At 45.6% G+C, this 72,089-nt stretch overlaps 1 long non-coding RNA gene across 1 annotated transcript; it reads left to right on the top strand.

Annotated features, from left to right (window-relative positions):
- Positions 1-36,267: 36,267 nt before the first annotated feature.
- LOC311599451 lies at positions 36,268-43,360 on the top strand. Its single transcript, XR_014779897.1, has 3 exons — positions 36,268-36,729; positions 39,424-39,549; positions 42,002-43,360. It is a non-coding gene; the product is annotated as an uncharacterized lncRNA (long non-coding RNA).
- The last annotated feature ends 28,729 nt before the right edge of the window (positions 43,361-72,089 follow it).

The raw sequence follows: 72,089 nt of genomic DNA, 5'->3' as shown, positions 1-72,089 counted from the left end.
CAGACTCTTAAACTGAAGCCAAAAGAAATCCTTCCTCTCTTGAGTGGCCGCTTTTTCATGTGTATGCATAAGTATGTAGCATGCATGTACACGCGTATGTAATGTGCCATGTGTATGTAGCATGCGTGTATATGTAGTGTGCATATGTATGCATGCCTCTGAACATGTGAGTGTGGAGGCCAGAGGACAATGCAGGTCTCTTCATCCAATGCTTTTCACTTTCTCTTGCTGGACCAGAGCTTGCCAACTAAGCCAGTTTAGCTAGTCAGCTTGTTCCAGGGACGCCACTCTTGCCTTCAGGTGCTGAGATTCCAAGTGGGCTGCTATGCCTCTTGCCTTTTATGAAGATGCTGGGGATCTGAGCTACAGTTCTTACAACTGCACAAGAGCCATCTCCCTAGTACGTAAGGGACTCGATCTTAGCAATGAGAAAGTGACTCTCGTGTTATTGAGGTTTTTCTCATCCATGGTGTAGGACTACAATACAGTTTGAGCCTCGCACAGTGCTCTCTTCTCCTTTACTTACTCCTCCAAAATATCGTGAGTCCCAGCTGGGCCCATGGCAGAGTCTCCGGTCTGAGCAAATGGTCTTCACTATTACCACAGGCCTGGTGTCACCCAGCCAGGTCCCGCTCTGCTAGGGGTGACTTCTGCCTTATTTCAAGTTTATTACTTGAAGTTACCCAGTACCATTGGCCTGGGGAGCGAGATGCGGAGTAAATTGGCAAGAGCGTAGAGTGCCCTCCACCTTCCGTGTGTCTCACTGATCTGGCTCCTAGGCCTTCATCTGCAGCAGGATCATCCCTGTGACCACATCCTGGCAGGAAGATCTCCACACGTACTTATTGGCATTCCATAGGAGCCTGAGTGACAATCCTGAGCTGATGGAAGGGTCTTATGCATCACGAATATGAATATCATTATTCAAATCACTCTGGTAGATGTTGAAGATAAAAGGAAATGTTTTATTTTGTGTTCATTAGGCACTAGAGGGTACGTTGCCCCTGGCTGCCGACTCATTATGCCTGTAATGGTTAATGGGAGTTAAACTCCGATATCACATCAAGGGGGAGAAATGGTCCCATAAGTATTTGGGAAATTTTTTCCCTCCAAATTGCAGATCAAAGCTAGGTTATGAACTTCTATGCTGTCTTGCTAATGGATTAGACTAACAGCATTCTTTGAATTTTCCCCATATGCGTGTAGGGGTGATTATGGAAGCCTTTGAGCCTAGGAGATTGCAAGGTCTACCAGAGTCTGCTGTCAGTGTGAGGTTTCCTTGCAGGGAAGAAACCCATCCAAGCCTAAATGGCTGCTTAAGTCAGGAGCTTCTTCATGCTCTCTCACCTATCCCTGACAAGACTTACGTAAGGGGAAAAGGGGCAAGGGTGGTTAAGAAACCTTTCAAGTCACATAGGTCACAGGAGCACCAGGAGACAGGCCCAGGGTTTTTGTGGTTCAGAAGCATGCCAATGCACCATTTAGGACTTCTTCCTGGATGTCTGTCAGATGCCTACTCTACAAGATGTGGATGAGGCTGAAGTGGGCATTTAATAAAGGCAGTGAGTTTGAGTGAGAACAGCTCTCATAGGCTCATACGTTTGAATGCTTGGTCCCCACTTTGGTGAAACTGTTCGGGAAGGACCAGGAGGTATAGCCTTATTGGAGGAGGTGTGGTACTGAGGTGGGGGTGGGGGGCTATGTCAGGTCCAGTTAGTCTCTCTCGGCCTCTTGCTTTGGGATCACATGTCTCAACGCCAGCTTCATGTCTGCCTGACTAGTGCCGTGGGCCCCACCACGATGGTCTTTGAAAAGCTAAGCTCCCATTAAATGCTTGCCTCTGTTAGTTGCCTTGGTTGTAGTGTCTCACTACAGCAATAGAAGAATAACTAAGATGAGTAAACACCAAGCTGGCAAAATTGCCAGGGAGTTGAGACTGATTCGAACATTCAAACTATCTGCTTGCTTGGTGTAGCTTTCTTCTGTCATAAAACTGTTAGTGAAAAAAAAGATGAATTGATTTCTGGTCTCTGTGGGTGAGAAGCTAGGAAAATGCCCCTTTCTACCAAGAGAAAAGGAGAGGGAGAGGGAAAGAGGGGAAAGGAGAGAGAGAGAGAGAGAGAGAGAGAGAGAGAGAGAGAGAGAGAGAGGAAGGGAAGGAGGGAGGGAGGGAGGGAGGGAGGGAGGGAGGGAGGGAGAATTTGAACACAGAACAGCGGAAACGCAGGTTTAAAAAAAAGTGGTTTGAAAGCCCAGTACTCAAAAGGCTGAGTTCAAGATCATCCTGGGCTACACAGCAAGACTATCTCAAAAATGAAACAAATGAAGAGAGAGAGAGAGAGAGAGAGAGAGAGAGAGAGAGAGAGAGAGAAAGAAAGAAAGAGAGGAAACACCAGTTGCTGATTGTGACCTCAGTATAATGAGAAGCTCCACTTTATCACCTCATTTTTAACATTTGTGTGTGTGTGTGTGTGTGTGTGTGTGTGTGTGTGTGTGTTCATGTACAGGTACACACCAGTGCCATGGCTTTCATATTGAGGATCAAAGGGCAAATCTGTGGGAGTCAGGTCGTCTACCACGTGGGTTCTGGGAATTGAACTCAGGTCATCAAGCTTAGCTGCCCGTGCCTTAACCTGCTGAGCTATCTTGCCAACCCTATTGTCTCACTGTGAAGGAGACTTCTAGTTAAGGCTAGAAGGAGAGAAACCCTAAGAAGCTGTGCCCACACGTATAACCCTGAGCAAAAAATGTCCCCTCTGTGGCATTAGGTGCATGTGCCCTTAGACCTACTTGTTAGAGGGATTATATTTGATCACCCAGGTACGTAATCTACGCCATTACACAGCAAAGATAAAACTGTGGCTTGTGTACATGGCTTGTCACTGAAGATGGAGGCGAGGATTAATTCTTTCCCTCTGTACGCCATGTTTGCCGGCAACTACTCTGGCCTCTAGGCAAGATGCAGCTTGGCTTTGTCTCTCCCTCCCAGACCCATTTGCTGGGCCTCAGTAATCTCTGTTGTTCTCCTTTGTTCTGCCTGCAGTTTGGCTCTGTCTAGAGTGAAATGTGGGGCCCAAGAGGAAACAGAAATGGATCTTCTCAGCAACACTCGAGCAACAGATGACTCTGCAGAGACCCCACCTGGAAGGCTGCGCTCAGCTCGGAGCTCCTAATTACCAGCCAGGTACAGACAAATGGGCTGAGCGTTTGGGGGTAAAGCAACAAGAGTGATGGGGAAAGACAGCTTGATTTATGAAGAGAGATTAACAGAGCTGAATAGGTAGAGCTCAGCAAAAGATGATGAGGTGGAACTTGGGGACCATCTCCTTGTATCTGAAGGCTGCAAACAGTCAGCAGACTAAGAGTTATTTCAGTTAGTGCTAAGAAATATAACAGGGTGATGAAAAGAAATTTATGGTAATAATAGACTGTAATTTTCTTCCTATTCCCAAACCAAGAAACCTGAAAACATTTTATGGCTAAGTATAACACACACACTACAACAGGGCGTGTTCAGGCTGTAAAGTGGCTGGTAATTTAGCAAGAGCCTTTGAAAGAAATAATATTTAGTGAGAAGGTAATGCACACTCTTCGTGTGAAGAGCAGAGACCTGGCTTTGTTTCGTCTGATGCCCACTCCTACCTAGGGTGGCACCGATGGAGAGTGCTATTGCTTTATGTTTTCTGAAGAAAACAGGTTCAATCTTCTTTAAAATGAGGAGGAATAGGAGAGGAGAAAGAGGGGGAGGAGGGGGAGGAGGAGGAGGAAGAGGAGAAGGAGGAGGAGGAGGGGGAGGAGGAAGAAGAGGAGGAGGAAGAGGAGGGTGGGGGAGGAGGAGGAGTTCTTACAGATCAAAGCAAAGCTTGGGGGGCTGAGCTCCTAACCCAGTGTCAGGTTCCCTGCTAGCTGACTTGGTCAGTTTGGTCTGCTGTGGAAATGTGCTGTAGGCTGCGTGGCTTGTAAACAGCACAGAGGCTGGGACCAGGAGAGTGAGGTGCTGGTAGAGTGGATGTCTTGGAGGGACCTGCTTTCTCATAGAAGGTGTTCTCACATCGAGAAAAGGGCAAGAATGCTCCCTCTAGCTGCTTCCATTAAAAAAATTTTTTTAAGTTTCATATTTTTTAAAATGTATTTACTCATACATGAGTGCACAGGCTTGCATGGGCACATGCCTGAGGAGACCAGAACAGAGCACCGGGTCTTCTGAGACTAGAGTTAAAGGCCGCTGTGAGCCGCCCAACATGGACACTAGAAACCACATCCTCGTCTTCCGCAAGAGCAGCGTGCACGTTAGTTTTTGTTGTCAACTTGACACAACCTACAGCAGTGGTTCTCAACACGTGGGTCGTGACCCCTGAGAGAGGCCATTGGAAGACACGGATATTTACAGCAGCAAAATTACAGTTGTGGGGCTCAGCACAACACAAGGAGCTGTAGTAAACGGCTGCAGCATTAGGAAGGTTGAGGACCACTCACTGGCCTAGAGGAAGATGGAACCTCAGCTGAGGAATCGCCTAGATCAGATTGGCCTATGGGGCTATCTGAGGTAGCATCTTGACTGATGTTTGATGTAGGAGGGTTTAACCCATCGTGGACCGTATCATCCAGGCAGGTAAGTGGTCCAGGGTTATGTAAGAAAGCTGGCTACGCATGAGCCAGTGAGCGAGTGAGCCTTTAGCAGCACTCCTCCTCGGTTTGTGCTCAGCCTCTGCTTGGGTTTCCGCCCTCACTTCCTTAGTGACACACTGTGCTGTGGGTGTGTAAGCCAAAAAGCCCTGTCCTCTCCAAGTAAGCCTTGGTGTCATCACAGCAACGGAAACCAACCTAGAACTAGGCTGACTCATCTCTCTAACCCTTCCCAGCCTGTTTGTGAAATACTTCTCTCTTTCCTGAGCACTCAGACCTCACGTCTCACCTCTTTTAAAACATTTGCTTTTGTTTTTAATTATGTTTATGTCTGTTTCTATGTGTGGATGTGTGCCTTGAGCACTGGTGTCCAACAAGTCCAGAAGAGGGTCTTGGATCTGCTGGAGCTGGAGTTCCCAGCAGTTGTGAACCACCCAACCTGGATGCTGGGAATCGAACAACCCTCTGCAAGAGCAGTGTATGCTCCTAAGCACTGAGCCATCTCTCCAGCCCCACCTGCACCCCTTCGTACCATCACCTCCAGGACTGGGATTTCCACACATGGATCTAAGGCATGGGGATGTTGACATTCAGGGTGAATCACTGATAAAGCAAGGGAGATGGGTACCATATACCTCACATCTTCACCTTGTTCAGTGGAGACAATGAATCTCGTCCTCTCTAGGCCCCTACTTTTTGTTGTTGTTTGTTTTTGAGACAGGGTTTCTCTGTGTAGCCTTGGCTGTCCTAGACTCACTTTGTAGACCAGGTTGGCCTCGAACTCACAGTGATCCATCTGGGCCCCTACTTAAGGAGGCAAATATTTGACTTTTTCTCACAATGACAGAAGGACTTCCCTCAGGTTGGAATCTTCCTTCCTCAGACACCTACCTCTCTACTTTGCTCGCTCTATTCAGATCCTACTCAAATGCCAGGGTGCTTGGTTTTGCTCCTGTGGTGTTGTGAGTAGGACCTAGGGTTCCGAGTGTGGTCGGCAATCACTCTACCACTGAGTGCATTCCATGGCGCCTTGTCAGGAGGAACTAACTGGACCTGGTCACCCTGCCTGAACTAACCTCTTCCTCACTCCACCACTCTCCCATTACTGTGTCCTATACGGCTGGGGTGCTGGAACCCTGACTAGAGACTGCAAAGGAGTAAAGAAAAGACAGAAACAGGAAAGTTGGGATCCACCGGGGGCTCTGCTATCTCAGATGAAGGCACCTACCTGCTACCTCTGGCAACCTGAAACTTCTGAGTTTTGTTGCTGCTGCTGCTGCTGCTGCTGCTGCTTGCTTGCCTGCTTGACTGTATGCTTGCCTGCCTGCCTGCCTGCTTGCTTGTTTTTATATGCAGCACAGGGGAGAGGAAGCTGAGGTTGCTAATCTTTGTACAGACTAGTCAATAACCCATGCTAGGACTTCCAAGGAAAGCTTTGCCAACCCTCATGAGCCTTATCCAAGCAAGACTTTGACACTTTGGTGGGGTGGAAGATTCACACACACACACACACACACACACACACACACACACACACACACACACACACACACAGAGCGCATGCGTACAGGCTGCACCTGTGTATGGAGTGGATGTCCATGTGTGGGTATACATAAGAAGACCAGAGGACAACCTCAGGTGTCATTCCTCATGATCTGTTCACCTTAGGTTGTTGTTGTCATTATCGTTGTTGTTGTTGTTGTTGTTTTGATAATCAGTTTTGCTTTGCTTTTTACCCTGAGCCTCTCTCTGATAACTCATCAAGTAGGCTAGGCAAGCACCAGGCACCCTCCAGTCCTCATCCCACTGCTGGGATTACAAGTGCAGGTCCCCTTGCTCAAGTTTTTAAACATGGCTTTGCGAGGTTGAATGTTAACAGCTGAGCCATCCTCCCAGCCCCTGCAGCACGGTTTTGACCTTGACATTCCTATCCTTTCCACAGTCCTGGGGTACACATGTGATCCTCTCTCTAACTGTTGGAGCTCCAAGCTAAGACACGAAATGACAACGCGAAGATAAGAGACCAGGCTTGCATGTAGAGGTCTGGAGCTCTGCAGCCATCTCTGGTCGGTGTCCGGATTTTGCATCTATATGCTCCTTGCCTTATGCATTGCACGGACTCCTAGAAAATTATAAGTAGACAATAGAGAGAAATCTTCATTCAGAATTGGGTAAGTGTAGAAGGTAATGGCTCTATAACTCTGAGCCAATTCCCATTGGCCGCTAATTACAGGTACCCGGAGCCTCTGGCCCTGGTTGTCTGCTAAATATATGCACCTCGCTTGGCTTTGTGCTTTGTTGCTCAAAGTATCTGGGAGGGGAGAAGCGGTGCTTTGCTGCTGTGCTTTCTCTGCTTTCCATCTGGTTAAGATTCCTAATGGCCACACACGTGGCTGGTAATGCCTTTTCCTACCCAAGTTTTCAATGATTGTCTTCAGCTTGTAACTTGCCAGCATATCAAGAGGACTGGGAAGTCTCTCCACCTAGCTTCCTGATTGGCTGGTGTCACCATCATTTTTCACTTTTCTCATTCGTACACAAGGACTAGTATGCCAGACAGCAATACGGGGACCTGGAAGAAGCCGACAAAGTCCTTGGCTAGAGGCCCCATAGGAATATATATATTTGCACAAGATTGGCAATGCTGAAACACATGTGACAACTGCCATCCTGGAAATGAGATCATGATGTGCTTGACCCTTGTAGGAGGAGCCACAGTTTTAATGTTCAGGGTAATTATAGGGAAAATGGTGGCCTGGAGTGGGCCAGCCACAGAAGAAATGCCATCAAAGGCATCTCAAGGGTTAGGTGACAGAGAAAACCTTTCGGGTTGGCTTTTCTTCTCTAGAAATGAAACACCCAGGACTGGGGAGCAGGACAGTCGGCTGTTGCCATGCAAACATAAGGAACCACGGCCCATCAGAACCCGCACTTAAAAAAAAAAAAGTCAGGCACAGTGGAAAGTTCTGCACTGGAGAGAGACAGGAGGACGATGCCTGGCACTTATCAGAAGAAAGCGTCAGGCTCAGGGAGAGACCTTGTCTCAAAAAAACAAAAACAAAAACAAAAACATGGTGGAAAGCAACTGAAGAGGACACCATGTGACCTAGACCTCTGGTAGACACACATAAACGCATACACACAACACACATGTGAGCACATGCATGCACACACATCTACGCATGACTGTGCACACATGTGCATAGACATACGCTCACACACACACACAAAAGGGGTTCCCATTTGTGTTCAGAGTTGAGGCTCTGCCTTATTTTTGCAGCAGTGTACTGCTGCAGTCGGCAGAATCCTTCACAGGACTAGGAATGGCAAAAGTGGTCAGAGGACCAACCAACTTCCAAGGACAGTTAGTCGCTTTCCTTGAGATCCCCTGTCTCCTGATGGACACGGATGGCATTTAGGAAGGTCCGACTAGAAATACAAGAAAGGGGCGCATTTGGAGGTCTTTGTGCAATTGGTGGTTAGCATCTGGGCCAGGTGTTTCCAGGTTCTTGTGCTCTTATTCAAGGAATTGAAGAAAGACTCACACAGACTTGCAAATGTAACCAGAGACCTATATCTTAAAGCAACATGATACACCACCAAGAGTGACAGCAGGCTACAACAAGTGACACACCTTGATTATTTTGAGGATTTCATTTATCGGGTTCAAGACAAGGAGGAATTTGGTTGTAAGGATAAAGTCTGGGTGTGTCTCTAGTTTGATCAACAGATTTCTTTACTGCTCAAGTCCCTTCTCGTACTGCATCTGATATTATTCACACACGTGCTCAACTACACCTAGGTTATAAGATGGTAAAGGGAGGATTCTCCCTAACGGCCCTTACTGAGCATGCTCCCCAAACCACCCTGCCTGGATCAGCTCATTGCCCAGAGTCAGGGGACTGGTTCCAGGATAAGATTTAAATGAAGCAGTGCAGTACCAAAGGGTTGCAAATGGCAGTAGACTGGTTGTTTGTTGGTTGGTTGGTTTTTTTTTTTTAGGGGGTTGTCAATATGACACAAACTGGACTTACTTGAAAAGAGAACTTCGGTTGAGGCATTTCTTCCATCAAACTGGTCTGTGGACATGTCTACAAGAGGTTTTCTTAATTGATACAGGAGGGCCCAGATCGCTGTGGGCAGTGCCACCATTGGGCTGGTAGTCTTGGGCTCTATAAGAAAGCTAGCTGAACAAGCTATGGGCAGCAAGTCAGTAAACTGCACTCCTCACTGGTTCCTGCCTCTGCTCTTGGCTGAATTCCTGACCTAAATTCCCTCAATAACCAACTGCAAGGGAGATTCCTAAGCCAAATGAACCCCTTCCTCTCAGCTTGCTTTTGTTTGTGGTGTTTTATCACAGCAACAACAACAAAAAAAAGTAACGAAAACAGGGAGTAGCTTATTTTCATTGGTTAAGGCAGGTATATATGTAGCTCAATGCAGATTTGGGGCCATAGGTTGCTAGATGTAGTGGTCAAAGAAGGGTGTTTGTGCAAGTAAGGGTCTCAGTGCACACTTGGAAAGGGTTGTGTGTGGGTCCCAGGCCAAGTGGAGTCCCAGGCCGCTAAACAATCCCCTAAGCTTGCCTGCTTCATTTGCTGAAGGAGCTCACTCATGAGGAGCCCAACTCAGAGCTTTGGGGCTGACTTCCTGGAACAGTTGGGCAGTGAGCTAGGACTCTTCTTTCTTGTTAATCAGTTTTGTTTTCCATCCTGTTCAGTCCTTCACTTTGCAGTGTGAAGATCTCAGTAAAGTCAGTGGTGAGGAGCACATGGGTAATGTGCTGTAGGAGAGAGGGGCTTGGCTTCCTTTGCTTTGCTCTGGACAAAAAAAGACCTAACGCATTGGCTTCTACTTGAGGTACTAGCACAGGGCAACACCAGGAGTGTTCTGGGGAGCCCAGTAGAGGAGTTTGGGGTTGTAGGCAGGACTGAGGATAATAGAGGCAGACACTGAGTACACTGTTCAATGTTTTCCTTCTAAGATTTAAACAGGGAATTTACCCCATCACCTCCCCCAACTAAGCCGGGCATCTCCTCATTCTTGCTTTGTCTTGTTCTTAATCTGGCCCATCTCTGCCATCAGTTTAGGTAGCCCCTGACATGAGTGATTCCATTCTGGTTTGGTCTGGTCTGCTGGGGTCTCATGCACAAGGCCAGTTCAAGATGGTAGCCACCTACACATCGCATTTCACAGATCTTAAGTTTTGTGAGAAATTTTACACAGTTGGTTTATCTTGCCTTTTAAGATGGTGAAACTCACCTCAGATACTCAGTGGGGAATCTACAAAGTAAGTGGGTAGCAAGAGATACTCTCCCTCTTTTGTTAAGTTTGTTTGCTTTGTTTCTTTCTTTTTTCTTTTTATTTTTTGTCTTTCACTTGTCACTCACATGCAGAGTTCATGTTTGACTGCATCATCAGCCATTATGCTTTGGCCATTGTATCTGCCTTGGTGGACAGTCTTCAGCTACTCTGGGCTTATGCCAAGGGGAGACCCGACCCACCATAAGCTCTAATAAAGAACACGTTCTTCTTAGCAGAAAGATTATATTTAACCTGTATGTCTGGCATAATGCTCACTTATCTGCTGTGCTCTGACCACACCCAGGAAATAAAGCTGCAGGTAGAAAGGGCCTGTGGACACATAGTGTTTTGAGCAATGAATTAATGATTGAGTTGGTGTATATGTGGTCCTTTTTCTATGAAAATGATTCTGATTTAATTTAACCTTTTCTTTTATGTACATGAAAGCTTTCTCACATGTATGTATGTGCACCACATGTGTGCCTATTGTCCAAAGAGGACAGAAGAGGACATCAGATACTCTGGAACTGGAGTTCCATGTGGGTGATGGAAATACAACCCAGGTCCTCTGCAAGAGCAACAAGTGCTCTAAGCCACTCAGCCATCTCCATCCCCCTTAATTTTTATTTTCAGTTGACACTAATTGCATGTATAGGGGTACTATGTGATGATCCAGGGTGTGTTTACATAGTTGACTCATTCACATAGCCACCGTCTCATATACAAGATGATATACTCTACTGAAGATGTTTCGTTGGGGTGGCGGGGAGATCGCTACTGAGCACTAATTTAGCATAGTGTAATTTGTCCTTAGGATTTAGGATTTGAGTTTAATGGAAAGCCCTAAAATAGAGAAAACTTGGGAAAGATAACTACATTGGAATGAGGTGGATCTGGCATTAAACTCCAGCTCTGCTGTGTGTGAACTGATGGAACTTATGCCGACAGTCCAGATTTTAAGCCTGTTGAGTCTTCCCCTCTTTATCCCTAAGAAGTTGGTACAATGTCCCATGCAGACATCTTGGAGTGTAGGGTGTGTTATGTACTAGACTCTGTCTCCTTTTGTCTACTTTAATGTGTATCTGAGTGAGCATACAGTCCAGGCCTACAGAGGACGCTCTTAGCACAACAGAAAACCACTCTGGTTGTACCTACCGATCACCCCATTTCCGATGTCAGATCAAAGCCAGAGTGATGTAAGGCTTTGATAGCCTCACGTATCACTTGGGAAGTGCTCGCATATGATGGGGGTAAAACAATAGACCCTGGAACAAGGAACATGCGTGTCATTCATATGCCTTCTTTCCTTCAGGGTGAATGTCCTGATCAGTTACCCCTTCTGCACCTTAAACTACTGCCGACTTTTACCCAGAAGAAAAAACCCTGCTTTCTCCTCTCTCCTGCTTCCTTCCTTGTCTTTTCAGACTCTCCTATAGATTTCCTCCTTAAACTCAGGGGATTTATCATCATCTTCTTCATCTTCACTTTCATCATCATTATTAAATACAAGTGGGGAAAATCACCTTTCTTCAATCAAGCTAAGGGGCTCCACAATCCTGTGAAATGAAGACAGATGCTTGCTTGGCTTAGAAACAACCAGAGCTGGGTGTGGACAATGGTTCGGTTGGAAAAGTGCTTGCTGTGCAAACATGAGACCTGAATTCAGATCTCCAGAACGTGCATAAAAACCAGGTGTGACGCTTGTCTGTAACCACTGTCAAGGCTAGTCTGATGTCAGCTTGGCACAAGGTAGAGTTATCTGAAAGGAAGGAACGGTCCACTGAGAAAATGCCACCATAAGATCTGGCTGTCATTGTCTTAAATAGTGAGCAGCAAGGAAAGGCCCAGCCTACTGTTGGTGGTGCCATTCCTGGACTGATGGGTCTGGGTTTTACAAGAGAGCAGGCTAGGCAAGCCAGTAAACAGTAGCCCTCCGTGGCCTCTGCATCATCTCCTGCCACCAGGCTCCTGCCTGGCTTCCTTCGCTGATGAACTACATACAGTATGAAAGTTAAGCCAAAGAAGCCCTTTCCTCTTCACCTTGCTTTTCAGTCATGGGGTTTCATTGCAGCAGTAGAAACCCTAAGGAAACTATGGTGCTGAGGGAGTGGGGAGCAAGCATATCCTTGAGTTTCACCGGCCAGTTAGCCTAGTCATCAGCAAGCTCAACGTTCAGGGAGAAATTCAACCTGTCTTAAAAAGCAAGGTGTGGAGAGAAATCAAGGAAGACATCCAAGATCGATCTCTCACCTCCACATGCCTGTCTGTACACCAAAGCACACCATACCTGCGCACGCACATGCTGACACACCCCACCTACCACTGAAACAAAAAACCAAAGGAAGCGAGACAAGGAAGCAACATGAGATGCTCTTGTGGAGGCGTCTTAGCTGTGAGAACATGGAATAGGCCACCTTGCGGGGAGTTGAGGAACAGATAGTGAGAGTCTGTGGCAGGGTCAGGGACAACACAAGGAAAGCAGAGCACAAGGGTCATCATATGGAGTGAGATTAGGGGAGGAAGAAGAGTACAGAGAGTGATGCTTCTCTAAATTGTACGCTCCAATCTCCTCAAAACAGGAGATGTGTTTCCAGGCTCCCAATGGTGGCTGAAACTGAAGATGGCCCCAGACCTGTGTGCTTCACCTCCCTATACTTGTAAACACTGATGGAGCTTAAGGTGGATACTGGGCACCATAAAAGATTAATAATAATAACTACAATGAAATGGGGCAAATAGAACACGTATAATAGGAAAGCAGAGGACGCCTAAGGGAAGGAAGGGTAACAGCTAGAAGGGGAAGGAGCCCAGGGAGGACAGGGTCGGAGAGATGAGTAAGAAAAAAACAAAGTACAGTGACACTTGTGTGTGAAGATGCCTTGACGAAACCCATTACCCTGTATGTTAACGAATAAAAACTAATCTATGGCAATTATAACAGTATTCTATAGTAAAAGATACGAGTCTGTGCCTCCTTCCTCAAATATCTTACTGCACTGTCATGTAAACCAAGCACAGCTTCTTTTTTTAGCCCAGCTGACTTGCCAGTGTCATTGTTCTTGCATTTGTGGTCATTTTATTTAAGGTGGGGTTACTAGAACACAAGGACTGTGTTAACCCCAACAGTCAGTCTTATAATGGAGATGGTTTCTAATGAGGTCTGAATGGCTAATGGGCAGGTAGGCTATGCAGTATGGATACATTGGGAAAAGGATGCTTCGCACACAGGATGGGAGAGATCAAGATGGCTCATCATGTTATTCAGAATGACGTGCTATTTAAATTGCACGAATCGCTTATTTCTGGAATCTTCTACTTAGAACTTCTGGTCTTCAGTCGACTGTAACAAATACAGAAATAGAAGGCACCATAAAAGAGGGACTACAGACTGTCTTCTCTGCCTCCTAACGACGCATTCAGAGGAGATATTTGTTCTCAAGCTTTCTGAGGCGTATCTTAAGCAAACCATCCCAGCTAAGTCCAGTGCCTGTTTAGCTGTGCCCTGGACACTGGTTAAGCACATTATGTCTCTTTATTTAGCCCTAGCAACTGTCTCACACTTAACCTCATTTCACATAAGAACTTGGGGCCAGCTCAGTAAGGGGCTGTTGATGTGAGGGAGAGAAACTCGAGCTGGGAGACGCTCAGGTCTGTCTAGGTACAGAGATGCCTCTAATCCTTGATTCCTGAGGCCCCCTCCTTGGCATTATACAGTGGGCTCTGTATTTGCAAGGCAACTGTAATCCCCACTGTACCTCCTATGACATGATCTGGCTTGGGGTGTTCCCTCTGATGGGGCTTAGCACATGGTGGCGAATGCTTGTGGGGCAACTGAATTGCTTGAGTAGTTTTTGCTAACCCAGGTAATGCACACCATCGCTAGTGCACACTATGAACCTGTGCTGAGCAAGATGGCGGGACCATCCTCTTTAGTTCTTACATTCAGAAGTCTTCCTGGGGGCCACACCTTTGGGCTCATCCTTACTCTGTCCATCAAAGAATTCTGCAGATTAATCATTTCTCGCAAGACTTCCAGAAGCCCAGAGGTGTTCTCTCATGTGCTCAAGATGTGGAGTGATGAACACACCTCTGTAAATAATAAGGCAGAGTCACACGTGAGAACAGATGCAGCAGCATCACTCAGGGACAGACATAAAAGGACATCAGGTTTCTAGAGAGAACACTCCAAGGAACATTTCAGATATCTCTTGGTGGATTTACCCCAACAGGAAACCCAAGCAACAGAAACACAGAGTGGGAAGGATGGGTGTGGCCCATCCCAACACCACTGCACTCCTGTTCCAAGAGCCAGAAGGCAGAGTTGTAGAGAAAGATGAATAGGAGAAACAACCCTGGAAAAATTTTTGAAAAGTCACCTAGCCTGTCCCCCTCAATCATCTGAAGTGGTGTCATTTCACCTAGAAAGACCCGCCCCCTTGGGGGAAGGCATTCTGCACTCCGTCTTTTGGTGGAGTCATTGCGGTGTTAACAGCTCTCACTGGCTGCAAGCTGAACTCCTGTAATTCATCACCTGCCACAGCAAACACAAGCTGATGGGCTCTATCTATTTACCAAGGATTTATGCCCCTACCTACTTCCAAAACGGCCGTGAGGCAATCTGCTGATAAGGCTAGTTCAGAGTTTAGGGAGAAGAGAAAGTTATTTGCTGCACACTACATAGCGCTTAAAAAAAAAAGCAGAGATGATTGGGAGGGTGAAAATCTGGTTTGGATGGAGGAGCATAAGGTGAGGGGCAGAGTCTCTGCTGCAGGAGAGAGAGAGAGAGAGAGAGAGAGAGAGAGAGAGAGAGAGAGAGAGAGAGAGAGAAGAAAGCGGCGATGGAATTCTGAGCCAGAAGTAGGAGGGCTACAGAAGGTCACATAGCAGTATGTTAATCTACATGGGGACCTTGAGCAAACTGAACTGTTCTTCCGGAGCTAAGTGGATACCAGAAAGACGAGTCCTCGTGACAGCAGGAAGAAGGGCTCTCCTGGACAAGCTGAGACTTTGCAGACGTTGAGGAAGGAGGCAGTCCTGAGCAGAGTTGGGTGAGCCAGAACGGGTGTTGGGTGGAAGAAAAGAAGGAGGCTCGCTGTCAGGCAGACATCAGCAGACCTGTCTTTTGAGAAAATAGTCTCATCAGTCTTCCTGAGGTACTGCGCTGACCTTTAAGGCATCACTACATAAGAGTTTTTCATGCTGACAGGCTGAAAGAAGATGCAAATGTTGAGAGAAGATGCAAATGTTGAAAGAAGGGGGAGTTAACTGGGGGGGGGTGTGGGGGAAGCTGGCTTAGGTGGGGTAGGAGCCACCTAGGCTGTGAAGACACAGTGTGTGTGATTTGCGGGCTGGAACTATCCCTTCTCTTCATTAAAAGGAAGATTGTTCTAATCACGGAGCTGCTGTTATTGCTGTTGTTACCGCTACTAACTCGATGGAATTAAACTGGGATCTGAGGTGCTTCATAAAGACCGAATTCCAGAATAGTGACAATGTCAGGAAACACAACCCAGTGGGGAAGGAAACAGGACTGAGGGCTCCTCCTTGTAGCTGCTGTTCCCTCCCACCCCCTGCAGCACCTTAGTAGGAAGCCTAGGACTTAGAAGGGTGGTAGATGCGGTAGATGGGTTCAGTGAACAGGTGGCTGGAGTAGAAAGTTTACCGGAAACACAAAACATAAAGGAGTTGGAAGCAGAGCAGGATAGTGGAGTCATTGAACAGGAACTAAACCGTTATGCCTGCTGGCCAGTCTCACACCTCCGTAAGTAGGTCTTGGTTCTATATTGGGGTGGTAAGTTTTCTTTCAGCATCCTCTTTCCTTGCTAGATGACAACCGTATCCCACCAAGCACCTTAGGGTTCCTAGTTGGTTTTTCTGTGTCTGAACTATAAATGTTGGTGTTGTTTGGGTATAGTCTTGGCCTGCCTCTGCTGCAGTTAGTACTTTAACCAAGATGACCTCATGCATTCTCAGCCTTGGACAGATTCATTTGATTTTTGTATAAGCGTGTGTGTGTGTGTGTGTGTGTGTGTGTGTGTGTGTGTGTGTGTGTGCACGCTACTTTTTGTGTGGGTGCCTACAGAAAGCTCTGCATCCTCTAAAGGAGCTACCAGTTGGCCTCCTGCTTCTGCTGTTGCTTCTTGGTTTTATCGGCTCACACACACATGGAAGGACATTTGGAAATAAGGCAGCAGAACAATGCTCTTGCCAGGATTCTTCCCAGCTTCTTATGGAATGCCTAATAAAGCCACAGCTTCTGATCCTGGTCTATGAGACCTCCACAGTCTGGCTCCCGGGCCTTCCACCAGCTCATTCTGACCCGTTCTCTGCTTCCTGCACCACATTCCAGCCATGCTAGTACATATGGTCCTCAGAGAAGATCATGCAGACCCACGTCCAGGATGCTCTCACCCTTCCTCTGACTGGCCTACTTTTTGTTCAGTGTTCATTGGAGATGCCACTCTATAATGAAGGTACCTCCCGGCACCCCCAATGTACAAGCCGCCCCCATACTCCATTATTGAGCAGCCTGTAAGTTGGTGTACTGACTTCCCTTGTGTTGTGATCAGATTCCGGGGTCTTCATTTCTCTCTGCTCAATTATCATTCCAAAAGAACAGAGGATGTACATGCGTGAGTGTGTGTTTCCCCAACACAGGCGCTCAGTAGGTAGACCAGGCTGGCCCTGAAACTCACAGAGATCTGCCTGCCTTTGCCTCCCAAGTGCTGGTATTAAAGATGTGTGCCATCACACCTGGTGGTGGTGGTGGTGGTGGTGGTGGTGGTGGTGGTGTGTGTGTATATGTGTGTGTGTGTGTGTGTGTGTGTGTGTGTGTGTGTGTGTGTTTCCAGACTATCATTGTCTTGACTCTGGAACTGAGCATCAGAACAAGCTGTTCTCTGATGATCACTGATGTCTACTCACAGCGGTGGGGAGGAGTCTCCTGCCAGAAAGAGGCTCAGAGTCCTCATGGAATTCTCCTTTTGCTTGGGCTAGATCAAGGACATTCCCACAATTCGATGTGATTAGAGATGGAGACATGAATTGGTAACGACTGGCTCCTGCATCCTGAAAAAGGATGCGCCCCCCGAATGAGCTCTTGCCGTTGACGGACGCAGTGTCGGACCTCAGGGACCCAGCCATGTGTCGACTGTCTTCATGCTACTCAATTTCTCAATTTCCATCAGTCTTTGGAAGGCGTTTCCCTCGTCTCCCGTCTCTTAAGCTGTTTGTATGCTGAACTGTGGCCAGGAGCTGAAGGAAGGTGCAGGTTCCTGGCCATCCAACATACCCGTCACTTGCTGTAGAGCTAGACACAAGTCCTGGCAGCCATGTTCTTTTTTCTGCAGCCACAACGCTCGGACTGAAGCAGTCCAGGACAATGATGGACCTCCTGTTGCTTCTTTTGAAGGACAGAGCTGAGCTAATGCAGCACATCAGTGCTGAAAATGATGTGTTCTGCGCTCCAGGCTTCCAGGGTATGCGATGTTTGAAGGGTAAACACAGCCTTAAAGAGGAGAAAAATTGTTCCGCTTAACTATGCAGAGAATTCCCAGCAGTTCCTTTAATTTGGTTTTCTGAATAGGACACATTTGCATTCACTGACTTGTGGCTTTTTAGAATAGCAAATGCGCTTCTCTATGTTTCATTAAATGACTAGATGGTCTCCACGCTATGCTAACATTAGCCAGTTCCCCTGAGATTTGGAGGACCATCGATCCAGCTATCTTATTTCCGTTTCTCTGTCTTCCCCTCACCATTGTTTTTTTTTTTTTTTTGCTGTAAATTCATTTTTCTGTGTGAGGACAGGGTCTCAGGAATCGCATGTCTGTGCACATGTGTGCATAGAAATGTGCACGTAACATACATGCAATGAACGAGATAGGAAGGGAGAGAGGACAAAGTATCCTATGTCTTGTTTAGGATGACAGCAACATTGCCTTGGTTTAAACCTGAAGTTAAGAAAGGAAAGAAAATGGATATTTTTTTGTTATTTTATAAAAGAGCAAAATAAGTTGAACATGTTTTGTTATACAATGGCAGATGTTAATAACATAATACCTAACAATATAAACAAATATAATTTTAAATATAAATGTAAATGAAACATACGATCATGTTGTGCTTATTGATAGTGGCATATGTCCCTCCATTAATCAATGGGCGAAAACAATTCTGAACAAGAGGCCTTGCTAAATGCATGATCACATGCCCTGTGGACCTTGCTTCTGGCCTGCATGAAGGGGGCTAGAAGCTGAGACCAGCTGTATGGCTTGCTTCCCAGAGAAAGAGCCCCACACCCCTGTAGAGAGGTCAAAATGTTTAAGTGGGTTAAGAGGTTTAATATCCTCTGTGATTGGATGTTTCATCTGTCTGTCTGTCTGTCTGTCTCTGTCTGTCTGTCTGTCTATCTATCTATCTATCTCTATCATATATATGTCTATATAAGTATAAGTATATATATGTAGCATATATCCATATATGTATATATACACACATATATAACCAGGCCCAGCTTTTAAAAATATTTTTAAAATGTATTTATTTATTTTTATGTATACAGTGCATGTACCCTTGCATGCCAGAAGAGGGCATCAGATCACGTTCTAGATGGTTGTGAGCCACCATGTGGTTGCTGGGAATTGAACTCAGGACCTTTGGAATAGCAGACGGTGCTCTTAACCTCTGAGCCATCTCTCCAACCCTTAAAAAATATTTTTATGCTTATTTATTTATTTATTTATTTATTCACTTTATATCCCTAGCATAGCCCCCTCCCTTTTCTCCTCCTGGTCACACCCTCCCACGCTCTACCCCCTTTTCCCCTCTCCTTCTTCTCAGAGAAGGGAACCCCTTCCTCATATCAACCCATCCTAGTCCATCAAATCACATCGGGACTGAGCGCATACTCTTCCACGGAGGCCACACAAGGCAGCCCTGCTAGAGGGACGTGACCCAAAAGCAGGCAACAGAGTCCACATCAGAGACAGTTCCACTTACTAGGGGACCCACGGGAAGCTCAAACTGTCCATAGGTTACCTATCTGTAGGGAGCCTAGGTCCAGACCATGCATCATGCTCTTTGGTTGGTGTCTCAGTCTCTGTTTGCCCCCATAGGCCTAGACTAGTTGACTCTTTGGTCTCATTGTGGAGTTCTTGTGCCCTCCAGGTCCTTCTAACCTTCCCCCTGACACTTCCACAAGGCTTTGAACTCTCCTAATGACTGGCTGTGAGTCTCAGCATCTGTCTCTATCCACTGCTAGGTGAAGCCTCTCAGAGGACAGTTATGCTAGGCTCCTCTCTGTAAGCATAACAGAGTATCATTAATAGTGTCAATGGCTGGCTCTCTCCCATGGGGTGGTTGGGTCTCAGGCTGGGTCAGTCATTGGTTGAACATTCCCTGAATTCAAAGGTTTTGTGCGTGGGTTGGTGTTCCTCTCTCTCCACTAGAAGTCCTGCCTGGCTAGAGGGTGGCCACTTCACTCTCCATGTCCCCTGATGCTAGGAGTCTCAGCTGAAGTCACTCCCATATCCTCCTAGGAGTCTACCCTGTCACAGGTCTCCAGCTTGCCTCAGAGATGCCCCCCCATTGGTTGCCCTTCTCTCTCCCAGCCCTCTCACCTTTATCCCCATCTCTCCAAACATCTGGTCCCCAGTCTCTTCCCCTCCTCACACTATCTCCTACCCAGTTCCCTCTCTTGATCCGCTTCTACTGTGTATTCATTTTCTCTTCTGAGTGAGATTCAAGCAATCTCCTTAGGGTCCTCCCTGCTATTTCTCTTCTTTGGGTCTGTGGATTGTAGGTTGGCTATCCTGTACCGTATGGCTAATATACTCTTATAAATGAGTGCATACAGTGTTTGTCTTTCTGGGACTGGTTTACCTCATTTTCTAGTTCTATCCATTTGCCTGCAAATTTCATGATTTCCTTGTTTTTTAATATCTGAGTCGTGTTCTGTTGTGTACATGGAGCACAGTTTCCTTATCTATTCTCCAGCTGAGGGACAGCTAGGTTGTTTCTAGTTTCTGGCTATTATGAATAAATGCTGTCACTTGGAGTTTTTGATCTTAGCTATTCTGACTGGTGTGGAATCTCAGAGTCATTTTGACTTGCATTCCCTGATGGCTAAGGATGTTGAGCATTTCTTTAAGTGCTTCTTGGCCATTAGAGATTCTTCTGTTGAGAATTCTTGGTTTAGCTCTGTACCCCATTTATTAATTGGATTGTTTGGTTTGTTGGTGTTTAATTTCTTGAGTTCTTTATATATTTTGGATATTAGCCCTCTGTTGGATGTAGGGTTGGTGAAGATCTTTTCCCAATCTGTAGGCTGTCATTTTGTTCTATTGACAGTGTCCTTTGCCTTATGGGAACTTTTCAGTTTCCTGATGTCCCATTTATTAACTGTTGACCTTAGAGCCTGAGCTGTGGGTGTTCTATTCAGGGAGTTGTCTCCTGTGCCAATGAGTTTCAGGCTCTTCCCCCAATTTCTTGTCTAATAGATTTAGTGTATCTGGTTTTATGTTGAAGCCTTTGATCCACTTGGACTTGAGTTTTGTGCAAGGTGATAAATATGGATCTACTTGTACTTTTCTACATGCAGACACTCAGTTAGACCAGCATAATATGTTGAAGATGCTATCTTTTTCCCACTTTACGGTTTTGGCACCTTTGCCAAAAATCAAATGTTCATAGGCTTGTGAGTTCATTTTGGATTTGATTCCAATGACCAACCTGTCTGTTTTTATGCTAGTACCATGCAGTTTTTATTACTATTGCTCTGAAGTACAACTTGAAATCAGGGCTGGTGGTCCTTCCAGATGTTCTTTTATTGTACAAGATTGTTTTTAGCTCTTCTGGGTATTTTGTTTTTCCATATGAAGTTAAGAATTGTTCTTTCAAGGTGTGTAAAGAATTGTGTTGGGAATTTGATGGGAACTGCATTGAATCTGTAGATTGCTTTTGGTAAGATGGCCATTTTTACTACCTACCAATCCATGAGCATGAGAGATTGTTCCATCTTCTGATATCTTCTTCAATTTCTTTCTTCAGAGACTTCAAGTTTTTTCATACAAGTCTTTCACATGCTTGGTTAGAGTTACTTTCAGATATTTTATGTTTCTGTAGCTAGTGTGAAGGCTGTTGTTTCTCTAATTTCTTTCTCAGCCCATTTGTCATTTGTATACCGGAGGGTTACTGATTTTTTTCTTTTCTTTCTTTTGAGTTAATTTTGTATCAACCACTTTGCTGAAGGTGTTTATCAGCTGTATGAGTTCTCTGGTAGAAGTTATGTATACTATCATATCATCTGTGAATAGTGATAGTTTGACTTCTTCCTTTCCAAACTGAATTCCCTTTATCTCCTTCAGTTGTCTTATTGCTCTAGCTAGAACTTCAACTACTATATTGAAGAGAAACACAGAGAGTGGCCAGCCTTGTCCTGACCCTGGTTTTACTGGAATAGCTCTAAGTTTCTCTCCATTTAATTTGATGTTGGCTATTGGCTTGCTGCATATTGCTTTTATTGTGTTTATGTATGAGCCTTGTATCCCTTGATCTCTCCAAAAATTTTAACATGAAGGGGTGTTGGATTTTGTCAAATGCTTTTTGACATCTAATGAGATGATCATGTGGTCTTTTTCTTTCAGTGGTGGATGATATTTTTAATGTGTTCTTGGATTCAATTTATGTGTATTTTATTGAGTATTTTTGCATCAGTGTTCATATGGAAATTTAGCCTGAAATTCTCTTTCTTTGTTGGGTCTTTGTGTGGTTTAGGTATTATGGTGACTGTGGCATCATAGAATTAGTTTAGCAATGTTCCATCTGTTTTTATTTTCTGGAATAGTTTGAGGAATTATCTCTTCTTTGAAATTCTGGCAGAATTCTGTACTAAAACTATCTGGCCTTCGACTTTTTTAGGTTAGGAGACTTTTAATGACTACCTCTATTTCCTTAGGAGTTGTAGGACTATTTAACTTGTTTATCTGATCTTGATTTAACTTTCATAAGTGGAATCTATCCAAAAAATTGTCCATTTCATTTAGATTTTTCAATTTTGTAGAATACAGGCTTTTGAAGTAAGACCTAATGGTTCTTTGGATTTCCTCAGTGTCTATTGTAATGTCCCCCTTTTCATTTCTGATTTTGTTAATTTGGATATTGTCTCTCTACCTTTCAGTTAGTTTGGCTAAGGGTTTGCCTATCTTCTTGATTTTTCTCACAGAACCAACTTTTGGCTTTGTTGATTCATTGTATTGTTCTCTATTTTTCTAATTTATTGATTTCAGCCCTGAATTTGATTATTTCCTGCCATCTGCTCCTCTTGGGTGTGCTTATTTCCTATTTTCTCCCCTAGAATTTTCAGGTGTGCTGTTAAGTTTCTAGTATGAGCTGTCTCCAATTTATTTTTTTTATGATATGGAGTTTATTATATGAATGCCGGGGAGGAATGGACAGAGAGAGAGAGAGAGAGAGAGAGAGAGAGAGAGAGAGAGGAGAAAGAAAGAGGTAAGAGAGCTCCAATTTCTTTATGAAGGCACTTAGTACTATGAACTTTCTTCTTAGCATTGCTTTCATTGTGTCCCATAAGTTTGGTAATGCTGTGCCTTCAGCTTAATTGAATTTTAAGACGTCTTTAATTTCTTTCTTATTTCTTCCCTGGCCCAGTGGTCATTGAGGAGAGAGTTGCTCAGTTCCCATGAGTGTGTAGACTTTGTGTTATTTTTGTTGTTGTTATAGTTCAGCTTTAATCCAGAGGTTGTTTCAATTTTCCTGTATTAGTTGAGGCTTGCTTTGTAACTGATCATGCGGTCAGTCTTGGAGAAGCTTTTGTGAGGTGCTGCAAAGAAGGTATATTCTTTTGTGTTTGGGCAAAAAGTTTTGTAGATATCTGTTAAGTCCATTTAATTAATGAAATCTGTTCATTTAATTATTTCTCTGTTTAGTTTCTGTCTCAATGACCTGTCCATTGGGAAGAGTTTGGTGTTGAAGTCTCCCACTATTACTGTATGTTTATAGGCATCTCTTTCTTTAGATTGGGGAAATTTGCTCCTCTAATTTTGTTGAAAATATTTTCTGGTCCTTGGAGCTGGGAAATTTTATCTTTCTTCAATTCCTATTATTCTTAGGTTTTATTTTTTCCTAGTGTCTATGATTTCTGAAATGTTTTGTGCCAGGAATTTTTGTAGATTTAACATTTTCTTTGATAAATGTATCAATTTCTTCAACTGTTTCTTCTATGCCTGAAATTCTCTCTCCATCTCTTGTGTTCTGTTGGTGATGCTTACCTCTGTAGTTCAAGTTCTCTTCCCTAAGTTTTCAATCTCCAGGATTCCCCAATTTGTGTTTTCTTTATTGTTTGTATTTCCCTTTTCAAGTCTTGAACCATTGTATTAATTTCCTTTATTTGTTTGAAGGTGGTGCCATATTGCCCTGTCTCTTATTGGTTGTGTTTCCATGCTGGCCTTTAGCCATCTGGTTGTCTCTGGTGTTGGGTGGATGTTTCTAGTGCCCATTGGGCCCTTCAGGAAGGCATGAAGAGCCCTGGGCTGGAGGCTGGAGGCTGCATGTTTCTGTGATAGCTCTCCTTGGGGTGCTGGGTAGGGCCGTGGGCCAGAGGCTGAATCTCAGGGAATAGCCCACAGTTCTCCTCAGGTGGCTGTGTCCCAGTTGGACCATCAGGCAGGGGATTGGAGTGTGGTGGTCTGACCTGTATGTTCCAAACTGGTCTCCACGGGAAACTTGGTAAGTCTGTTGGCTGGAGGCTAGAACTGTGTTACCATAGAACCCTAGACCCTGAGATCCCTCCTTGGGATGGTGGGTAGCACAGAGGGGGAGCACTGGAGGGTGAAACCATGTGTCAGTTGGGCTCAGGAGCCCTCTTCTGGAAGGTGGATAGTCCCAGTATTCACTTGTGAAATACAGACACTGGTGTCTTGCAGTCAGCAGTACAGCCACTTGCTCCAGATGTTTTATTTGTTAAAACATCTTCTAGCTATAAGTAAAACAGACTGGGACTTATTTATTGGGAACAAATTAGTACAAAGTTTAAAAGAGTTTAAGTACCTTCCAAGAACTCTGAAGTTGAATAAATTATCTTAAAATGCAATATTGCTTTTAAAACAATTCCATTATATGCTGAAATTATTGGTTCTGTGAAATATTTCATATCATTATGTTCACTCACAATTTTTTAAAATCTATAATTGAATATCTTAAGGTGGGTGACCTACAGCTAGTGCTGAGTTGGGGGAAACTAGCCTGGGAGTTAATAGTTCTGGTTTTAAGACATAATTTTCCACCCATTTTGGTCAAGTTTCAACATTTCCAAGCCTTCTTTTTTTCTGGAAATATCTACCCCACCTTGTTGTTAAATTGATTTGATGATAGAACACATGAGAATTGTGAAGACCCCACACTTCCCCCTAGGCTGTTAGCAACAATGTTCAGCAATGGATGATCAAAATTGTGACAAATCAGAAATGGTCTAAATGCCAGCAATAAAGCCTGCTAAGCAAATCATGCCATGCTCATAGGACATAACTATCTACAAATACAAAAAAGATGACAACATCTATTTATTGACATGGACAGTTGGCCTAGATGCTTCATGGACAAAATGTGTATATTTTTCCACGATAAGATAATGCTAGTGTTTACCTAAAAAGATGTATCTGGAAGGATGTGAATAAAATGTGCCTTGTTCTAGAAAAATATGTATTCCGAGTGAAATATATACAACGGGAAAGTGTGGCTTGGAATTTAAATGCACCTATTTTTCAAAAAGCAATGGGAATTCTTTCTGCCTTGTATAGGGGGAGAAAGAGGCTAATCCTTTCCCTGTCCATCACAGCACTCAGACACCCTATAACAAAAGACAGGCCACTAAGCACAAAGGATCACATTTTTATTTGATCACAGTTTTATATGACATAGAAGACCTCAGACTGAAGACCCAAAGACCCAGGGCGAGCCATTCATTTCATGTTTAGGTTCAATGGACCATGAATGACTGTACAGAAATACCATTGTGCAAAAAGGCAGTGATCTAAAAGCATGGAGTGGGAGGGGAGAGCAGCACGGGGTGTCTAAGGTCCTCTTGGCACCTCACTTACTGCATTCCTTTCTTCTGAACATGGGTGGGTCCCCTTTGGAAATGGTCAGTGATATATGTGGGGCCTCGTGTGGCTGACTTTGGAAAGGTGGAAGTCTGGTTTCAGTGACCTGTCTCAAGGAAGGGAAAAGCTAGCTTCCATGGCTGATGGGGGCAGGATGAAGGTTGAGAGACAAGGAGGGAGGAAAAGGTCAGAAAGAAGCTTTGCTTCAGAGACCTTCACTTTTGGGGTGTGGTTCGCAAGTCCTCACACCTAAAAAACTTGGTGGCCACAGGGACAGGAGATTCCTGGCAACTAGGAGTGACGAGGCAAGATGCTTCCTGGGAGAATCACAGCTGAAGTCTCCTCATCTCGGGATATCTGCAAATCCTTGGATGCCTCCTAGACCAGGATGTAGAACTGGGAAAATGTGCACATTTACCCGTAACATACCCCCCCCCCACCTCCTACTCTTCTACCAGCAAAACAGAGGGTGCCTGGTGGCCAAGACCCCATTTCAACGGCATAACCTTGATGGATAAGTTAGAAAGAGAAGCTTTGTGTAGGTTTCGGATCCCTTACAGCAGGGCCATCTCTACACGTATAGAAACATCTCAACCCAGCCAGGCATGGTGGTGCTGCAGCCTTTAATCCCAGCACTCAGGAGACAGAGGCAGGCAGCTCTCTGAGAGTTCCAGGCCAGCCTGGTCTTCAAAGTGAGTCCAGGACAGCTTCATCGGGAAGATAGGGTTCCTTTGTACAGCTCCATGCCACTTGCCCCAATGGTTGTCATACATACAACTGTAATCTATTTTCCTACAAACTCAGGTTTCTATTGTTATTCCATTCTTCCTTGCTGTTTGTCACATATTCCTTTGATTATACAAGATGTCTCAGGGTTTCCATTGCTGTACTAAACACCATGATCAAAAGCAACTTGGGAGGCAAGGCTTTATTGAATCTTACAGCTTGGAGTCCGCCATCCAGGTAACTCTGGGCAGGAACCGGGAGACAGGAGCTGATGCAGAGGTCATGGTGGAGGGCTGCTTGCTGGCTTGTTCCCAATGGCTTGCATAGTTTACTTTCTTATAGCGTGCAGGACCACCAGCCCAGGGGTGGCACCAGCCGCCATGCTCACATCATCAAACACTAATCAAGCAAATATCCTACAGACTTGCCCTCAGGCTCGTCTTATAGATGTCTGTTCTCGATTGAGAGTCTCTCTTCCCAAATGACTCTATTTTGTGTCAAATTGACACAAACCTACCCAGAACACAAACCCAATGGGGAAAAAAAATAATAAACATGATGTTAGGTCTTGAGGAAGTTGATATAAAAATAAACGAAAGCATTTCTGTCCCGAAAGGGCTCATGGGAAAGACACACATGTAAGCAACTCATTACGAAGCAAGGTAAAAAGCGGAAACAAATGGTAAGTCAATGCTGTGAGCTCCAGGAATGATACAAGGTAAGATCTGTGATCTCAGTCTCCTGACTGTATTCAGGTCTAAGCAAGCAAGCAAGCAAACAAACAAACAGTTTGGTCCCCGCATAAAACTGAATAGTCACCGGGCGTGGTGGTGCATGCCTTTAATCACAGCACTTGGGAGGCAGAGGTAGGCAAATTGCTGTGAGTTCGAGCCTAGCCTGGTCAACAAAGCAACAAAGCGAGTCCGGGACAGCCAAGGCTACACAGAGAAACCCTGTATAAAAAACAAAACAAAACAAACAAAACAAAAAACCAATCCAAAACCAAAAATTCAAACCAAACCAACCAACCAAACAAACAAACCAAAAACCAAAAACCAAAACAACAGTCAGGAGAGAAAGCCAAAATATCACAGAGTAATGCCAATTTTAGTGTATGTACCCACCATTTATTTCTTTGTAAATCTTAAATTTGTATCTATATTTGTAAATTTGAAATACTGTGACCTCTTTCAAGTATATGCCGTCAATAGGCTTTGCAAATAGCTTTTTGTTAAACCACTAGAGTATTCATCCACTTAGGGAGGCACTAGGTCCTTCCTGTCCGACCCTGATGCGCTGTCTTTCCTCTTGCCCATAACGAAGAGGACTGTGGAAGAGACCTCAAGCTGGGCTCCTTTAAACTGCTCGCTTTGATGTTGAGCCCTTGACTGTCTGCAGTGTGGTGGCTACCTCTCAATGAGGAAGCGTAACTATAAAATACTCATCTGTGAGATCTTTTCTGTCTGTTTGCTTTTTGTTTATGTGTCTGTTTTTAGATAAGGACCCACCGTGCTGAGAACCTCTTCAAGTGCTAGGGCTCCAGGCATGTGCTGTCTAGCACCATCCACTATTACACCCCGGCTCCTTCCACAGAACATTGGAATAGGTGTAAAAATCGGGCCATAGGGGTTCCGATAGTGCAATTTAAACCTGTGTTCTCTCCTGCCTCACTCAGGAGTGGAAATCTCACTCCATCCCGGAATGATAGCTGGAGGTGACATTGTAGGCATTCTCTGAGCTACTGGCTGACTGGCTGTAGGGAACACGCCTGATCTGGGCTGTTTTCCCTGGAAGGAGATGCTGAGGGAAAAGTCCAGACTTCCAGATGGGTATTAGAAATCCATACCTATAAAAACAAGAGAACTTGACAGAGAAAGATGCTGGCTACACACTGCCCAGTCTACCCGGGCGAGCTGTGGAGTGAGAACTCCCCTGCCTGGCTCAGTCAGCAGATGTGGGCTGCTCTGAGAGGCAGGGCCAGTCAGGCTGACTCTGATGTTGCCCACAGTAGGACCTGTCAGCTGACCGCCTCCCACAGCTGAGCTGCAAAGCCTACCTTAGCTGACCGGCAAATCTTGGTGTGGATGACAGGAACTAATGGGAGAAGCCTTGGAAATCTGTTGTCCACGCCCATGGAGTTTGGACAGCCTTTTGCAAGGACGGGATTCACCCTGAACCCAGAACTGTTGACATGACGCTACAACTGAATCTCTCCAGGGTCCCATGTTTGTGCCCGTGAGAATGTTTTCTAGGTGCTGTTAATGGCTCAGTGGTTAAGATTACTGGCTGCTGTTTCAGAGGACTGACTCTGGTTCCGTTGCTATGACCCACACGGTGCTAACAACCATGTCTAACGTCCATTTCAGGGGATCTGATGGCCCCTGCTAGCTTCCATGGGCACTGCATGAACAGGGTTCATGGACACGCATGCAGACAAAACATCCCCAAACATATAAGCTGTCTTTAAAGCAATGCACTTCTGGAACTGTAAAGCAGAATTCCAATGATTTCATTTCTTTCACAACTATGAATCGTCTCTGATCACTTTCAAACTTCCTGTTTGAGGGACGCAAGAGCACCCACTCCACCTTTCACACCGGAGGGATTTTTCTCAAGGAATCTGTCCAATAGGAGACTCTAAAATTGTCACCTACTAAGCCATGTGATATATGCAGACTTAACGTCACTCAGCAACGTCATGAAACGTGCATTATATAGTTGTTTTGCATGGCATAAGGGAGTATTGGGTCCTATGGTTTGAACAAAGTAAGTATTCTCTTCCAACTACCCAGATACCTAAACCTATTCGCAGAAAAAAATCATGGATAATTCTTTATTATTTAAAAAAATATCATAATGGCGACACAATGGTGGCACAATCTAGAAGATTGTGACACGTGGTGATGGTAAAATATCATAATGCCACTTTTATCCCCAACTTCAGAATCTGAGTCGATGTCTCAGGTGGACAATCCTTTATTTTACTTAGAGCAGTTTGCCCTGAGAACTTCTATTAGATAGTGGGACGTTAGAGGAAGTTCCTGTCGGATGAGGACCGCTTGGATTCAAGTGCACCAATGAAAGTAGACGAGGCATAAGGGAGCCACACAGCCGGCCAATGGGAGTAGACAAGCCATAAAGAGCTACACGGCTGGCTTCCTGTTGCAGCTGTGGCAAAGACGAGAGCAGAGATCCCAACTCTACTGGGCTGCCTGAGCAGCAGTTATCTTGATATGATCGGCCTCGTAAAGGAGATTATTGATTTTTCCAGTTTTATTGTCACCAGCTGTATAATATTTACACTGGGAAGTGACGTTACTACGTGGCTCTGCTCTTTTCGCGTGTTAAATCGCCAAGTTGACACAGCCATCAAAGTTGATAGCCCCATCACCAAACAGCAGGTGTGCAAACTAATGTGACCCACCCAGGCTTTCAGATTTATGTCGGACACCTCACCCTCGGCGTCCCCTGGTGGACATTTGCACGCTGCTTCCGGTGGCCCACTTCGATCGCACAGCCAATAGGTGCCAGGCAAGTTTCACACTCCGCCAGGAGTAGTTCCAGGGAAGCGGTGCTCCACTGTCACTTCGTAGTGCCACGTCCAGGGACTCATTAGAGCTTATTAGGCATCGATTGCAGAAACTTAAGTAACAACACTTCGTCTACTTCCCCTGTTTCCCAAGAGTTTAAAGAGTTTTAAGTAACTTCAGCTGCTGTATCGAGCTGAAGAGTCTGGGTGGTAAGAATGCTGCTTTTTCAGTACATGGCCTTCCACTTGGGAGCAAGGAGCATACGTTTAATCTACGCAGGTGCCAGTCGTATGCCAAAGCCTGCTTTACCTTAAGGGAGAGTCTCTGTGTTCTCATTCTCAGAGATAACGTTCCCACCTGAGCTGTTTTTGACTCTTTTTGTTTGTTTTCAAGACAGGCTTTCTCTGTGTAGCCTTGGCCGTCCTGGACTCTCTTTGTAGACCAGGCTGGACTCGAACTCACAGCAATCTTCTGCCTGCCCCTGCCTCTGCCTCCCGAGTGCTGGGATTATACATTTTTTTTTTAAATTTGAGACACATGGCCTGCTATTTTCCTGGTCTGCAGTAGTGACCAGGGCCAGAGATCTGACTCTATGGTTCCCTGAGTTGAATTTAGAGAAATTAACGATAGTAGGGTTGGAGACATCCCAGCGGACACTCTGAATGCCTCCCTGAGCCGAAGGAAACCCACCACAGTACGTTGGACTACTGTATAACAATTTTTTTCTGAGCTAGGCTCAGTGTCATGCCTTTGGCATGTGAGACATCTTGGAGTACGGGGGCAAGGGGCCCCAGAAGACTGTCTTCTGCCACAGAGATGTGCACAGTTAAGAACCGCCGCCTTTATCGGAACAGACCTTCATCTGTCTCGCCTCTGAAGTCCACTCCTCTCCCAAGGGCCTTTCACTTTCTCAAGTAATGTGGCCGTAACGCCTGAAAAGACTATGGGTGCCCAAGGGAAGCTGGAGGCTCTGTGGAACTTCAAGTCCCCCCTGCAGCTTGGCTTCATAGCGCGTCTCCTCTCAGTGAACTACCTGGCAGCAATTAACAGTCATCAGCCACCCACTCATTGGGGTTGCTCATGTGGCCAAACCATCAAACATATCCAAACCTCACACGGAGTCCCGCTGAGCCTAGTCCAGTTACCAGGTGAGTTAGCAACAACAACAACAACAATGACGACAGACAGACGGACAGACAGACAGACAGACAGACAGAGCCTTACATGTAGGACAAGAGGTATGGCGCAATCTCATAGAAGAAAAGGAAGCCTCAAGTTAGGGGACTATTTGGGCTTCTGCCAACAACAGTAAAGCTCAGTGAACAATGTGGTCCCAAAAATAGCCACGTCTAAGTTCGAAACTCTAGCCCTGCTCGTTATGAATTCTGTGGCCTGAGAGTGGGTATGTCTGGTGATTGAATTTTCCCGAGTCAGTTCCCTCATCTATAAAATGGTGATGGTAATATTAAGGTCACTACGGGATGAAAACGGTCTTTCGGCTCCCGGCATATCGCACTCAGTGCGCCACTGCCATCTGGTGGAAAACGTCGGAACTGAAAAAACCGCTTCCAAACAAAGCAGGCTTTTAAAGAAGGTTTGCCTTTTAATTAAACACGACTAAACATTAGAAATCATTAAGGTAGAAGACGTAGAGAATTCAATAGAGGTGAGGACAGTAAGACATCATGTTTAAGGTAAATACCATGGTCAAAACACAGGCAAGGTGGTTCGGTGGATAGAAGGTCTTGTTACACAAAGCAGCTTGGTGGTGAGGTAGGAAGCGGAGCTGGGACGATCACCAGCTAGCCCGGAGTACACCACGCAGCAGAAATGAGAGGCCTTGCCTCAGCAAGGAGGAAAGAGAACCAGCTCCTAAAAGCCGTTCCCTGTCTGCACATACACGTCATACATGTGCATGCACCCATACGTCATATGCACACATGATAAACACACATCGTAGATACATATCACATACACATGCACATTATACGCACAAAGGCAGACATGCACATCATACATGTCCACACACACACACAATAATAATAATCTTTTGAAACCCACAAAATATGTTTAAAGAAAAGCCACAGAACAGAAATGGGAGTTATTAAGAAGCAAGATTTCAGGTTGACTGGCGTGTAGTAAAAATAATTATTTCACCTTGTCATAAACACTACACAAGTCGGTAATGCTCAGGGACACGTCTTGGCCTGAAGAGTGACCTTGTGTTGTGTTACTGTTACATGCAGGCGCGGGAGATGCATGGCTTTCTGGCCCTACATCCAGCTGCACAGGGCAGGTGCTCCTTCGACTCTGAGGGAGGGCTTGGCAGTGCTTACCCTGGGGCCCCGGGACTCCACAGGAATTCTGAAGGCCTGTGGTCTGCGGGACCTGGGCTGGTCATGAGAATGTCCCCAGTTCCTGGAGCCAAGCAGCCATCCCTGTATTCCTGGATTTATGGTGACCACCAACCCAAAGGGTCTCACTCTGTAGCCCAGGCTGGCCCTGAGCTTGCCACAATCCTCCTGCTTCTGCCTTTCAAGTGCAGATAGTGCGGGCATGAACCACCCCTGCTGGGTTGTTATTTTAGCTGCATCAAGTGTGTGATTTCTTGCCACTATCCATTTACAGACACAACCTCCCCGTCCTTCTCTCCCTGCTCCCGTCCAACTCCAGTCTTCTCCGTGACCACACATTAGCCCGTTCTAGGCTTTATAATATGCATATCGATTGTATGATTCCAGATTTGGGATATCATAAACCATAAAATATTTGTCTTTTTATGATTGATTTATTTCACTTATCACGGTGCTTTCAAGTTTTACCCATGTTGTAGCATGTGTTGTAATTAAGATGTGTGTGTGTGTGTGTGTGTGTGTGTGTGTGTGTGTGTAAGGTGCTCCTACCTTCTGACTTAAGGTGAACAATGCTGCTAAGAACATAATATATCAATATCTGTTTGAGCCCTTCCTTTCTGTTATTTTGGGTAGAAAGCAGATTGCTGGATCAGCTAGTAACTCTGTGTGACTCTTTAAGGGGCCTGTTTACTTTCTGCCTCCCCCTCCCCGCCCCTTGCCCGCCACCCAGAGGCAGCACCACTGTTCCCTCCTATCAGCTGTACACAAGGAAGCAATTCCTCTGTACCCTCACCAACACTATTTATTTATTTATTTATTTATTTATTTATTTTTGAGGAAGGGTTGGTTTGGTCATAACCATCTTACTGAGTGTGAGGTTTGTGAAGTTTTGTCCTCTTCTTTTTCGCCTCTCTCTGGGTCTCAAGCTTAAGGGGAGCTGTGGACAGCATAAGGAGATGGAGTCCAGATGGATAATTGTTGTCCCCCAAGGCGGAGCCCATCAACTGTGGCTATGGGCCAAGGGACTCTTCCTGTCACCAGATGTCAACAGCAGCCTTTTGCATCCGGACAATCAAGTGTCTCCTGATATTGCCAAATGTGCCTTGGGATATGAAAGTGGCCTTAGTTGAGAACCATTGTCCTAAGTCACAACTGTCTACAGTCAGTCTGGCACCTTACAGGGGAGTCTCCCAAGTTACTGTGCTCAAGACCTCATGGTCTCCAGTTCCAATCTGTGTCTTCTCAGTTTTATTTTGTTTCTCCTGTCACCTGAGATCAGCTCTGGAGAGCTGTAATTTTGAGATACACCACTAGAGGGCCCTGGTTATAAAAACGTTGGGACTAGAGAGGAGAGGCAGGTAGGGGGCTGTTTAAAGAGGTGCTTTTACTGGTGCCTTAGTTTGAGTGGGACCCCTGGACCCAAATCTGCCTATCATAATGTTCTACTTGTAGGTTTCTAGGACCCTCTGGATCCTTCTACTTTGCCATTCTCCCATGCTTCTCTCATCTAGAGTCCCACTAGAATGTCCTCCCCTCTGTCTCAGTTTCCTGGTAAGTGAAGGCTTGTGGGACATGCCCCTTGGGCTAATATGCAGATATAAGTGAGTATAAGACACCAGCCAAGGACAATACAGGCGGTAAACCTTAAACCCCTACCCAGATCTAGCCAATGGACAGAACATTCTCCACAGTAGAGTGGAGAGTGGGATATGACTTTCTCACATACTCTGGTGCCTCACCTTTGACCATGTCCCCTGGAGGGGGAGACCTGGTGGCCCTCAGAGGAAAGACAGCAGGTTACCAAGAAGAGACTTGATACCCTATGAGCATCTACAGGGGGAGGAGGTCCCCCTCAGTCACAGTCATAGGGGAGGAGAGTAAGGAGAAAATGGGAGGGAGGGAGGAATGGGAGGATACAAGGGATGGGATAACAATTGAGATGTAACAAGAATAAATTAATAAAGGAAAAAAATTAAAAAAATAAAAATAAAAAAAGAGGTGCTTTTAATAAACAGTGACTGCTTAAAAGTCTGAGGTTCACACACCGAAAAAGCACTTGGTACCCCAGTACAGTCTTACCCACAGCCATGATGGCACCAAGGGAGACTGCCTCCACACACTTTTTTTAAAAATTTAATTAATTTATTCAGATTACATCTCAGTTGTTATCCCATCCCTTGTATCCTCCCATTCCTCCCTCCCTCCCGCTTTCACCCTATCCCCCTCCCCTAGGTCTATGACCGAGGGGGACCTCCTCCCCCACTATATGGTCATAGGCTATCAAGTCTCATCTTGGTAGCCTGCTTATCCTTTCTCTGAGTGCCACCAGGCCTCCCCACCAAGGGGAGGTGGTCAAATATGGGGCACCAGAGTTCATGTCAGAGTCAGCACATACTCTTTTCATAGCGCAGAGTGTCTTTCTGGCACACCTGCTTTCCTTCAAGTGTGGCCTTGAAATCTGTCATCAACTTTAGCTGGGATACAAATGCTCCACCTTAAACCCCCCTAGAACGTACCTCCATCTTGCTGAGCTTACTGATACTCCAAGTACATGGAGCAAGGGCTACACCTTCGTGTGCAAAATGACGGCAGCACAAACAAGTTCTGTGTGCACACTCCCACCGCCACACACTGCCCACACTCTGTAGTCACTCAGGATGCACCGTCCTCCCTCGCCAGGCTTCTTGCATGCTCTTTCCAAGATTTCTTAGAGCTGGGGTTGCAGGTGCAATGCAGTCGTGCCAGTGAGGTAAACTTGCATGTATAGTAGTGATGTAGGCAGAAGCCACCTGCTAGGGCTGCAGTGGGAAGCAAGGTCAGTTAGGGGACAGTGTATGATGTGGCGTAGCTCCATGTCTCAATGTCTTCATGTCACAGGTGAGAGACAACTGTGAAATTCAGCAGCCATGCCTTTCTAGCACCCTAGCAATCGTGACTGGGGTGATTTGACCTGAAATCAATAGTTTAAAGATGTCTGCTTGCTCTGCCCACTCTGCCCACCCAGGGACTCGCAGAAGTGCCTGATTCGCTAGCATCCACTTCTCAGCTGGTGCAGTTCTGCTGCCGCGGTTGGGCCCTAGCTGACCCTATGAGTGTGCTCCCTTATACACGTGTGCTTATTCTATATGGCCTGACAAATGCCTTACCATGCTACTTCTTTATAGGAAGCATATATTGATCATCTGCTGAGTGGGCTGGAACACAATAAATACTGTCAGGCATCAACATGGAAAAAGGTTCCCCTATTGATGCTTAGGAAAATAGTCTCTGAAGTCACGGGACCGCCACCCCCCCACAGCACCATACAAGACCAATACCTAAGCAGTTGCTGTGGTGTGTGGTATCAGATATCGTCACTGGCGCTGGGGGGCTGGGCATGGGAGAGGTGCTTCCTTCATACAGGTTTGAATTAAGGGGAGGAGAAAGAGAATGGTGAACAGAAATGGTATCAGCCCAAATCCAGGGCTGATATCTTCTTTCAGCGTCTGTGTGTAGTGAGGTCAGTGGTCTGACCTCTGCCAGTCTAAGATGTCTTGTTAGAATAAGGTAAGAACTCTGCAGTGCTGTGGGGAAGGGAAAACGAGATTGGAAATCCGTTTGCATCCGTCCTCCGTCTATACTGATGGGAACACGCGGCCGTTTTCTAGGTCGTCTCTGTGTCCACTGATTCAGTGGGCACAGAGGACAGGACACCCCCCTGTCCTCTTCCAGCCCTGGAACCTGGCTCACATGGACACTGCCTGGAGGTGCTTCTGCCCTCTTGCCTCTGTTGGGTTAAGTCAATGGGAGAATTCTGCAAGAGGCTATGCAGAGTGTGAAGAAAGCGAGGGCAGAGCTATTACTGTCCTGGCTGCTTTTGTTTCTGCCACAGTGCGTTCCTCTGGTAAGGCCTCAGTTCTTGGCTGGCAGCCATCTACCCACTAAAGCTAGGGTCCCATCTGTGTCGCCAGAGCCGCCTCAGCTCTGAGACATTAATGGCGCCACGTGACTGAGGTCCTACAGCCTCCTTGCTGGGTTCCCGGTACTTCGTCCACACCCATGCACAGAGGAATTCTCTACGGAGACCACTTTAGGATGTCCCCCGGGTGCCCTATCTGCCCTGCCATGATTCTGATTGACAGCAAATATAAGCCGCTGTATTCAAATTTCCTCCGCGAAGAACCTGTAACGGTTCCCTGTTGTTTAATAAAGGCCAAGGCCAAGTTTATTTCAATAACGTATAAAAACTTCAATTGCAAAAATAAATCCACATTATGTGACTTGTAGATTATCAAGCTGCCGTTCCCAGCAACCACGTGTGCCCTGGGAATGCAAAGCCTGAGGTTGGACACCGGGCTCCTTCCGAGCGACGCAGGATAGTCTTTTCTTTGCTTTCCTTCAGTCGTCTGCTTCTGAGCCAGCTAACCCCAGAGCACGCTTTCTGCTCTCTTCTCGTTTCCATCTCCCTCTTTTTCCTTTTCTCTCTTGAAACCCGTAGGTGAACCCAGAAGGGGGAAGCCTGACCTTGTGTGAAAAATGAGCAAGGGAAAGACATTTCGTGAGTACTACCCAACAGTTGCCTGGGCAGCGGGGCAGATGACTCATGTGGAGCACAGAAAGCTAACGTGGGGAGGAGTGTCCATTCTTCGTGAGCTAATGCCAAACAATAGATGTGCCACACTGCGTTGGTTACCTTTCTCATCACTGTGACAAAACGCCAGATGGAGGCACTTAAGGGAGGAAGGACCTTGGTTTTGGCTCATAGTTGGAGAAGATCCATCACTGCAGGCAAAGCCTGGTAGAGCCCACAACAGTGGAGTGTGGAGCTTGGACACCTTGTGTCATCTGACCAGGAAGCAGAACGCTAGAGCCTGAAGCAGGGTCCATCCCTAGCAACCTGCTCTTGCCCGCCAGGCTTCCTGCCCCCAAAGGCTCCAGCTTCCCAGTGCAGCACCAGCCACTGGGGACCAAGTGTTCAAATACGTGAGCCTAAATGGGGGGTATTTTATAGCTAAGCCATAATACATGCCTATGGGGACTTAAAGTGGGTTTTAGAAGACCTGCTACTAGTGGCATCACAGAAAAATGGTACCGGTAAGTAGACTTAGTTTCCAAATATCACATTTCAGCCGAGGACGAAGCAAAGGAAAGAACGGGCACAAATGCAATGTGTCCCCCTCCCCTCCCCCCCCCCCCCCCCATTGCCTGCAACAGCTCTGCTGAGTGCATGCTTCTCTAGGGAATGGCCGAGGAGTGAATTTTATTACACAGAGCTGCATTTGGTCTGGAGCGCATGGCAGGAACTATTCTTTTTTCTTTTTAAAGTGCCAAGACTGCTGTTCACTTTCCATTTGAACGTTTTAAGAGAAGACACATAAAATGGCCTGATTATGTTATACTTCTTTAAGAAGTATAATTATAATATATTGTCATAATTATATATTTTTCATTCATTTATTTTTGAACAATTTCAATATGTATACACACACACACACACACACACACACACACACACACACACGCTGGTTACATAAACCCTCCAGCCTTCCTCACCCTCCTTCTGTCCCCACTACCTCCCCTCGCCCCCACAGTCCCCCTCCCACCAGTGTACCTTGCTGTTTTGCTTCTTCTTTGTAACCCAGTTCAGAACTATTCTTCCCAAGGCTTCTGCTAGATCCCATGTACTTCGAGGACATTTCCCCTTACCACCCACAAAGCATGGTTGACACCCTTTACCTGCTGTTTGTTCTCAAGGAGGAGCGAGTAACCCGTTTCCACTGCCCTTTCTCCCCCACAAATGTGCCTAATGCCTACAGTGATGTGTTGTATTCAAACTTTTTTCTTTGGGGGCCCAACAACTTGGCTCAGCAGGTTAAAGGCTCTTGCTGTGGAACCCAAAGTAAAGGCAGAAGGAGCGAGCTGACTCCCCAAAGTTGCCATTCAACCTAATAACAAAGTTTTAAGAAAATCACACACACACACACACACACACACACACACACACACACACACACACACAGAAAAATATGAGTTGGAGAAAAGCACAGAAATACATCAGCACCAAACACCTCAATTTTCCACTGAAAAGTTGACCCAGGAAGAAAGAAACACAACCATTCACTTATAAAACTCGCCCTAGAATCCAAGTCATCTGCTGTCCAATTCTGTAATCTTCCACTAGACTGCAGCCCAAGAGCTGGCTGGCTTTGAGGTATTTTTACCCACACATTGGCTCAGAGGGTGAAAGGAGATATGATTAGATCGTGGAGAGATGAGTCATCCTGGGCCAGGCTCTGAAGATTCCATAACGTGCTAGCATTTGGGAACACTCTGCCCCTGGGAAGACGTAGAACCAGGGAGGGGAGTGATCCACAAATGTGAGCAAACGCACGGCTACATTTCCCCTTGGTACCTGAACTGCAGGCATGGAAGGTGTGTGAGGTAACCTCCACGGACTTGCTCCTTTTACACTTGCCCTGAAATAGGATCCGATCTCCATAACTGTCTGAGATCATTGAATACGGATTTGCACTGCTAATCTATGAACATGGGATGTCCTGCTCACACACATCTGCTGTTTGAATGGGTTTGATGGAGCTCCCTCCTCTCCCCAGGGCTGTCCACTAACCAGACTCTCACATGCTTTGCACTCTTGCCACATCTGTGAGTTAGTCAGAAGAGGTTCCCTAAGAAAATGATAGCTAATTAGAGATTCATGAATGAGTACCTCTTGCATGCTTCCGGGGGTTCATCTAGAACACAGCAGAAAATTTAGTTCTTTAAACACTTTAAAGCTGCTTTGTGTTGATTAAACACATGTTTATTCATTGTTTACCTGCCTCACTGGGGTTGCCATCAGAATGGCACAGTTACACTGACAAGGAACTCCATAGCTGGTGAGAAGATAGCCTGTGACACTGAGCAACACAGGAGAATACAGTGTGAGCATCTGGAGGACAAGAGGTCTACTCTTGTCGTAGGCACAGTACAATGGTGAGACATTGAAGACATCCCCTTAAAAATATACCATCAACACAGAAATTGTAAGAGTTAACTATTAGAGGTGGGATGTAATGTTGAAGGCAGTCCAAGAGTCAAACACAAAGAAGGATGTTCTTATGACATAAGTATTATTATTTTACATTTAATACTTCGTAATTTTGCCTATCACCCCTGGGGAATAATTGTATCACTAGAAGTTTCATTTCCAAATGAGTATCTTCCTGTGCTTCCAGCTGAAAATTCGTGGGTTCTAATGCTGATTTCTACCCATTGGGTGACTTTATTTTCATCTTTCTAAGACTCATTTATAATATTAGAATTTTAAAAAAACCTAACCCAGAACCCAAGCAAGATGCTTGTGGGAATGAATAAAGGCCAATCCTGTGGCCCTAACAAATATTGTGTCCTCATCTTTCTCTACAGATACACCAGAAGTGTCACATTCATGGCGTCTAGTTAGTCATAGGATCTCCAAAGTAGAATTCATAACATATTTGTTGAAACTGTATACAATTCAGGCTACCAATATTTCTGGTGACTATTGTCCTAAAATTTCTGAATTCACCATTGTTTTCTATGGACATTCTGGTATAGAACTTTCTTCAAATGAGTTCACTTAGCTGTAGAACTGTTCATTAGCATCCTGACCAGCACACACCTATGGCGTGAACATCTCCTGTTGTTTCTGATGGGGTATATGTCATATCTGGAAAATTCATGAAAAAGGAACTTCCTTGGGATTTACCATGGACGTAGAACCAAAGCTATCTTTCCTTTCTTTCTCAGGCAGAGCAAACTTGCCTGGTGATGTAATTACACTGCAAGAGGGATGTGCACACTGAGCTTGTGAGGACCACATCTACTGCCACCAAGAATAAGTGCTCACTTATGTTCTAGCTCAGATCTCCCAAAGTAAGTTGTTCAGCTACCCACAGAACACTTGGTACATCATGATTTGTACTCACATAATTCACCTGTAGAAAAGAAAGAGGCAGTAACCCATTTTTCAAGTGCATTTCATGTTTATTTAGAGAAATTAGCATATACACTTTGACGTTGTTGAATCAAAGCTACAACACAGATTTGCACATGGTTTCTGCAGTGGACACAGACAATCTAAAGAAGCCTGAGACAGAAGACACTTCCTGGCCATGAGGAAGTCTGCCCCGATGGAGAAAATGGATGTTGTGTAACAGGTATTTCTGAATTCTCAGGAAGGGAGTTTTTTCCCCCAGTTTGGAAACATGGAAAACCAAGATGGGGGGATGAAGATGCTTGCATGAGTCACAGAGGTGCACAAAAAGTTCTGTGTTGATTTTTTCAGGTGCTCATACATTCCATTCTCTGCATCATTAAACACTGACCAGACATGACCTAGACTTGTCCAACATCCTGCACACACGGAGATACTGGGCTTCTACGCCTGGCCAACCTCAGCGATCTCTGAGGACTGGATATTTCCATCACAAAGAGGCTGCATGAAGTGCAGGCACTCGGTGGATTCCACATCTCAAACCCTGTCACTTCTGGACTGCTAGATTCCTAGCTTGCTGGGTTGTGACCTGGGAATTAGGAACGGGTTTGTCACATGGGAGGGGAAGGCAGTTGAAGTGTGTGTGTGTGTGTGTGTGTGTGTGTGTGTGTGTGTGTGTGTGTGCACCATGGGGGCAGAAGATCTGGCTACCCATCTCACAGCTGAGGAATAAGGTAGATAACATGACCCCAGTTCAGAAATGCAACTGAACAGTGCAGTCACAGAGATCCTGTTCTGCCAGCCCCCTTCTGGAAGAGGGAATAGAATTAATTTCATGTCAGCATTCTCACCAATAATAAGGAAAAATAATTTTTTCTATTTTTACACACCTAGCAATTATCAGGACCATGGAGATGTATAAGGCAGCATGTCTTCCTGGGGAAGCTGGGCTTTTGCAGGTAAAAAAGAATTTAAAATGCAAGATGGATCCTGCAAAGTGCCAAATAAATGATTTAAGGGGTAATTGCCTTGGAATTGAAAGAAAGGAAAATAATCAAGGTTCCTCAAACCACCCACTCCCAACACTGTATGACCAACTTCCTGCAGAGGAGAATGTATTTATTACAAACATGATAGAGCTGTCAGAAATCTAAGAAATCAATTACATAAATTGTGAAGCATAAGGCACAATTGTGTTTGTCCCACAAGAGCATAAAACTTACCAGTTTCCATTAAAATAGAAAATATAAGCCCATCATGACTTCCCGCAAGAGTGGCCCCCACCCTGTCACTTTCCCCTCTGTTTTAATTGTGTTGCCTCTGTGCAGGGGATTTTGATAAGAACACTTTGGAATGTGGAGTAAGAAGCAGTTGTGGAATCCTAACTGAATGGGGAATGTTTTTTCATAGAGATGCTTATCAACCCAGTGCCTGGGATAACAATTTCCTCCTAAAAGTTTGCCAGAAGCTAGGTTGCTCAGCCCTGAAGAACTGGGATGTTTTCTCTGAACACACAGGACTCCTTTGTTTTCTATAAGGCTGAAGCCAGGGGTCTTTTCTCTTGTCATTTGTAATTGTCATATCTGTAAAGTGACAGCAGCCTTGGTCATTGTGTAAGTGTTATTGTCACTGTGATAAAACATCTGACCCAAACAACTTAAATGAGGAGCTCTTCGTTTTTGACTCATAGCTTTAGAGATTCCAGACCAAAGTCTTGGCTGTGTCGATTCTGGGCCTATGGTGAAACAGAACATCACGTTGGCAAGGGGCTGTATGGCAGAGTAACTTCCCTGTGTCATGGCAGACAGAAGCAGAGAACAAAGAAGGGGCTAGAATCCTTGTACACACAACCTTCAAGCCCTACCTAGTGACACACTTCCTCCAATGGCCCCACACCTCTTAACATTTCTAGAAACTTCCTAAAATAATACCACTCAGTTAGGGAACTGAGCTCTGAACACATGAGTCTATTGGGGGGGGGTCATATTCCAACCACAGCAAACACCACGTCTATGCGCACACAATAAGAACAAAAGGTCTAAAAACCAGGAATCTGAAGAATTCTCGTTGGCCCATCACACTTCCTCTGAGGAGGATAGCAAAAGAGCCCAGAGAAGCACAGAAACTCCCAGCACGGCACAGAGAAGTCATCTTACATTCTAGATTATGACATTGTCAGTGCTTGGCACATGTGGCCATCTCTACAGACTCTCACAGCACAGAGCAGAGGAGACGCAAAACACAAAGGAAATGGCCGAGACCGCCGTGGCCTGTGAGTTTTGTCCTGCAAGGATCTAGGTCAGAAGAATAGCAGTAAGAGAGTCTCTTAGGAAGTAGGATTCTCCAGGAACCAATTTTCCTTTCCCTCAGACAGCGTTTCTTTTCCCATAGGTTATGTTCAAGCTGCTTTTTGGAGGTCTCCGAGGGAATGACAAACCTGGCATGGGCTGGACTAGAAGAATACAAATCATAAACCTGGAAGGAGGTCAAGGGGTCACTTTGCTCAGCCCCAGGTTGCTAGGCAGAGACGAGCAGTAACAATGGACGAAAGAGCTTGCAAGAGCAATGACTCTATGGACCCTTTGTTAAAAAGATATCCCAGCGTGCGCGTTTTAACCCCTCCCACACGGCAGCTCCTCTGTCAGTTGTGTGTCTCCCTGCTGAATTGTAAGTCCACGCTTTGTGTTCTGTGCCCACTGGCTCACTGAGAACAGCAGGGCACCAGGAAGGCCGCCCTGTGTGCTTGCAAATCACCTCTCTGCTCAATGCTATGTGCTCCTGCCCTTCTGGGACCAAAGTCTTGTCTCCCCCCCTAAAATGACCAAGATGGGAAGAGGGGGGAAATCTCTAAAATACAGGTCTAAAGCTGGGTAGGGGCAGCACATGATCATAACCCTAGTACTCATGGAGCTGCAGGAAGAGGGCTGCAAGTTTGAGGCAAGCAGCCTACATAGCAGACCCTGTCTCAGAAGGAAAGAAAGTAAGGGAAGAGAGAAAGAGAGAGAGAGAGAGAGAGAGAGAGAGAGAGAGAGAGAGAGAGAGAGAGACAGACAGACAGACAGACAGACAGACAGAGAGACAGAGAATAGTGGAAAATAGCTAGATCCTCCTCAGTGGGTTGGTGCTGTTTCTCTGGAGTGACTCAGGAGTATTAGAAATAGATTAAATCTATCCAGTGGGTTGGTACAACGCTAGGCCTTTCTTCCTTTCTGCACAGGGTTGGTCCCTTTCTGCTTTTCTTCTATGTTAAAACATACCCAAGGATGCTGGTCCATGGTGTTTGGATCTTCCAGTCAACAGAATTATGACCCAAATAGGCCTCTATACTTTTAGCTGCCAAGCATCAAGCATTTTGTTATGTTAACACAAAATGGACTAAGAGAGTCAGTGACTTGCCTTTGGCAACCCAAACCCAGCATTGCAAGGGAAACAGGGGCCACAAGACAAAAGAAAGTGTGTGAAACAGAGCTGTTCCTCCACAGTGGGCCTGGTGCTGAGGGAGCAAACTTCTAGTCTGGGCCAAGGATTATCTGCACTGCTTAGCCATCAGGCCAAAACACCTGTTTTCTCTCCTACATCAGAGCCCACAGTGATGGCAAGGGAGAGGGAAGTCCACCAGCAGGCATTGAGAATAGTGAATCAGGAGGTGAAAAGACAGCTCAGTCAGGAAAGCCCTCACCACACAAGCATGAGGTCCTGGGTCCATCCCTATGCCCGCAGGAATGCTGGATGTGGCAGCTTGGGGCTGTAATCCCAGCACTGGGGAGGTGCAGGTAAGATCCCTGAGGCTCACCGGCCAGCCTGCCTGCCGAAAGTGGAGAGCTCCAAGTCCAGTGAGAGACGGTGTCTCAAAAAATAATATAAAGAACAATTGAGAAAGACATCTCACCACACACACACACACACACACACACACACACACACACACACACACACACACGTACACGGTAGGTTATTCATCAATGTGCACTCATTGAGTTAGTATTTTCCATTGACAGATTTCCTCTTGACAGACAGGGGGGCAACCCTTCCCCCCACCACACACTTTTATTTATTTACTTTTCATTAGTTTAAATCTAGGAAGGGTACAGCAGCACATGGATTCTGTGTCCAATGGCCTTCGCAGGAAGGTTGCTTTGGGATTTGGCACAAACCATGCCACTGTTCTCATGGGCCCAAGTTACTTTTCTCCAGATTACTCTGGTTTTTCTTGATTTACCTCTTGATTTATTATTATTATTATTATTATTATTATTATTATTATTATTATTATTATTATTATTTACTTTATACACATAAGCACACATCTCTTGCCTCTCTTTGGTTTCCAAGACCTCCGTTGTAGCCAACAAAAACGGCTTTGCGCCATGGCCTTCCAGACAGATTTGTGTTTTAGAAGTCCTGATCCCAGCAGGCCTCCACGGGTGTGAAGACAGCCGAAAGAGCGAGCAGAACTCTTAAGAGAGAAAGAGAAGCAAGGCCTGAGTGCTCTGCATTTTACCGAGTCCTCATTTGGCTTCTACAGTGCTGCTTTGCCTTCACTACAGGCCGAAATACACGTAGTCTCACTTTTCTATGACTGTTAGTTGTGTCTCCTAGAGAAAGACAAGGAGCTATAACCCCGGGTCCCAAGGTCCCAACCGCTCCTGTGGCCTCCCTCTCACAGAGCACATGCCTGTGGCAGACACACTTGACAGTAATTAACTCCAATCTCTGTGGAGTCTTCCTTCTTGGTGAGTGACTGCAGATGACCTCATTTGTCCTTTCAGATTCAGGTCTAAATGTGGAGGTGGGAGATGGGTTTTCCCTTCCTAAGGCACATGCCAAGGCTAGACCATTTTATCTTGTAGCACCCAGAGCCCTCCGGATGGGAGTGTTTGTGGCCCCAGCTGCTTGCTTGTTGCCTCTCTTCCATGGGACATTGACCACGAAAGACAGGGTCCTTCCAAAGACCAGCAGTCCAAAATGTCACTGAATTAAGCGCACAGGAAAGGAAGAAAATGAAGCCACCTTGTAAAAAGAATGGCAAAACCCATATGGGAGACCAAGCCAGCAGGATAATGTTGAAGAGAAGCCACTTGGCTGGGACAATGGGCAATTTAGCCTTTTATACCTTCCTACGCATGTCTACTCCAACTGGGGCTTTTGAACCAATCAGTTATTCCCTTGAAGTGCGGGTGGGGCAGGATTTGGGAAGAGAAGAAGCTAAGCCCCTGAGAGAGGTAAAATAACGTCTGGGTGGGAATGGCAGTTCTGGGGGGCAGCAGAGATGTTTATCACCTCAGTCCCACAGATGAGGCAAGCTAGCAGCACTCTGCTGAAGGCAGCGAGGTCATTCAGGGAAACAGGCGGGTTAGGCAGGGGCTGGCACTGTAGCCACAGCCAGGAGGCAGAGAGAGAAGAGTGCAGCAGCCGCACTCATTTTCTCCTTTTTAATGCAGCCCCTGGACCCCAGCCCGTGGGACGGTGTGCCCGCATTCAGGGTGGTCTTTCCTTCCTCGCTTAGGAAATCTCTCTAGGAACATCATCTCAGTCATGCTCCGCAGTGTGTCTCTGAGGATGGTGTCTCTCTAAATCATGTCAGGTTGCCAGCCCCTCCTAACCGAGGCTTTAGGGGAGGGTGGCGTGTCAGTGGTGCCAGGAATATTTGGCTTTCAGTTAGGATTATCATCCAAATAAGAGCCCCAGATCTGGAGTAGGGCAATGGAGTTTAGGCCCAACTCTGAAGGACCTAGCTGTGCCATCTAGGACAGTTACTTGGCCCTTCAAGCATCAGGACAGGTAATTCTATTTCCCTCTCGTGCATCGCATGGTGTGGTGAAGCTCACCTGAGCTCAGGTGCACAGAGAGCTTTGTAAGTTGTGGTGTGCTAAGTACAGGTGAGTTGCTGTTGCTATTAGAAACGGTGATGTAAGCCCTGCTTGGACCACAAATCTCATATCTCTCCCTTCCATAAAACCAACACAGAACTTCAATTTCTAATAAATAATCCAATTCTAACCTACACCCTGACACTGCCCTTTATGTGTGGCTCAGCTTAGTTCCACTATTTACCCTCACTTATTCTTTGTTAAACTGCTTTAAACAGGCTTGTCTTACCCTCTTAGATGTTGCCGCCGGGAGCAGAGGGCGGTAGAGTTCATATGAAGACCAAGTTGGTAATAATGATCAGGATCATAAGCACATCTACCCTTCGGACCAGCAAAAGCACTTCCAAGGATTTATTCTTCTGACTGTCTGAACACACAGGGAACACTTACACATGACAGTCTGTACTGCAGCCTTGTTTGCGGGGATGGAAGGGTGAGAAGAGCATAAGTGTTTACACTAAGGTATTGGTTGAATAAACCGTAGTATAATGCCCACAGTGCAACCCCACACAGTCGTTATGACAACAAAAATCCAGCCAAAATATTCATGTTCTAGTATAGAATGTGTTATCTATATAGAATATGTTATCTTTTGTATTTAGAATATATATATGTGTGTGTGTATATATATATATGCGTGTGTGTGTGTATATATATATGCATGTGTGTGTATGTATATATGTGTGTGTGTGTGTGTGTGTCTGTGTGTGTGTATATGATAAGGATAATTATCAGTGAGAGCTGATGCTGAGAAATAGGATGAGCCAAGACAAGGCAAGAATGAACCTGTTCCATGTATGACTTTTTGTTCATTTTATTATTTCCCCAGTGTATTGTCTACCCCAAAAATACTAATAAAAATGGATTAAAACCCAGAATAATCTTGTTCCTGCGATTCTTTCTGTCAAATGAAAACTGAACACCGGGGCTGGGAGAGGGAAGCTAGCTATCTAAGCTGCAGTGATGAAATGCTACGAGCAAAAGCAGCCTGGGGAGGAAAGGGTTTATTTCAGCTGGGACTCTCAGGTCATACTTCCACTACTGAGGGCAGTCAGGGACAGAAACGGAGGTCACAGAGGGGCACAGTTTACTGGCTTGCTCCTCCTGGCTTGCCCAACCTGCCTTTTTGTACAGCCCAGGACCACCCGCCAGAGGTAGCACCATCCACAGTGGGTCAGGCCCTCCCACATCAGTCACTAACTAAGAAAATGCCTCACAGTCTTGCCTGCAGGCCAATCTATGGAGGCGTTTTCTCAGCTGCGTGTGCCTCTTCTTAGGTAACTCTAGACTGCCTGGAAGCTGACCTGGTCTACCATATGGCTGAAGGCAGAAGTGAAAGTCTAGCAACAAGGGGCTTGGGGAAGCTCATAACGATATGACTCCAGTGTCTTGGTGTAACCAGGAACCTAGAAACTATTAACTCCAAAGTGACTGGTCCCATATGCAGAGATTGAGGAGAGAGCTATTATCATCACAATATTATAAGGATTGCTTACCAGGAAATTTTATACATTGGCAGATCTTCCTTATTCAAGTCTCTGAAAGGATCTCCAACACCTTCACTGTATATAGTCAGGTTTTATGAATTAGGCACAACAAGAAATTAACAAATGCCTAGTAACAAGTTGTTATAATAATAATAATAATAATAATAATAATAATAATAATAATAATAATCCATAATAGAAGTTACAGGAATGTTTTCTCCCCCCCCCTCTCTCTCTCTCTCTCCCCACACACACCCTTCTTGAGGTCATGTGAGATGACACAGTACCTATGCAATGTAACAAAATGCAAGCAGCGTAGACACTGTGACAGAGCCTAGTGCTCCCGCATGTGGGTTACTTGACCATGAGCACACAGTAACGGAATAATCTGTCAAGAGGACACTACTAAGGGTCTCGTGGGAGAGTAGTTGGTAAAGCACGGGTCTATTGACAGTGGAATGATCCATGTCCCTGGTCGGACAAAGATGGAACAAAGATGGAACAAAATTCCAGAGAATATAATTTAAGACAAGAATTACTGATTTTAATAATTCCTTGTTTAACAGTTTGGGGCCATGACGGAGTGTAGGTACTTAAAACTACAGAAAGCTGAATCTTCCAAAAAAAAAAAAAAAGAGGGCTTCCTGGACCAGGCAGATGGCTCAGAGGATAAGAGTGTGTATTGATTTTACAAAGGACCTGAGTTTGATTCCCAGCACCCCTGTCCAGCAGCTCCTAGCTACCTGCAATCTCAACTCCAGGGGAGCTAGTGCCTTCTTTTGGCCTTAAAGGACCCTGTACACACACACAACACACAAACACACACATAAATTTTCTTTAAAAATTTAATGAGTGATTCCTGTGACTTATCTAATTAAATCATCCTTTAAAAAAACTGTTATATACTAACACCACCATCTCTAATCTTCAGGAGACAAAACGACTTGCCCACGGCCACTAAGCAAGTTGGCAGTGCTTCTGAGATTTAAAGTCAGGTCTGTTTAGATTAAGAAAAAAAATATGTAAATTCTATTTTTCCATCAATCTGTATGTTCAAAAATGTTTAGCAAACACCTCCCAAGCAGCAGGCTGTGTATTAGACACTTACAATGCCCAGCAAATTGACTTTTCCTGAACATAGACTAGATGTCTTTTTGCATCTATTCCTGTGGTGCATCTAGAAGCTCGCGGCGTGAGGGAGATTGAGGTGGGTCCCTTTCTTCCTGACTCCTCTTAGTCATCAGTAGTGCTGAGCTTCTCAGCACTAAGGAATAAGGAAAGTGGAGTCTGGGTTATGGACCAGAAGCACAGAAACCCCAGTGAACACCGCAGCCTGTGTGCTGATCAGTCAATCAGACACGGGAGCAAAGGCAGCTCAGGGATGAAACTGTGGAGCAGGCAGGGGAGCACCCCGCCTCTTCCCCACACCGCCCGCAGACATGGACATCCAAACGATTTTCTTTTGGAAAAGTGGAAGGATTCTTGGAGGAGAGATACAGAAGATGGAATGACTCAAATCTCCCAGAAAACAACTGGCCCATTTTACGTTTTTATTAACAACCTAGAAGAAATAATATCAGGAGGATGAAAAGCATTTTGGTGAAATGTGAGAGTCACTGAATCTAATTAGCTTCCTTGTGCGTCTATGCCAGGGATTGAACCTAGGACCCTGTGCAGGCCAGGTGAGCCCTCCACTGCAGAGCTGCATCTCCACCCTGCATCTATGTTTGAAGAAAAGTCTCAGGCTTAGCTTTGGTCAGCTTAGTATGGAACCGCTCCCACCTGTGTGAAGTCCACAGTATTAGATGGTGGCTTTTCCTGACATGTGCTCTGCTCCCAGAAAAAGGGAAAGAAATAATAAAAATGGAGAAATACATCATGTTCACTTCAGTTTGTCAGGGGTGGGGTCTGAGCAACACCTGTCTATCTAGGATGCACCCCCGCGCCCCAAACGCCTATATCCGGCCTTTTCAGTTCCGCTCCATCTGATGTCCTTGCCGTTTTAGTCCCAGTTCCCATCCACTCAAGCCAGCTCCAGCTCCATCTTATCGTAAACATTTTCCTCCCTTCAGTCTCCTGGCAAGACGCTGAGCTCTGGGAGCTGAGAATCGCAAGGAAGACTGTGGTCAAGGCAGACAATTGCCAGAAGTAGGATACTCGGCGGTTGGTCAAAAGTAGCTCCGTGGACGGTCCCAGGAGCTGGAGAGATGGCTCAGTGATAAGAGCACTGGCTGCTCTCCCAGAGGACCTGGGTTTGGACAACTTGATACTGAAATGCTCCTGCTTGTGTGAAGCCACAGAAATAGAGTGGCTTTTCCTGAGATCCACTCTGCTCCAAAAGAGCCTTCTGTAACTCCTGTTCCAGGTAACGCGATATTCTCTTTCGGCCCCCTATGACCTCCACTGGGACAGCATACCAGTGGTGGCCAGACACAAGCAAAATGCACACATGTGGCTTTTTTCTTTTTAAGACTTCTAAAAACAAAAGTTCACCAAAACAAGAGCCATTTGAAGATTTGGTTTATATTAACTTTATTGTACACTTCCCTTCATATTCTAACCAGCATGACTGGCCAGTGTCCTTCTGAGCATTTGGGGACTCACATGTCAGGAAGTGGGGCAGAGAGCTCAATCTGTCTTTGCTCTAGGAGGCTTATATAGTTTACTCTTCTTGTGGTAAGTCAGACCATGTCATCAGTACTGGCCAGTGGGCTAAGAGTATGTCAATGGGTCATATTGAGAATGCCTGTTATTTGCAGTGGTCATGGGCCTATTGTGAGGGTGGACTGACCCTTTCAATGGGTCACCTAAGTCTGTTGGGAAAAAAAGAAATATTTATATTATGATTCATAAAGGTAGTGAAATTACAATTAAAAGTAGTAACAAAAATAATTTTATGGTTGGGTATCACTCCAACAGGAGGAACTTCCTTAGGAAGGTTGAGAACCACTGTCTTATGGACTGAGAAACACCCACTGGTCTTCTTTTATATAGGTAACTATGGAAGCCCATATTACCAGTGACATGGAACAGTAGCCCTCTGGGACCTCTGCCCCTCACATGTAGGACAGATCGCTTTTTGGCGCTCAAAATGGACTTGGACAAGTAAAAGGAAACTGCTCAGTGTGAGCCCCTGCGATGCCCATGCTGTTACTACAGTGGCATGTACATAACACTGCACTAGTCTGTCCCAGCTGGTCCGCTGTGCGTGTGTAGCTCGCTTGCTGCCTTTACTCCTGGCTGGAGAGCTGTCTCCTCTGTTGTTGGCCGCCATCAGAACGCATCCTCTTCAGTCTTCCAATGTGGACTGAAGAGCAACAGCTCTCCAGGAACCCTCCATGCCTTCAGAGACAGACTGGAACTACTGAGGCATCCAGCCGTGTGTACTGAGCAGCTCCTGGGCTTCTGGCCTCTCCAGTGTGCAGACAGCAAGCCATGACTAGGTGCCGTACTTTGTGGTTGTGCTGTGACCTCAGCACAGACAGAGCCTAACATCTTGCTTGACTCTTCTGAAACCTTTGCCTGTGGTGTGTTCATTTTCACACTCACGGGAAGTGAGAAAAGTCACCCAGGAGTAAGTTCCAGAAATAAACAAGACTCGGAGTTGAATTGTGTACCCCCATGTTAGCTCACTTCGCATAAGTCAAGTCTGTTCAGACCGCTGTGTTGGTCGCTTTTCTGTTGCTCTGACAAAACACCATGACCAGAGGGAACTTGAGGAAGAAAAGGTTGATTTTTTTTTTTGACTTATGGTTCCAGAGGAATAGAGTCTATAACATAGGGGAGCCATGGCTTCAGCGGGCCTGAGTAGGAATCTGACTGATCACATCTTCATCCACACAGAAAGCAAAGAAAAAGGGCAGGAAAGAGTAGGTGCCATAAACTCTCAAAGCCCAGCCCAGTGATAGACTTCCTCCATCAAGGCTCCACATAGTAGGTTCCATAACTTTCCCAAGTGTGTTACTAACTGGGAACCAAATGTTCAAATACATGAGCTCATGGTGGGGGCAGGGATGGAGAGGGGGGGGGAGACAGAGAGACAGAGAGACTGTCTGCCTGTGTGCACATACATGCACATGTGCACTGGACCTTCAAAAATTTTTTAATATGAAAAGGAAGAGACATTCGTGGTCATATGCCTCTTCCTTTTCATGGTCAGGAAAATGCATTTGCTGACCAGTCAGCCTCAATGATGCTTGGAGACAAGCACCACTGAGCAGAGAGAAGGAAGGTAGGTGGTGTCTAGGGGAATCAGAGGGTGTCCCTTCACTTCATGCACTAGGCCTAGACAACCCTCTGGACGCCGGCTACTTCTGCTGTGTGTAAGCGTGTGATGGGAATTAACACATAATTTTGTGTCCCTGCTTTATTGCTGAGGTCCATAATGAGTCAGTATAATTAAGCACCATTTGCCTGGTTAGTTAGTTCAGGTGTCTAAATCTGTCACAATAAAGTATGTGATGTTAAACATGTTTGGATTAGAACCTTCTGGAGCCAATGCCAATGCAGACAGCTATATTAATCACATGGGAGGTTATCTTATTTGAGATTTTTCTATGCACCTCTGAGTTACAGTGTTTCATCCATCAAGGGCTTGCTGAAGACATCTGTAAACTTTGATTTATTGCACTGTTCCTGGTGCAGAATTAAATAGCATTATACTCAAATATATTGGCTTAATTGACAGGTAGAGATTTAATCCTGTTAATTATCTAGCCTGCTTGAAAGTTTCTATTAACCCCTTGCTGAATTGGTAGGATCTCAGGGCCTATTTGGGGTCCAGGTGAATCCATCCTTCTTTAGGAAGTGTGTTTTTGCTGATCCCATACCATGAGTGAGCATGAGTACCCATGGGACACGCCCATCATCTGAAGTGGTCTCCTGTTTGACTCCGCCCACCTCACCTCTTAGTCAATGGTCTCAGGAGCTTTGGTTAGAAGTGCTCTCTGTTTAGGGTTTAGATGTCATTATTTTCTGAACTGTCACATTTAAGAGCTTTTGATTGAATTAGCTCACTTTTAAATTTTATATACAGAAACTTTTTTGGACTACAAAAAAAATGTTGAGACTTTTAAGAACATTACATCAGATACCCTGTGAGCATATAAAGGGGGAGGAAGTCCCCCTCAGTCACAGTCATAGGGGAAGGGAGTAAGGGGAAAATGGGAGGGAGGGAGGAATGTGAGGATCCAAGGGATGGGATAACCATTGAAATGTAATAAGAATAAATTAATAAAATAAAAATTAAAAAAAGAATCTTATATCAGTTATAACCATGAAGGTTTTCACAGATATATAGGGTGCTTATTAATGACTGTCTGACATAAGCATGCAGAAAATATTAGGCATTTAAACTTTCTTGCCCTAGAACCAGTGCTTTAAGCAGAAGACATCAACATAGATATTCCAAACACCACAGGAAAGGGTATAGGAGACATGTGAGTGAATCAAACTCTGAAGATCTTCATCTCACCCCTCAAAAAGCAGAGACATGTTTTCCGTCCGTGTACAAAGCCATCTTCCAAGCTTCTCAGCACCCTGGGTCAACAGCGTTCCTTTCTGCTCCTGGTCGCTCTGCTCGGTGTTGGACACATAGAGACAGGAACAACTTGTTTGCCCCCCTTGAGATCACTGTGCAGTGGATATCAAACCCAGAAGGTCCTGGGTGATGGCGGTACCCGCCTTTAACCCCAGCCCTTGGGAAGCAGAGACAGGAGGATCTCTAAGTTCGAGGCCAACCCAGTCTATGGAGCGAGTTCCAAGACATCTGGAGCTACAAAGGGAAACCCTGTCTTGAAAAAACAAAAATAACAAAATAAAATAAAATATAAAATAAAATAAAAAATAGTCAACATAGAAGGTCCCGCAGAGGGATACAGTAACCTAGAGTGGACATAATTGTCTATTAAGACTCAAGAAGGAAGGAAACATATAATTTAGGTTTTCACAAATGATTAAGTTACTCAGTAGTATTTCAGACAAAATTATTGATAAATATTAATACTTAATATTCAGTCATATATTTAGTAAATCATTATTTATTCATTAGTCAATAATTTCCTCCAAATAACCACACACTGAGACTATGATTCATTCAAAATTAAGCATAGAGGTGAACATAATAACTAATCTATTGCTCCACTATCAATTTATCTTCCTCCCATCCAAGTGCCCAGGTACTTGCCTTATTATCTTCTCTGGAATCTGTACATCCTCTCCCTTTCCTGCACATCCTCCTCCTGTGGCCCCCACACTTCAGGCCTCCGAACCCCAAACTATACCCCCTTTTCTTCTGACAAATCACAAGCTTAACATTTTTTTTATTAAGCAATCAACTTTAAATTAGGTGGAGCAAGGTTTATACAAGGACAGGTGTGCGTGAGGATGTGCTCCTCTGGGCAGGGCTCAGATCTTGGGGGCCAGTAATTAGCATTGAAATACACAGCGGCAGACCAACCCCCAACACAAAATGATAGTGTGACCATGGCCACAGAAGAATCACAGGAAGCCATAGCAGTTGTCTATGGTGTTAAATGAAAGTCAAGGAGTAACTGACCGAATTGGTTAAGCGTTATGCCGATGAAGGCCTCACAGGTAAGACTGGGTGCTTTGAATGGTATTTAGGAACCAGTAGGCATTTTCAGACTAATGAGATAGCCCAGCAAGTAAAGATGTTTTGCTACCCAACCTGTTGACCTGAGTTCAATACCCAGGACCCACTTGATAAAAGGAGAGAACCAACTACCACATGTCCTCTGACACACACACACACACACACACACACACACACACACACACACACACACCATGGCCCACTGGTCCATGTATGTACATGGGCACAAACACACAATACATAAATAAAATATAGTAAAGAAATTCCAAACAGAAAAGTAAAACAGCTGTGTTTTCTGTAATAAGTCAATCGAATGGTGCATGCTGTAGAAGATTAGTTGATGTGTTGCTAAACTGGAATAAATTTTAAATGGTGAAAATTTTCTTTTTTTCCACACTCAGAGAATACTTTGGAGGCCAAGAAAATCGTGACATTTATAAACATTTCTTATTTTATAGGATTTCATGCTTTCAAAAAAGAGGCAGGAAGTACAAAGGACTGCCATATAACAATCACCTAGATTTACCAATTTTTAAGTTACTGACATTTTATCCCATTTTCTCAGCTTTATGTATTTATCTACACACACACACACACACACACACACACACACACACACACATGTTTATTGAACTGTTTTATTTATATGCATAAATATTCCAAAGCCTATTCCCTAAGAACAAGGACTTTCTCTTACATAACAGTAAACATGGACACAATGCTGTTATCTGATACAGTTCTGCTAATTGGGCTAATCCTTAATCAGGATACTTATAAGAACCTTGACTTAAAAAAAAAAACTAAATCAGATTCTCTGAAAATATCTTTCAGCAGAAAAATTATCACTTTGTCCAAGATTAACTTTCGTAGCAATCTTTTTTTTTTTCTGTATAGGCTTGGCTATCCTGGACTTGCTTTGTAGACCAGGCTGGCCTCGAACTCATAGCAATCTGCCTGCCTCTGCCTCCCTGAATGCCAGGAGTAAAGGTGTGTGCCCCTGTGCCTGGCTAGCAATCATCTTTTTTTTTTCTACCAAAAAATGAAAGTACAGAAATTTTAAAGTTCTGAAAGTTCACTCATTACTTGATGTACATTTGAGCAAAGTTGTTGAAATCACACGGAGACGGGAGGAGCTTTGTCAGTGTTAGGAAGTAGATTCCCTTTCACTGGCCAGGCTAAGTGGAGTCCCCAGAAGCCAGGCAGTGGTGGAGAGAGGGTCCCCTCTGCCTAGAAGAGTCACGTGTAAAAGGCTTGAGAGAAAGAGACAGGAAAGAAAGGAGCCAGCACACACTGACTTGCAATCCAGATTCAGAGCTCATAAGGAAATCTGCCCAGCACCTGAGTGGTCAGAGAGTAAGGCCAGCTTCCTCTAATGATGCCCTGTACTCAGCAGGTACCATGGTCCAAACGAACAGGAAGTAAGAGAGAACTGTCAGAGGAAGGACACTATTTCAATGGCTCCGCGAGGTGCAGACCTCAGAAGAAAGGGGACATGTTTGTAGGGTAAATTTGATATTGTTAGTAGTTTGCAGGGAGTCAAGGCCTCCAACAAGGAACTCAGCGTAAAGTGAGGAGGAAAGCAGCTGGGATGCAAAAGCCGTGGAGACGACGGTGAGGGCAGAAGGCGCTGCACAGAATCAAAAGGCAAGAGAGGTTTTTAGAGATTCACTTTGCAGGCGGTAATAGCAGAAGTGGGGCTGCGGAGGCAGATTCTTGCCAAACGGAACGGGCTTCTTCGCGCAGACACAATCAATAGAAATTGATAGTAGCCCAGTCGCGGAGACGCAGGCAACCCTCTCGGGCTTTGATGAAGTCGACAACACAAATGAGAGCGGGGAGAGTGTTAATGAACAGACCGCTTCAGAGCCAGTCACTGGAAACAGCGCTCATTGGGCCTCCGCGGAGCATTACAGAGGAGAGGCCCGGAGAGAGCCCCATCAAGTCCGTTGATGGAAAGTGTGATAAGGACCAAATCAAACCAAACAGCAACAACAACAACAACAAAAGGATGAAGAGCATTTGGGTCCGATCCTGGCTTACAAACAGAATCTGGGTTTTTCAATCAGTAAGATGTGAGGATTTACACAGCTACCGTCTATGGGTACTGCCAGTGAGTATTTGTGTACCTTATCCCAGTGATCGGCACACAGGCACTCCGCGAGGCTAGCTGCTAGTGTTAGTGCACTAGTTCCTGTTCCGGTCATATTTTCTGTAGCCTTCCCAACCCGGATAACAAAAGTTAAAAGAAATGCATGTCAACGCTCAACATGTAAACAAGAACAAAACATCTTACACAATGAACAGAAAGGAGGAGATGGGGGACTGGAGAGATGGCTCAGTGGTTATGAACACTGGCTGTTCTTCCAGAGGACTCGAGTTCAATTCCCGGCAGCTCACATGGCAGCTCACAACCGTCTGTAACTCCAGTTGTAGCAAATTTAATGCTCTCAGACAGACACGAATGCAGGCAAAACACCAAATGAACACACACACACACACACAAAATTTTAAGTGAGGAACAGAGCTGGGGAGATGGCTCAGTGGTTATGAACGTGGTTTGTTCTAGCAGAGAACCAGAGAACCCAAGTTTGATTCTCAGTGTCCGCATGACTCCTCACAAGGATCTGTAACCCCAGTTTTGGTGGATGCGATCTCTCGGAAATCCAGGGGGAAAATACCAATGTATAGAAAAGGAACAACAACAAAAACAAAAACAAAAACAACAACAACAATAAGTGAGGAACAGTTAAGCAAGCAACCATAGCCAGTGTATTATAAAAGCAGCCAAAGCTGTGCTAATAGGTAAGCTCCTGGAGGTAAGCATTCTTCCTGCTGAGGGCACGGGATAGAACAAGTCTTAGGAAAACAGAGGCGATGAAATGATAGAGGCAGCAGCAGAAATACATGTTTTAAAGGACCCAGAAAAATGGCACATTGAAATACTTTCACTGCCTTTAAAGTAATGTTTTTTAAAAGATACAGACCACTGTCCCAGTTCTAGAATATAAGACTGAATACCGTAGAAATATTTGTTCTACCCAAAGTAGTTTGTTCAGTTTTCAAAACCCAATCAGCATTCTGATGGGACAGAGTGTTTTTTTGGGGGGGGGGGGTGGTGGGAGGCAAGACTCAGAAAGGTTCAGCTGGAGAGCAGGTGAGACTAGCTAGGAACACTCTGAAAATATTCTAAGAATATTAAATGTGTCTGAGCAGTCTAGATACAGAAGAAAAGTTATTTTGAGAGCAAACTGACATCAATATAAAAAGAACCTTATGCACCCTGATACTTTATGAAAACACTAATTGCCAGCAGCCTGGGAGTCACACCTACCCACTCTCAGCTTGAGATATTTTTACCTCTTTAATGCACAGTCCTGTAAATCAAATAACAGAAATACATGTTGAGAATAAATGACTCCTGTGGCCCTCCGTATGTGCTCAGGAGAACAGTGAAACTCTAAACCAAAAATAAGCTTGAATCTTACCCAAGTAAGACCACGCGAGTTTGTTGAGCTTTGTTACTTATTTCAAAAATATCTGCTTTAACAATCAAAGGGATTTGGCATGCATTTGGCTCACTACACATCATTTCTAGAAATGTTCAGTCCTTAGGTTTTTGTTATTTTCAGGATTGGACATAGAAAAGGTCATGTTTGAATTTTGACTTTGCTGGTCAAGAACAACATTCATTATGGTTTATAAACAACGTCTGAAGTAGCTGCTAGAACTTACAGATGCAAGCTCATTGTGTAAGTGGGATCTAAAAATAGAGTGGCTTGCCTCCTCGTGATGTCTGAAGTTTGGATGGTGGGAAGTGGAGCTCAAGGGGATTGGGGTTGGGGATGGTTGTGACCAACATGCTGCAGGGAGGAAGAGAGTATAAAAAGCTCCCGCAGACCATGAAGAGAAGAAGAAGACAAAGGATTTGGTGGTTTTAGTAGGACTGGCCCCGTAGGCTTGGATGCTTGGTTATTATTAGACAGTGGAGGTACCTGACAGGGATTAGGAGGTGTGGCCTTGTTGGAGTGGGCGTGGCCTTGCAGGAAGAAGTGCGTCACTGTTGGTGGGCTTTGCCAGACCCAGTGTTTTTGTCTTCCTGCTGGCTGCTGATCTGGGTGCTGAGGTCTCATCTACCTCCCCAGCACACGTCTGCCTGTGGGCCACGTTTCCCACCATGAAGACAACGGACTCAACCATTGGCACTGTAAGCCAGCCCCAATTAAATGCTTTCTTTCCTTGATGAGTGGCCATGGTGTCTCTTCACAGCATTAGAACATTGACTAAGAAAGAGAAGGAGGAAGAGGAAGAGGAGGAGGGGGAAAATGGGGGAGGTGTCAGGACTGACTATAGGAACTCATACTGTTACCAGGCTTTGGATTAAGAAAACATGCTTTGAAGTCAAAAGGAGTAGGTACCAGGTCCCACCTACGCCCCTTAACAGCCGACCAACGCTAGGCAAGTTCCTAGAATACTGTGGTTCCCACTGTTTTCATCTCAATATTAGGGACTATGCAGATCTTGTTAGTAGACAATATTACTTAGAATAAGAAAGAGTAATCACTTTAATTCTACTGTTCTCATGAGAGACATTGGGGGATTTGCATAGGTAAAGAAACCCTAGCAGGTGGTAGAGACACCTGTACTCTGTGTGCTTATGAGAGAGAGACAGTGTAAGAATGAAAAGATTTAAATTTTCCGGGGCTAGAGAGATGGCTCAGTGCATAGGATCTGTTCTTGCTTAGGATCCAGGTTCATTTTCCAGCATCTACATGGTAGCTCACAACCATCTGGAACTCCAGTTCCAGGGGACCTGACCCCTTTTCTGGCTTCCAAGGGCACTTTACACATATGGTGCACATACATGAATGCAACAAAACATAAAATAAAAGTAAGTAATGAAATTTTTTAACAACTAAAGTTTTCATTGAATATGGCATGAAGGGAAGCTGCAGATATTTAAGGGAGAAAACATAATGAGGAACGCACAGAGGAGGAAAATCCACAGAAGCCTTATATCAAGAAAAAGTAAGTAGAGTGGGTGATGTAGAAAAATGCTTTTATTTTAGATTTGGGAGAAATAAAAGAAGTTGGAGTCCAAACGCCTGGCCTTTGAGAAGCTGATCAGCTCCCCGGTCCCACATGCTAAGGAAACAGCAGTAGATATGGCATGGGGGAGAACGCATGAGGTTAGGACATCTTCGCCTCGTTGGAAGTTAAGGCAAGATGAGGGATCCTTAGGCAACCCTGGATCCTTAAGCAAGGATGTCACAGGAGTTTCCATGTACGCGGCTGGAACCCAAGAACTCAAGTGCAAGAATTATCACCTTTCGCACAAACTTTCCTCTCCCCCTTTCTGTTTATTTCCACGCAGATCATTGCAGGGAACAAATTAGTATTGATATCCGGTAACGCTTACGACAGCACAGAGCTCTGCTCTTATTTCGGTAGACTTCTTATCTTTCTCAATTTGTGGCTCATCTATTTACAACTTAAAGAGATTAGAAGGATATTGATAGCAACACAATGAGTGTCAGTAGCTCCCACACTGTAAAAATGATTAAATGATTCCGTAGGAAGTGCTAGCTAGCTTGCTCTGGTATTTATAGGAACTGGACTTTTAACTTTCCAGAAGGAGCCTCTCATGGCACTGAGAGCTTACTTTAAGTGCATCCGTGGATGTGCCGGCTACGTAGCCATGGTCTGGGAACAATGGAGGGATAAAGCTACTGTGGGAGTATGGGAGTTTCTGCCCTTTCTGGATTTGCAACGTAACCCTTTGTAACACTGTCTCTCTAGCTATATCTTCTAGATGGAAAGAGAAGGGAAGTGGAGGAACAATCCAGAAGGAAAGAGAAGGCCAGTTAGCTAAGTTCTCTTTCCTTCATACCTTGAAGCTTAGCCTTAAATAACCTCGAGCAGGACCAGCCACCATCTGTGTGCTGTGGGAGACAAATTGGCAAAGCCCATGCGTGGATGGCTTCTCATTAGTTACAGAGAACTGACACAGATGCCCAGTAGGTCACCTGCTACAGCCCTTGCTGAGAAAGTAGGGCTGTTCATCTCTTGGAATGCTAAATGTCCCCTAATGCATTAAAGTACCCAGGAGGTGAGGGAGGCTTATGGGAACTTACGTAGCAGTTCTCTTGGCTAGTTTATTGGATAGTGGCAGATCGGGCCAACTCCAAAGGCATTATGCAAGCTTGAACTCTTTACTTAGGTCACCACTGTGGCTGTCACCAACTGATGCATGACTGGAAGATGAAGGGACCCGAGCAAGGGAGCTCACACATGGCACCGAAGCCTCTGGTGGTCTCCACCACCACAGAACAGCAGCTGGGATGACGTGGTGGGTGCTTGTGTTCTCAGAGCCCTGCAGGGACAGTGATGACAAACTCTCTGGAGTTTGTCGGGCTCTTTTACTGCACAATTCAGCCATGAGGTGTGGGCTGGGAAATGTCTCTGTGACAGACACCTTACTCTCCTCAGCTATAGTTCCCAGGCACAGTGAGATATAAAGGAAGAACCCATCCCCTTGGGAGCTGGTACAGACATTTATCTTAAGAAATGTGTCCCCTCACCCTTTTTTTTTTTTAAAGAATAAGATCTTGATATGCTCATACATATCAGTTCCTTTGAAGGATGGCAATTTTGTGTTGCCAACACTTCTGAGAAAGAACCAAGGTTATTCAGTCTAAGAGGAGAATAAACTTTATTAAGTTGTGCCTTTGTTTCTCCCTGATAGTATAGACGAAGAAGGAAGCTAGGGGGTGGTCACATGTAATATTTTTCATCTCCACGGGTACCATTTAATGCTTCATTTGTTTGGATATATTTTTAAGACAGAATCTTGTTATCGGTCCAGGCTGGCCTTAAACTCGAGACCCTGCAGCTTCAGCCTCCTGAGTGCTGTAATTACAAGGCTGCAACAGCACGCCCAGTTTAACTGACTTTCTCATAGGAACCAGTGATGGGGGCTGACTTTGTGCTTAAGGTGACTATGGGAAAAATGGGTGCTGAAGACACAAAATGAAATATAGAGTGGGTGCAGTAGTGCATGCTTGTAATCCCAGCACTATGGGAGGCAGAGGTAGGAAGATCGCTGTGGGTTCTAGGTCAGCCTGGTCTACAAATCGAGTTAAGGACAGGCAAGGCTACACAGAGAAACCCTGTCTTGAAAAAAAAAACAACAACAAAAACAAAACCAACCAACAAACCAAAACCAAAAACCAAAAGGAAATATAGACCCCTTTTAACATCAGAACAGAGGGATCAGGGGTTTGTGAATCAGCCTGGAGGGGGCACCCGGTCTTCAGTTCTGTGTGGATCCCAGAAGAGGCTTAGACAGATGTGTGGCCAGCCGGAGAAGACTAGAATTGCTCAGACACTACTGTGAGTGGGCGACAGTGGCCTTTAGAAGCTTCCTCTGCTCTCTGTGACCCCGCTACATTTCCTACTCAGCAAGGGTCCTCTGGGCTCATGAAAGAGGATGGTAGAATGTTTAGTGAAGCCATTCCAACTATTTCTTAAAGTCTCCAGGCAAGTTTCCCCTAGGGTAAGTAACTCTCACATCTGCGTTGGCTGTGGGCACTTACCTATTTCATTTCCAAAGAAAAATGACAGTTTTGGGGGCTGGCAAGGTGGGACCCACATGTGGAAGGTGGGAGCCAACTCCAGCAAGCTAGTCTTTGATCTTCATATGTGCCCCGTAGCATACGTGAGATGGCAGGGGGTGGGGGGCCTGAAAGCCTGGATGCTCAAGTCCTTCCTTGCAATTGTCTCCACAAACTTTCTTCCCGGAGACCCTCAGCCTGCTCACAGGCTTCTCTCTCTCTCCCTCTCTCTCTCTCTCTCTCTCTCTCTCTCTCTCTCTCTCTCTCTCTCTCTCTCTCTCTCACACACACACACACACACACACACACACACACACACACACACACTGAGTAGAAAACCCTTCTTCAGGTCACAGGAATTTGATAGACTTCTTTAAGGAGGCTTCTTTATCCAAGGTACCATGAACAAGTAGAGGCTGGCCAGAAGAGGAGGTCAAAAGAGTACCAACTGATGGATAGACGATTCCCCTCTGAGATCAGTCATAGTCGTGTCTATGGGTCATTAACTAGTGGAGCTGAAGACTCTTGATGCAGAAATGCTGGCCCACTGTGTGGCACATGTGTAACCAAGGTTGGGGGTTGGCAAGGAGACGCTTTCTGCTACTGGTGAATCTTGAAGGCCATTTTAATTAGCTTCCCTAGGGTGTCTGGACCTTTGATCTTTGAGTCTGTCCTTATGACTACACCCACTCACCCACACATAATCTCATTTTAATGAAATCAGGGGAACATCGAAATCACCACACTGTATCAATGCCTCATTAAGATGGACATCTGTTGCTAAAGCAGGACAGAAGACCATGCTGTCATTTACTCATGCTCTTAATTGCTTAAAGTACAATTTCCCACAGTGTTGTGGTGGTTGGTGAGCAGAAGTCAAGATTTTATTTTGTTTCGTTTTATTTTATTTTAATAAACCAGGAGAGTTGTTTTCCAGATTCCAAAATAAGCCACGGAAACAGAGAAGGCTGTGACGGGTTTTAAATGTAACCTCAGGTTCCTGGTAAAATTAGACGTGTTTTTAAAAACATATTGCTGGCATTTGGAATGCATTTATAAATATTTATGGGAGTAATAGATGGGGGAGCTGCCCAAGGGGAGCAGTGGGGACATGAGAGGACATCCAGTTAGCTCAAGGTGCAAACCATTTGCGAGTGCTGCAGAACTGGCTAGACTTTGTGAATTGCACAGCAACTAAAAAGCAGCGATGGCAATTTAAGTGGTATGGAATTTTTGCATGCATACCTGAGGAAAGGTAAGCTAGGGAGGTAGAGGGGAAACTGCTGCCTGGATGTGGAGACTCCAGGGACTGTGAGCTAGCACATCAATCCACGGAGGAGCAGGGAAGGAAGATGCAGGTGGGTGCCACGGGATGAAGGAATGGATGGAGGGCTGTGCATAAATGTGGGAGTGGTTTCCCTCATTCCAAGTCAGACTCCTGGGATCTCAGGAAATAGTCCTCTGTGAGGGACAACCCTGAAGGGGAATGTTGGGGTGGATGGGGAGAGATTGTGTGGGGGGCTTCTAAGCCAGAGAACCAGAAACATGACAGTTTAGGGACTCAGGAAAACTGACACTGGTGAGCACTTGACGGTTTCTTCCTGGAGTTCCTGGTGACCAGGTTTACTCAGCCTACTGTAGATTCTGCTGAACTGCTTCTAGATCTCTAGAGCTTCATCGGGTAGGAGACAGGTACCACTCAAACTAGGTAACTGAGGCGGGTATAAAGAAGGAAAAGATGCTGAGAGACCCCGATCAGGGTTGGGAGCCTCACTGTCCTGCTGCCAAGCACAGGGGAGGATACAGATGGAGTCTGGGTAGGGAGAGGACCACTCAGGGTGGAAACCCATCGTCTGTTGCCTATTGGTTCTCACTGGCCAACTCTGACCTGAGGCCACACACTTTGGGGTCTAGCAAGCCCTAGGTCATTAGGACAAACTGCAGTCTTGGAGATGTAGGGAGCTGGCTTTGCTGTCTTGAGAAAAGAGGCTGGAAACAAGGCTGAGATTTCTAATTCACCAGCACTTGGGCTCGAATCCAGGATAAAGTGTACTCTAGGTAAGCACTCTACCACTGGGCTGCATCCGCGGCCCTCTTTTTTTTTTTTTTTTTTTTTTTTTTTTTTGGTTTTTGAGACAGAGTCTCTCTGTGTTAGCCTTGGCTGTCCTGGACTCACTTTGTAGACCAGGCTGGCCTCAAACTCAGCGATCCGCCTGCCTCTGCCTCCCGAGTGCTGGGATTAAAGGCGTGCGCCACCATGCCCGGCCCGCGGCCCTCTTTTACACTTTATTTTCAGGTAAGTTTTCACTAAGTTGTCTAGGATAGCCCATCACGGCCCCTGTGACTCAGTCAGGCTTTGAACTTGGGAGCCTCTGCCCCAGCCTGGGATTACAGATCCACACTGTCAGGCGTGGCTTTCAAGCAGAGGTTTTTTCCCCCCATTCCTTGGGAATCTGTCTTTTCCCTGAAGGTTTTCAACTGTGTGGATCAGTGTCATACAGCTCGTGGGGAGAATCCATTTTTTTTTCTTAAAGTCAACTACCGGTAAACGTGAAGCAAACCCAAAGCATACCTTGGTGCTGGCATTTGGTTAAATTATGATCAGCACAGTCTAGCCAACATGACCCCTAAGATGAATCACTACAGCCTTTGTGGAGGGCAGGATGAAAGCAGGACCATACTGAGGTTCAATGTCACCCTTGCCGGTGATGACAGAGCTAATCCTTAAAATCATAAGGTGAAGTCACTGTCATCCATAATTTATGCCTGATGCAGCTAAGGTTCAGAGAGAGATGATTGTCCAAGGGCACAGGGCTGGAAAATTGCAGAAGCAAGACTCAAATTCACATCTTCTGATTTCAACTCTGGAATTGCTAGGTGGTTAGTACAATATTTTTTAAATCCTATCCTAAAATCACACAATATCAAGGGCTAACTTAAAAAAATAAATAAAAATAAAAATAAAGCAGTGAACTGGGTGAGAACGTGGTGAAAATGACCTGCCATGCCTGCACGGTTGGTGTGGGAGGTTCCTGATTTCCCCCATGTGTGTGAATGTGGGGGTACGTGCAATGGGGTGTCTCCCTGAGTCTCAAGGCCTGGTAGGCAGTGGGGTGTCTCCTAAAGCAGAGTTTCCTTCACATGCACCTTCACTAACCCAAGCCCGTTGACTCTCACTTGGCTCCGCCCTACCTTGCCTTTGAAGGGCACTCTTTGCAGAGGAGTGGTGTGGGTTACAAGCGGAGGGGTTTTTTGGGGTGCCACTCTGAGTATCTGAGGATCTTCTGACGATGACAACCCCCAGTCACATGAGGGAATGGACATTCAAGACTGTGAAATGGCTGAGCACAGACTCTGAGGACAAACTGCCTGGCTTTTACTTCTGCTCTGACTTTTTTTTTTAGCCATACGGCCTCATCAAAGCACTTAGCAGTATCTCAGCTTTCCTATTGGCCAACAGTGCAATGGTGCCCATCTCACTGTATCCGAGGGGCTGAATGGCTAATGTGGGCACACAGGAGAGCTTTGTACGCACTAGTGAATGGCGCCCACACAACTCTCTGCATAGGATAGAACACTTCTACCTGCGTACGGTTTCTTTTCTTTGTCTTCCTTTGTCTTAAACTGCTAGACAAGAAAACAACTGCCAAATCCTTGTCCATTCAACCAGTCACCAAATCCTCAAACCCAATTTCACTGTTGTTATATTGATGTTAAAAAGCAGAGCTTTATGGGGCTGCAGTTAAGAGCACTTACTCAATGGACAACACATCCTCCACTGTTGTGTGGAGAGCGGGGACTGGCTCTGACAGGAACTCTGGTGCACCCTATTTGACCACTTCCCCTTGGTGAGGAGGCCTGGTGACACCCAGAGGAAGGGGAAACAGGCTATCCAGATGAGACCTGATAGGCTGTGATCATATGGTGGGGGAGGAGGTCCCCTTCTGTCATAGACCTAGGGGAGGGGAATAGGGTGAAAGAGGGAGGGAGGGGGAATGGGAAGATACAAGTAAGGAGATAACAATTGAGATGTAATCTGAGTAAATTACTTAAAACAAACAAACAAACAAGCAAAACAAAAGACTAAAAAACAAAAACAAAACACTCGCTGCTCCTGCAGAGGACCAGAGTTTGGTTCTCATTAATGACATCTGACAGCTCATGGCCACCTCTGACTCCAGCTGTAGAGGATCCAACACCCTTTTAGAGCACTCAGACACATGTACACACACACACAAGCACACACACACATACACGCACAAGCACGCACTTGTGCACACATAAATAAAAATAAGATAAATATATTTTTAAATACATATTTTAAAGAACTCAGCCACCTTGGGGGATCTGGATTTTAAGAAAGTCAATAGTTATCAACATTTACTAAAGCATAGAGTTTTAGAGAATTGAGAAAGGTTATAAGCCATCTCCATAAATACCGACACATACCCTCAGTCTCTCTCTTTTGCTCTCTTCTTCTCCTCTTGAACAGTTACACAGAGTAGGCTAGCTTCTGCAATAGAGGAACCTGTAGCAGCTGCTATTCTCTTAGGATCTACCGTGAGTTTTGCAGGGCACACACCTCAGACACATCACAGGGTGGCTGAGGTTAGCCAGGGCCACATGTGGACTACATTCTCAGCGCTCCTCTCTTTTGGTCCCCACTTTTATCAACTTCTTTCAGTTCTTTAGGACTGTCCATAGTCTGGGCCACACATCTCAATGAGAAAAAAAACAGATTTAAAAAAAGTAGGCTCCTAACATAACATACTTGCACATGCTAAGGTACACACTCGTATGATCACTATTGGCCAATGCAGTGGGATGAGAAGAGTTGCAGGCAGGGAAAACTCAGCATAATCACAGATCTCCCCTTTAAAAAGACTAGGCAATATGACTGTATTGTTGGGGAGACAGTCTTGTAAAGTCTGGCTAAAGCCTTGCTCTTCTATCATGGCGTGGTTGACAAAGTGCAGGTCTGAGGCAGCACCAGCGTCAGTACTGAAAACATAGGTGTCCCCTACACTTACATCATCAATGTGACCTTCAGCCTGTGGCTCCTTCAGTGGATTCCTGGTAAGCCACGTGAACAGGGAGCGAGGACAGGGCTGCTCTTCCTTAGCATCCCCTGTGTGATTTGTGGGGCTCCTGAGCCTACACACACACAAAAGCAGGCCCTGTCCTTAGCCTGCTGATTAGATGACAGTACAGGTTGGATTGCTCTCTTCAGCTTAAACCCACATGTGGGATAGATTAAGTTTTGTCGCAGGTGGAAGCAGTCTTGGCGGGCTTTACCCTTGGCACACACCATGAATACCTTGTGAGAGACTGTTTGGAGCCTTCCTGGGCTTGGAATTCAGGAAGCCTACCTAGGAACCCCACCGTGGCTATTGTTTTCCTAATTGACCCTCGAAGGGAGAAGGGACCGCCCTTTACATATGACTGGGAAGGTGGGGGAGAGAAAAACAAGAGGTAGAAGGAGAGAAGGAGAAGGCGCAGAGAGAGAGGAAAGGACCAGACCAGCTCGTGGGACTGAGACACCTAAGGACCCGTCCTGCCAAACGGATTCCAGGAGGTTTTAATCTTCTGTCCCTTTAACCTTTTTTTCCTTCTTGTATATGCTAGTTGGGTTGTATAATAAAGTTTAATTGTTAATAAACTGAGCCAACACCCACAGAAAATTCTTCTTCCTCCATCTTCTCTGTCTCTTCCTCTTCCCCTCCACCCTTATCCTTACCCCCCATACCCACACCTTTCCCCTTCTCCTTCACCTTCCTCGTTCTCCTCTCCCCTCTTTCCTCCTTTCTCTCTTCTACTGTCTCCTCATAGTCCTCATTTTGAGATAGGTCTGAAGCTGGTGACCCCCCTCCCTCAGCTTCCCAGGAGCTAGAATTACATCTGTGTGCCATCATGGTGCCTGGCATGGTCTATCTGGTTTTTCTTCCTTCTCACTGTATCATTGTGTGTCTCCCCTGGGGCCTGTGTACCCTTTTCTGGAGACCTCGGGCAGACATCACCTTACCTACAGAGTCTTCCTACCACAGAGGTGAAGGAGTCCCAGAGAAAAGAGTTCAAAGGTGGCGATAGTGGCATGTGCAAAGGTCCTGTGGCAGAGGAATGAAGGCATTGCTTGAGTAATTAAGCTCTTCACAACTCTTCATAAAGTATCATGTTAGGGAAATTGCTCATTCACAAGCATAAGAACCCATGTTCAATCCCCAGAATCCACGTTTAAATAAAAAAAAAATGCCACCATAGTGATACACATCTGTAATCCAAATACTTAAAAGGCAGAGATAACACAAATCCCTGGGCCTTGTCGGCCAGCTAGCCTAACTCACTTAGAAAATTCCAGACCAATGAGAGACATGGTCTCAAAGGACATAATAGTAATTTTAAGAGGTGATTAGTGCCCAAAGAATTAGACCTGAAGTCGTCCTTTGGCTCCACAGGCCCCTGCACACACATCCACACACATATTACACGCAGCACTCAGCTCTGTAGGAGCAGGAATAATGCCTATGGTGCTCACTGCTGTCTTGTCCTAGCCACATAGTAACTCCTCAGTGAGCATCTCAGAGGGAAAGCAAGAAACTGTACTCAAGGTTTGGAGGAGCTTCCTCCTTGGAGAGAGAACCAAGCAGAGAGGCACAGAGCCAGTTAGTTGGGGTGGGGATTCCACAGTGGGGTGAAGGGGAAGTAGAGAGGGAGGTAATAGACTGTTGAGAAACCTGTGAAGTGACACAATGCTGGGCAGAGAATAGAGCAAGGGTGAAGGTAGCATTAAGGCTGAGGTTGGAAGGGCAGGAAGAGCTGTGTCCCCTGCCTGGGGCTCATGGAGGGTCTGAGCTGTGGGGGGCCTTCTACTATAGTTGTGGCCAGGAGGACTGGGCTAAGGGGAATGGGACACAGCTGAGGAGGTGAGGGACGACTTGACTGGTTTCGTGACTGTGAGGAGCAAGTGATGGGGAGACAGTGAGGACCACACCAGATGGATGCACAGTAGGACCTGGAGAGAAGTTGCATGTGATAGAGTCACGAGGCAGGATCAGAGGGCCTGTATTTGATACTTTCATTTATCTCTTCTATTCCAGTAGAAATCACTTAAGGAAGAACTGTTTTAATTTGGCTCACTGTTACCGAGTCTCAGTCCTCCATGATGGGTAGGGCATAGCAAAGCTTGTGGGTGGGAATGTGTAACGCAGGCTCCTCGTGTCATGGTGGACCAGGACGCAGACAAAGTCAGGCTAGGTTATTAGCTTCACAGATCCACTTGCACCAACTAGGCTCCACCTCCTGAAGGCTGATCTACAGCCAAAGCAGCAGGAACAAACACTCAAACGTGAGCTGGAGAGGCACAACTCAGATCCCAACCATCCCAGCGCCATGATGAACTCAGTGGTTAGTGTCATGGGGCCTGACAACCCTGGTCTCCTCTAGGCTAGGGTTAGGGAGTCTAAGTAGGTTAGGGCAGAACGTATAAGGTGTTGTCCTTCCTCAGGAGGTTCCAGCCTACTCAGGGGATCCAATACACATGTTTATTTCATACTTGAAGTTGCGTGCAGAACTGGATGGAAATCTCAAGGCAGAAAGCAAGGATCACCTGTTGACGGGAGAGGGAAGGTGGATCTCCTTAGGAAGCTCTGCAAGGTCAGCACCACAGGCAGTTCATAGCACCCAGCTCTGGCAGCCCGAAAAGGCTGGCATCTCCCTTGTTCAACCTCAAAAAGCTGGTCCTTTAAATTGCAAATTCCACAGTGACTTTTAGAAACAGCCTTCCTGCATGGAGCCTTTTTGAAAGTCGAAATAAATGACACCCATTGGTCCCCCTTGTCTGCACATTAATCTTCTCCGAGCTGCAGCGTGTTAATCAGCCCGGCTCGCTCTTGAAACTGCCTTCGCTCTCATAAGCCCTGCAAGCTTTGGTGCACCCCACTGATTCTGAGCACCTGTCCTGTTTCCATCGGCACAGAAAGGTCTGTGCTTCTCTCTCTCCCAGGGCCTGTTTGTTCTATAGTGAGGAGACCCCCCCCAACCTTTTTTTTTTTAGTTCTCTAGAAATTTGACACATTGACTGGGAATTGCATGATTTCTGCCTCCCTCTCCAAACCTCCCCGAAAGTCTTGGGTGAGCCCTATCCATACCCTGGGACTTATTTAGAGTTAATTTGTTAACCAACTATAGAACGGGGTGATTTGATGGTTTTCGGTTAGCCGGCTTCAAAGTGGCTGTTTGGATAATAGTCTGCAGTATTAGAAAGAAATATTCATTGGGGCAAATAGTGAGGAGGCTGCTACGGTGCCCTGATCAGTCTAAGAAAAGACAGCCATGGCTGTGGAAGCTAAGAACATGGCAGTGGCTGGGCGTGGTGGCACATGCCCTTAATCCCAGTACTTGGTAGGCAGAGGCAGGTGGATCGCTGTGAGTTCGAGGCCAGCCTGATCTACAAAGCAAGTCCAGGACAGTCAAGGCTACACAGAGAAACCCTGTCTTGAAAAACTAAAAATAAAGAATATAGCAATGTCCCCCTCACATTCTCTGTCACTTCTTTGCCAGCTGACCGTGGTGGCCAAGCTTCTACCACAAAGCTATTAAAGCATGAGGGAAAATAGAACTTTAAGACACCCCTAGCCTTTAGCATTTGGGGGAGATTCTTTGAAATATTCAGCTTTAGCTAGCTCTCCTTTAACATGAGAAAGGGGTTAGGAGGAGGCATGGGTGTTGGTATACCGATTCCCTGGTTTTACTGTCAGGCGAGGCAAACTTGAGCGGGTATGACAGGTGGCATTTGAAGCCCTTTATCGAGTAGTCTCATGGCTGACCTGCCAAGTGAAGAGCATGGCTGAAAGGTCACCTGCTTAAACCTGGGAACAGTGTTACGTCCAGGGGACACTAAGCCTTTGGTGAGGCACAGCGTGCAGTGTCACCTTTTCGCACTTGTTGAATTCTGTCTTAGTTAGGGTTTTATTGCTGTGAAGAGATACCACGACCAAGGCAAGTCTTACAGTTTATTTCAGAGGTTCAGTCAATGATCATCATGGGCAGGGGGTAAGCATAGCTGTGTGCAGGCAGACGTGGTGCTGGAGAAGGAGACAAGAACTCTACATCTGGATCTGCAGGCAGCAGGAAAAGAGAATCACACTGGGCCTGGTGTGAGCATCTGAAACCTCAAAGCCCATCCCTAGTGATACACTTTCCCCCAACAAGGCCACACCTCCTAATAGTGCCACTCCCTATGGGCCTACGGGATCCTTTTTTATTCCAACCACCACAAAGTCCTTGGAAGCAAGGTCTAAACCCAATTGTCGCTGATCTCATAGAATCAGTTGGTCCAATGGTGCAAGCCATGAGGAGTTAGTGGTACCAAGGAACCAAAACCCTAATAACCCAGAGGGTGTGATGTTAACTACTGGCTAGACATGCTTCAGTTTCTCTTCTCTTGGTGTAGGATGGAAAGCGTTGCACTCAGAAGCCAACTGGCAGGAACATCATTGAGTGATGTGTTCAGGGATGAGACCTCTGTAGGACATGGGTATTGCCATCTGTCCGAGGCACACAGATCTGGGAAAAGCGACAAGTTGAAAACCAGATTGTTTCTGTTGGTCACCATTTTTCCTTTCTGCACATGCATGCGAGTACCACGGCGCATGTGTGAAGGTTCGAGGACAACTTGCAGCACAGTCAACTATCTCCTTTCATCATGACGGTTCTGGGGAGGTTCTGGGGATTAAATTCAGAGCATCGGGCTTGGAGGCGAGCACACTTTTTACCCTCTGAGCAACACTGCCAGCCCTCCATTGGCTGTGAAGGTTAATTTGTGGAGTGAATTTTAAGAATATAAAGAGAGTGATGGGATCTCTGAGCACATCTGTACAGATGGAAAAGCCAGCAATGCGGCATTCGGGAGCCAGCTTTCCTCGCCGTATCTGGATGCATCCTCCAGGAGGCCTTAAGTGTGGCTTTTCATGCATATAATACAAGAAAGAAAGAGCTTGGCTGGTCATATGCAAAAGAGTTAGCAGAAATGGACACAAAGGCCAGGACTAACCCACCAGCTAGATGGGACGACCTCTGTTCACAGGCCTGCCACTGTGTGACAGAAGGCATTCTCCCTGAGGAGTGTGTCTGGGTCTCTTAGTTTGCAGAGTAAGGTGCTTTCAAGACATATTGCCAGAGACTGAGCCATGCATCCTCAGAACAATAATGATGCTAAGACTGTCACTCCCTTCCGGGTTCCAGATCTCACTGCCCCACCTCAGCTTTGTCAAGAACTCACTTCACTCCACCCCTGGGGTAACTGGAAAAATACTGGTTTTAACTAAACATCTGGCTGGGAGACGGGGACCAACATGGGATCTTTCCAGCTTCTGAGGATTTAGCATGTCACTGTTCCTACAGACCAGCAACCATTTGAAAGTGTCACAGGTTGGTCCCCTTAGAGATTAGGACAGACTTATTGAGGCAATATCTGGAAAGGACAGATAACATGGGTCCAGGCAAAGGTACAAATTGAACTGTAATACGACAGCATCGGTCTATTCTCTAGAGAACTCTGGAGCTGGGGTAGCCCCTCAAAGGCGTCTTACCTTGAGACCGCCCTCCCCACAACTGTCAGTCATTGAAATGGTGGGCCTTGGGCCTTGGAGGGCAACACCCAAGCTCAACTGAGAGTCATTAATTGCCATCACTTTTGTACTTTGGCGTAGGTTGATATTGATTACCAATCTGGCAGAATCTAGACTCATTTAGGAGACAAATCTTTAGGCCTATCTGCGATGGGGCTTCTAGAGTGAATTAACTAAAAAGGGAAGACCTACACTCTATATGGGTGGTACCACTCAGAGACTGGTGTTCTGGAAACAATGGGAGAAGGCAGGGTAAGCATCAGCATCCACCTCT

The sequence above is a fragment of the Acomys minous genome (genome assembly GCF_964271855.1).
Source record: "Acomys minous genome assembly, chromosome: 6".
Classification (NCBI taxonomy): domain Eukaryota; kingdom Metazoa; phylum Chordata; class Mammalia; order Rodentia; family Muridae; genus Acomys; species Acomys minous.
Note: the sequence above shows the minus strand (reverse complement) of the source record. Positions and strands in the feature narration are given on the sequence as shown.